Source organism: Ylistrum balloti, unplaced genomic scaffold, assembly GCF_031769215.1.
Source record: "Ylistrum balloti isolate Yb309-2 unplaced genomic scaffold, AGI_CSIRO_Ybal_v1 Utg369790, whole genome shotgun sequence".
Classification (NCBI taxonomy): domain Eukaryota; kingdom Metazoa; phylum Mollusca; class Bivalvia; order Pectinida; family Pectinidae; genus Ylistrum; species Ylistrum balloti.
In genome coordinates this window covers 1-55,000 of record NW_026781974.1, presented here as the reverse complement: position 1 = coordinate 55,000, position 55,000 = coordinate 1, and the positions used below count along the sequence as shown (strand labels likewise).

General features: G+C 34.5%; 1 protein-coding gene across 1 annotated transcript; it reads left to right on the top strand.

Moving 5' to 3' along the window:
- Positions 1–16,049: 16,049 nt before the first annotated feature.
- On the top strand, positions 16,050–49,845 carry LOC132544281 (ankyrin repeat and MYND domain-containing protein 1-like). The gene is made up of 20 exons (XM_060207855.1): positions 16,050–16,257; positions 16,436–16,530; positions 21,150–21,296; positions 21,654–22,325; positions 23,087–23,461; positions 23,781–24,061; positions 24,312–24,483; positions 25,581–25,613; positions 31,498–31,638; positions 32,962–33,063; positions 33,484–33,591; positions 33,836–33,967; positions 34,902–35,009; positions 35,643–35,808; positions 38,122–38,311; positions 39,349–39,426; positions 44,550–44,704; positions 46,396–46,479; positions 49,075–49,199; positions 49,651–49,845. The coding sequence occupies exons 1-20, from the start codon at positions 16,050–16,052 to the stop codon at positions 49,843–49,845; spliced, it is 3,567 nt and encodes a 1,188-aa protein (XP_060063838.1).
- The last annotated feature ends 5,155 nt before the right edge of the window (positions 49,846–55,000 follow it).

Sequence of the window (55,000 nt, the reverse complement as noted above, 5' to 3'; positions counted from 1 at the left end):
TAACTCTTTCATTAGTTCATGTTTTGCCCCACTTTTTATTTGAGTTTGGGTTGTGATTATGTTGGCATGTTTGTGTTTTCCTATTGTTTATTCATCTGTTGTGACGAAGTTTCTTACTGCAGATGAAATCGTGTATTATTACCTGACCGGGTCTCTCGTCTCACCACCCGAAATCGTAGAAATATTTTGATTCTTGTTTCCTTCATTATTTAGATCTGATACTTTGTCTCTCCTTTTTTCCTCTTTGTCACTTGTTCAGTGTTCTATAATAGTCTCGCCTCTATTCCTCTTGGTCACTTGTTCAGTGTTCTATAATAGTCTCGCCTCTATTCCTCTTGGTCACTTGTTCAGTGTTCTCTAATAGTCTCGCCTCTATTCCTCTTTCTCACTTGTTCAGTGTTCTCTAATAGTCTCGCCTCTATTTCCTCTTGGTCACTTGCTCATTGTTCTCTAATACCCTGGCCTACATTTCCTCTTGGTCACTTATTCAGTGTTCTCTAATAGTCTCGCCTCTATTCCTCTTGGTCACTTGTTCAGTGTTCTCTAATACCCTGGCCTCTATTCCTCTTGGTCACTTGTTCAGTGTTCTCTAATAGTCTCGCCTCTATTCCTCTTGGTCACTTGTTCAGTGTTCTATAATAGTCTCGCCTCTATTCCTCTTGGTCACTTGTTCAGTGTTCTCTAATAGTCTCGCCTCTATTCCTCTTGGTCACTTGTTCAGTGTTCTCTAATAGTCTCGCCTCTATTCCTCTTGGTCACTTGTTCAGTGTTCTCTAATACCCTCGCCTCTATTTTCTCTTGGTCACTTGTTCAGTGTTCTCTAATAGTCTCGCCTCTATTCCTCTTTCTCACTTGTTCAGTGTTCTCTAATAGTCTCGCCTCTATTTCCTCTTGGTCACTTGCTCATTGTTCTCTAATACCCTGGCCTACATTTCCTCTTGGTCACTTATTCAGTGTTCTCTAATAGTCTCGCCTCTATTCCTCTTGGACACTTGTTCAGTGTTCCCTAATACCCTGGCCTCTATTTCCTCTTGGTCACTTGTTCAGTGTTCTCTAATAGTCTCGCCTCTATTCCTCTTGGTCACTTGTTCAGTGTTCTATAATAGTCTCGCCTCTATTCCTCTTGGTCACTTGTTCAGTGTTCTCTAACAATAGTCTCGCCTCTATTCCTCTTGGTCACTTGTTCAGTGTTCTCTAATAGTCTCGCCTCTATTCCTCTTGGTCACTTGTTCAGTGTTCTCTAATACCCTCGCCTCTATTTTCTCTTGGTCACTTATTCAGTGTTCTCTAATACCCTCGCCTCTATTTCCTCTTGGTCACTTGTTCAGTGTTCCCCAATACCCTCGCCTCTATTTCCTCTTGGTCACTTGTGTAGTGTTCTCTAATACCCTCGCCTCTATTTCCTCTTGGTCATTTGTTTAGTGTGCAGTCATAACTTAACACTTTGTACATAGACTGACCTCATACATAAACTTACCCATACTTATGCTGACATAGATTACCTTATATGTAGATACATGACGCTCCAAACCCATGAAACATTTCCATTTATCAAATGAACGTCGACAGAGATCATTATCATGCGGTTCCAAGAACATTGGGATGAGTTACACAACGGGAAATATTGTCACATTTTACCTTCGACAACCTGGAGACGTATTCCAGCCTACCAATGATTTCCGCCTCAGAGTCAAAAATCTTTCGCAGTATCAAACAGAGTAAGATAATTAGTTGCCGTTATTCTAAAATACGAAAGTGACAAAATTCCAATTTCTTTCTTATATCACCTACAATTCATCATTACAATCATCACACAATGTGCATGCAAGGCTTGCTATTGTACTCTATCATTGTCACTCTAATCTGGAGGCAGTATAAATCTCATCATAGAACACTTTTATAGATTTATTTAACACAATGATAATAATAAACAGATGATGACCTTAAAAAGATAGCCCATTCTTTCACCAGATTGTCGTAGTGACATTGTGCCAATCAATTGTGAAGTGCTCTGACTGGTGAGTGGTACAAAAATGTTATCTCGTTTTCACCTACTGTAATGGTTTTTACCTCACGTTATTTACAGTTTACATGGACTCCATGGCTACCTGTGGTTCTAGACATCTTGGATCACTCGGATATCACGATCGGTGCACGCGAGCCTGGTGTGTCGTCCAACCCGCCAACTTTCTGTCATGTGACCATAGAAGCGGGGTATTATTTTTCGTTTTTCCAGTTCTTACCTAGTGGATCTTTTCTTGTTCCATGTTTTATTTCGTTTCGTCGGTACCGAGTCCTAATTACAGTTCTTTTTACATATCAGTATTTTCTCCCTGTAGTTTGATATGTAGCTTCAAAAAGACATTTTGTCTTTTTATATAAAAATGGACATATATTTTTTTTTTATATATTGAATACACGTTGTTTTGGAACTGGCCAAGCTGAAGTAAAAACATTTTCATATCAAATGAATATAGTATACTCAACTTCATAGCTATACAATTTATTGCATCCACAACCTACGAAAGTGGAGTAAACCGATAACGTTCTCTTCAATGAAATCTCAAGGTCAAGAGATTAGACTGATTCTTCAGGGTGTCTATCAATGCCCCTCACAGAAAAAAATATGTTGATTGAGATGTTAGGGAATGTGGTTTTATCAGTTTAAGGATAAGATGAAAACTGCTTTTTTACAATCACATATTGCGGGTAATAGTTGTTTTATCCAACTCTGAAAGTCCAGTAACTGCACAGCAAAATAACAAGCTAGAGGGTTACTATGTACGATTTTAATCACAAACATCCATTCTTGCAATCGCCTATTTTTACTATTAGAATGTATAGTTACTTTATTTGCTTTCGTCATTATTTCAGTTTACACGGACTCCGTGGCAAGCTGCAGCTCGCATCATATAGTTTATTTTTGTAATAACATCATAATCGGTGCACACGATTCCTGCACATCGTCAAATCCCCCTTCTTCCTGTCACGTGATCGTAAAGGCGGGATGGAATGAAACCAAGTCCATTTTGGAAATTACACATGAGTGCATCTCTATCGCTGACTGTGGTTTTTTACTCAACATCTATGATTGAGAAGGCACTAATGCCACCCCACTAGTAAGTGACGGATGATTTCTATGTTATATTAAAGCTATGGTTTTATATACGTTGCTCTTTTGTGGCAACTCAACTAATTACTTGTTTATATATTACGAAAACCCGATTTTAGATACTCATTAAACATTTAACTAGCACTGTGACACATGACATGCTGAGCAAGGACTATAGCAAAATTTCAGAAGATGAAATTATTTGCTAAGATGGAAGTGACCAGGTAAAAAGAACTATTGGTTGTCTTTTAATTCCTTAACGTCCTATCAATGGCTTCGGTCATGCAGGAAGGCCTTGTTAGGAATGCAAAGTAAATGCAAGTGTTGAGCGCGTGTGAATTTTCAATCAATGTTGCAGTCAAAGAACACGTGGTCAGTGTCTGAATTTTCAATCAATGTTGTAGGATTAATAGAACACATGGTCAGTGTCTGAATTTTCAATCAATGTTGTAGGATTAATAGAACACGTGGTCAGTGTCTGAATTTTTAATCAATGTTGTAGGATTAATAGAACACGTGGTCAGTGTCTGAATTTTTAATCAATGTTGTAGGATAAATAGAACACGTGGTCAGTGTCTGAATTTTCAATCAATGTTGTAGGACAAATAGAACACGTGGTCAGTGTCTGAATTTTCAATCAATATTGTAGGATTAATAGAACACGTGGTCAGTGTCTGAATTTTCAATCAATATTGTAGGATTAATAGAACACGTGGTCAGAGTATGATGATTTGCTCAGTATTTAAGCACGGACCAGAAAGACAAAGTGACTCGACACTATGTATTATCCGTAGCGAGGGAGTTTCACTCGTGTGAACTGAAAACGATATCAAAATTGACGCATTAAAGAATGCATAAGCCTTGTACAGTCAACATTTATGTAGATTAACATGGCTGTTTTATCAAAAGCGAGTATTCGTAAATATATACAAATAATTAAAAAAATGATTACAAATTTCTTTATTTTGTGGACAGAAGAGCTTAAGTTGTGCATCGAAGAGTACTGCTGTGTTGTACACAACGGGAAAAATTGTCACATTTTATCTTCGTCAACCTAGAGACATGTTCCAGTCTAGCAATGATTTCAGCATCAGGGTGAAACTCTATCGTGGTTTTGGGCACGAGGATCAGTTTATTCGTACGTAATTCCCAGATATAACAGTGAGGTAAATATGTGTGCTTCCATTTACACATGTAGGCCTACTTGACGTTGTACAAGCCTGCTAGGCTTCAAATTGAAGACCTAATTACGAAGGACAAAAAGGTTGTATGATGTAGTTTTTAATTATTTAGATTGGTGATAAAATGTGTTGTTCACTTCATATTGAACTGTGCTACACATATGTGTCTATTGTACAATCTAGTTCGAAGAAAAGCTTTGATATATAATGCGACAACTGCCTGTACATGTTTGGCGTGAAACACGATAACCTCCCTAATGTCTATAATGGCCTGTGTGTCATAGTTGTAAGGGTTTAGAGGCACAGCCATCGATAAACTGACGCTGATACAGTGTCATAACAATTGTCTGTAGGTATTTATACAGTAGAAAAATGTGAAAAAAGACTATCATGTTTATATCAAAATGTGCTAAAGATTTAAATAAAAAAACGTAACAAGTTCGTTCTTTATAGTAAATTAATCTTATCCTTATTTAGATATTTTCATTTAAACAAATGTTTATAAAAATAGCTATTTAATCTCTCTTTTAAGACTTTTTTTATTGATGTCTTACCTTTGTCTAGGAGGTTCCAGTTCCCCTGATGATATCGACGAATCTTTGCCACTTCCAGCTGGTGCCATAATTGGTATTGTCATTGCACTGGTTGTTCTGACTAACATCGTCGTTCTTCTCGCGTGGATTGTTAAGGAACGTAATCGACCTGGTGTAAATGACATGAGACATGATTGTTACCAAGATCCTAAGCAGTACTAAGGCTACAAATGTTAAAGCCGTATCTGATTGTCCTAACCAAGGTCTTCATCATATGATTTATCACAAAACTACCTTTTCATCAATGTAATAACACCGAATACACATGTTTTTGCTATTACAATTGTGTTAAATGACAGAGCTGTGCTCAGATTGTGTCAACGTTCACGAAGTTTCCATTATGATGTCAAAACTCACATCATTTGTGTTGTGACGTCACAAAATAAGAGGCATACAGGTAGAATGCTGCCTATGCAGCTTTTGGCTTATAAAATTTACCTTTCGGGAATATCAGTAAAAAGCATCTAAGGTGAACAGAAATGTTAAACTCGTCAGATGCTCGGTTAGAAAAAAAATCTCAGACTCGTTTTGTAAATGTCAATTTTAGTTGTGACTTGGAATTTTTTTAATGTAATACTCCTTCGTCAGCTTGTTCTTGTCCGAAATGCCGTTCTAAGTGCTAGATCTATCAAATTTTACTTTTAAAGTTTACTTTAGAAGTGGATTAACAGTATGTTGATTTAAAAAAAACTCCACAGAACTTTTGACAAACCTACAACACATTCTTCTAAAAAAACATTTCCGCTATAACATGTGGTTATTCTGCTCTGTACACCACCATACACCATTCTTAACTGAAAGAATGCCCTCGTCCTCTTGCTAAAAGTCGTCGACTGACGGAAAACACGTAACACAGGGTTTCCATAACACCTGTTCTTGCACTTTTTTCAGGAGTCTCCGTGTAAATCATTCTTTTGTTAATATTTTGCTCTGGTTATGTTGGAATTTGAGTTTGGCTTATGATTATGTTGACATGTTGGCATATTTTGTGTATATTTTTCCACTCTAAATTTCTAAAACTTGATTAATTTGAACATATTTCATTGACACATAATATGAAATAGGATTATTCTGTAAGTATAACCAACATGTATATAACTTCGCCAGATAACAATATTTACAACTGAGGTCACGTGATGATACGAAAGACCAGCGTGCTGTACTGGTTCCGTACATATTTACAATATTATACTGTTATTCTTACATAGTGGACAGACAATTAAAAATACAAGAAGAATCTTCACAGGGATGTTTACATTGAAACTCTGTTGATTTGGTTAGGTTGTTTATAAACAGATCATATTTAAGTTGGCATGTTCGGTTTTCTAGAAGACAGTGAGGAATATTTAATTTCCTGGATCCATAATTAACAAATACTTTTTAACATATAACTTGGAATATTTTAATGGGGTGAATTTCAAATATCGTTATTCAGATTGTTCCAGAGGTGAGCTGCAGAGGGAAAGAAAGATTTTTGTGTTGTAAACGAAAATGTTGTTCTCTCAGCTTGATATAGCCAGTCATTTTAATTTCGCGTTTCTCCTGATAGGTGAACTGTAAGAAATTTGTCATCTAGTCTACACCAAATATTAAATATTAACCAATGACTGTCAGGTATCAATTGTGATGTACAGTGAAACCTCACCTAACGATCACCTCAAAATTACGACCACCCCGCTATTACGGGCACTTTTTTTCAACTATATATCTTTGTATTGGTCGCTTCAGTATTACGACCACCCCGCTATTCCGTATTACGACCACTTCCTACAGTCCCAAAGACCACTTATTAACGATAATTGACGTCACAATTACGACCACGGTCTGACCAGTGATTAAAGTTTACCTGGTGGGCAGTGAACCGCGAACACGTGTGTCAATCACGACCATTGTTTTCGTCACGGGTTACCGACCCTGTCACCAGGTGGCGTTAAACGAAGTAAACATCATTATCGGATTAACTTGGCCTACCCGTCCGAAACCGCGTGCTAGACACGTTTTAATAGCGATCTCTTGTTTGCTAATTATATATTGATAGATCGGTAGGTATGCTGTTAAACACCTTAGAAGCCCTGCATACCCAAAAGTGATATATATGTTTCGGCCGATATTCCTTGGCTTGCACGCGCACGCGTTGTCGAGGGTTTTTAACTGTTTTTGTAGCAATGTAGCACTCTCGATATCGTTTGAACAATAAAAAAACGTGTATGACACATTTTTTCTGTCACAAAACTCCGATGAACTTTATCAAGCAACGACGAAACCACGGAAACGAAGCGAGGTATCGCTATAAAAGGACGTATGAAAGAGGAGTCTGTCCAGATCCGTAGCTCTTCGCAATATTGTGTACTGGACTCTTTTTTTTTAAGTGAAAAGAAAAATGTGTTGTACTGAGTGATACACTGATAAAGATAATGTGTTTGCGAATTTAAGTGAAAAATGAAGCGTTGAAAGACTTTATAGTGACTTCATTAAAGTTGTTACAAATACAGAGTAAATGTGTTCGTAAATTTATGTGAAATAGTTGCAAAATTAACGTTAAATTCCAATTGAACTTAAAATGGATTGTTTGTTTCCTTTTATTCAACGTTTACAATAGTAAATATACATGTATATTATGATATATACTAAGGAATATATACATAATTATTCTTCTGTCAATTCAGCAATTTTGTCTTTTTTACATGCATTTCATAAAATTCAACATTTTAGTTTATTATTATTAGTTATTATTGTTGAATAATATACATGTACATACTTTATGATATATATACTCTTTATTTTAAACAGAGTTACGGTTCTTTGTGGTCAATCTGATCCACCTCACTATTAAGACCACCTCGCTATTAAGACCACTTTTGTCCAGTCACCAAAGTGGTCTTAATAGCGAGGTTTCACTGTAATATGGGTTATAATGTTAGGTCATGGATTAAAGATGGCACTTTAAATCAATGCCTCTTATCGACTTTGTACTCCAAAAAATTATTTTGAAACCTGTCAAAATGTAACTATTCATAGCTATGAAACATGAAGTGTCATGCAAATTGTTTTCATTTCACGACTCACAAATATATAAGGTTCTGTAACTTTCATAAAATCCCATAGGAAATGAGAATTCACTAAAGATTCTTTGTATGCATGTAAATATATATATGTTTAAACACTGCAATTACGAAGTTCTCTTTTTATGTGGCATACGCTTTTACATAAAGAAAATTATTAATGTTTTTAATAAAATTATTTTAAGTGCAATGGAGATGTTTTTTTATTCGTGAGTCTAAAAATCTGTGTACATTGCATTTCCCAACCTCGTCACAATTAGCAATGCCCCATTACTACATGTGCATTTAAATACAAAATCTACCGCTTTAGTACCAAAACGAAATTAAATCAGATATTTCACCAATATACTGGACTGAATGCAACACGTAGAAACCGTGGATTAAAGCAAATGCTTCAATCAAGCTAGATTTGTATTTCTACAGTAATTGATCAAAATTGTACGTTTAAAGGATTGTACAAAAAAGACACACAAGTGAAGAAAATCTTTCAGTAATTTAGAGTTAGATACAGTAGAGCAGAACAATGTATCAAAGTGCATCATACAGCTGTTTCCTGTTTCTAGGACTCGTCAGTGATGCTACATCATACAGCTGTTTCCTGTTTCTAGGACTCGTCAGTGATGTTACATCATACAGCTGTTTCGTCTTTCTAGGACTCCTCAGTGATGCTACGTTATACAGCTGTTTCGTTTTCGAGGACTCGTCAGTGATGCTACGTTAAACAGCTGTTTCGTCTTTCTAGGATTCGTCAGTGATGCTACGTTATACAGCTGTTTCGTCCTTCTAGGACTCGTCAGTGATGCTACGTTATACAGCTGTTTCGTCCTTCTAGGACTCGTCAGTGATGCTACATCATACAGCTGATTCGTTCTTCGATGACTCGTCAGTGATGCTACATCATACAGCTGATTCGTCCTTCTAGGACTCGTCAGTGATGCTACATCATACAGCTGATTCGTCCTTCTAGGACTCGTCAGTGATGCTACATCATACAGCTGTTCCGTCCTTCTAGGACTCGTCAGTGATGCTACATCATACAGCTGATTCGTCCTTCTAGGACTCGTCAGTGATGCTACATCATACAGCTGTTCTGTCCTTTTATGACTCGTCAGTTGATTGATCGATTAATTGATTGATTGATTGACAGGTTTTCCGTCTCCGTGATACCTCCCGTGTTCGGGTATCGCCTCATCGACGAACGTCAGTGTTCTGGCGACGAATGTTGTCAGTGATGCTGAGTACCTATATTTTAAATATATTCAAAATCAAAACGTTGGTTTTAATATTCATGGAGAAACAATAATTACTTTGATATTCAAAGTGTGTTGGATACAGTTATCATAACTGCTGCAGTTGTCTATTTCACAACACGCAATGTCGTAGTCCATCGCTTACTCATAACTCAGAACTATTTCATCGACAAATAAAAACATACATCAATAAAGTATATAACAGCTTACTTTTTTAGAATCACTAGGCACGTGGTGTCGAGGATGTATGTCAAACAAGCTACACCACGATGACAGCTACAAAGTGTATGAGTAGTCTAAACACACTGTCTACAATGGAGTTTGTAATGAAAATACATGGTTTAAACAGTAAAGAGAACATCAACATACATGTGGAGCTGTGTCGTCAGTAGTCAAACCAGTAAAAATACCTACACGGTATTGATGATATAAGCTTATATAAAATTAATAAGTTCTTGTATTTTATCGGCAAAAATGTCATAAAAACCCTAACTATTTCTACAGCAATACATCACTGATTGATTCTATCAAGAAGCCGTCAGTAAGTGAAGTAGCAGTCCTTTTAATCTGAATCAGAGTTGAATATTGTTGAAATCAGTGGAAGCATCAACGACAAATGATGGACTTAAGAAAAAATACCTCTGCTTCAAAATCGGAACTACACATGTTAGTGATCCATCCGAGCAAGAGACACTCGAGCAGCCATTAATGCTACAACTACATGGAATAATACAACTCAGGAATAGGTAGTGCGTTATGTTAAACTGGACGGACAGCATACATGTACCTTCTTGAAGATGTAGGCCTACAATATCATTGTACAGTAAATCCAGGATGTTTCATATAACTATGGAATACTTACTTGAGAGATTCAACACGAACGCAATATAGGAATATTATAGAATTTTCATTACAACTGTAAAGCGTGTAACATCCCCTCAGTAGATATATAGGATTAAGGAATATCAACAAATACCACAGGTGATGTAAATCCTGGCACGCATGATTACCTGAGAAAACACAACAGCTGTTCTATACGCACAATTCTTGTAGATAGACACAGTTCACCTGTAGCGCTGTAGCAAGTTCTGTGAATATTAGATGCATACATTAGCTCTTTCAAGTCATTCTGAGCTAGGAACGTCAGCTGTTCGCTCGATACCTAGCATAAAATATATTGATAAACCATAGATGTATAACGGACACTTAATAAATGATAAACACATTTTCTTTTCAATGATAAATGCAATTTAGAACATGAAATATTATCTACCTCTGAGGAGTTACAATCTTTACAATATCTACTGCGAGGGTGTTACACGCTTAACAATATCTACTGAGGGGGGTTACACTCTTTACAATATCTACTAAGGGGGAGTTACACTCTTTACAATATATACTGATAGGGAGTTACACTCTGCAATATCTACTGAGAGGGTGTTTCAATCTTTATAATATCTGCTGATGGAGAGTTACACTCTTTATAATATCTGCTGATGGAGAGTTACACTCTTTATAATATCTGCTGATGGAGAGTTACACTCTTTATAATATCTGCTGATGGGGAGTTACACTCTTTATAATATCTGCTGATGGAGAGTTAAACTCTTTACAATATCTACTGGGGGAGTTACACTCTTTACTATATCAACTGATGGGATGTTACACTCTTTACATTATCTACTGGGGGAATTACACTCTTTACAATATCTACTAAGGGGAAGCTGCAATCTTTACTATATCTACTGAGAGGTTGTTTCATTCTTTACAATATCTACTGGGGGAAGGTTACACTCTTTTTAATATCTGCTGATGGGGAGTTACACTCTTTATAATATCTGCTGAGGGGGAGTTACACTCTTTATAATATCTGCTTATGGGGAGTTACACTCTTTATAATATCTGCTGATGGGGAGTTACACTCATTATAATATATGCTGAGGGGGAGTTACACTCTTTATAATATCTGCTGAGGGGGAGTTACACTCTTTACAATATATACTGGGGGAGTTACACTCTTTATAATATCTACTGAGGGGGAGTTACACTCTTTACAATATCTACTGAGGGGGAGTTACACTCTTTACAATATCTACTGGGGGAGTTACACTCTTTATAATTTCTACTGATGGGGAGTTACACTCTTTATAATATCTGCTGAGGGGGAGTTACACTCTTTATAATATCTGCTTATGGGGAGTTACACTCTTTATAATATCTGCTGATGGGGAGTTACACTCATTATAATATCTGCTGAGGGGGAGTTACACTCTTCATAATATCTGCTGAGGGGGAGTTACACTCTTTACAATATCTACTGGGGGAGTTACACTCTTTACAATATCTACTGAGGGGGAGTTACACTCTTTACAATATCTACTGGGGGAGTTACACTCTTTATAATTTCTACTGATGGGGAGTTACACTCTTTATAATATCTGCTGATGGGGAGTTACAATCTTTATAATATCTGCTGATGGAGAGTTACACTCTTTATAATATCTACTGAGGGGGAGTTACACTCTTTATAATATCTGCTGATGGGGAGTTACACTCTTTATAATATCTACTGAGGGGGAGTTACACTCTTTAAAATATCTACTGAGAGGGAGTTAAACACTTTACAATATCTACTAAGAGGGAGTTACACTCTTTACTATATCAACTGATGGGATGTTACACTCTTTACATTATCTACTGGCGGGGGAATTACACTCTTTACAATATCTACTAAGGGGAAGCTGCAATCTTTACTATATCTACTGAGAGGTTGTTTCATTCTTTACAATATCTACTGAGGGAAGGTTACACTCTTTTTAATATCTGCTGATGGGGAGTTACACTCTTTATAATATCTGCTGAGGGGGAGTTACACTCTTTATAATATCTGCTTATGGGGAGTTACACTCTTTATAATATCTGCTGATGGGGAGTTACACTCATTATAATATATGCTGAGGGGGAGTTACACTCTTTATAATATCTGCTGAGGGGGAGTTACACTCTTTACAATATCTACTGGGGGAGTTACACTCTTTATAATATCTACTGAGGGGGAGTTACACTCTTTACAATATCTACTGAGGGGGAGTTACACTCTTTACAATATCTACTGGGGGAGTTACACTCTTTATAATTTCTACTGATGGGGAGTTACACTCTTTATAATATCTGCTGAGGGGGAGTTACACTCTTTATAATATCTGCTTATGGGGTGTTACACTCTTTATAATATCTGCTGATGGGGAGTTACACTCATTATAATATCTGCTGAGGGGGAGTTACACTCTTCATAATATCTGCTGAGGGGGAGTTACACTCTTTACAATATCTACTGGGGGAGTTACACTCTTTACAATATCTACTGAGGGGGAGTTACACTCTTTACAATATCTACTGGGGGAGTTACACTCTTTATAATTTCTACTGATGGGGAGTTACACTCTTTATAATATCTGCTGATGGGGAGTTACAATCTTTATAATATCTGCTGATGGAGAGTTACACTCTTTATAATATCTGCTGATGGGGAGTTACACTCTTTATAATATCTACTGAGGGGGAGTTACACTCTTTATAATTTCTGCTGATGGGGAGTTACACTCTTTATAATATCTGTTGAGGGGGAGTTACAATCTTTACAATATCTACTGAGGGGGAGTTACACTCTTTATAATATCTGCTGATGGGGAGTTACACTCTTTATAATATCTGTTGAGGGGGAGTTACAATCTTTACAATATTTACTGAGGGGGAGTTACACTCTTTATAATATCTACTGAGGGGGTGTTACACTCTTTACAATATCTCCTAGGGGGAGTTTCAATCTTTATAGTATCTACTGAAAGGAAGCTACAATGTTTACAATATCTTCTTGGGGGAGTTACACTCTTTACAATATCTACTGAGGGGGAGGGGGGTTACAATCTTTACAATATCTACTGAGGGGGAGTTACAATCGTTATAATATCTACTGAGGGGGAGTTACACTCTTTATAATATCTGCTGATGGGGAGTTACACTCTTTATAATATCTGCTGATGGGGAGTTACACTCTTTATTATATCTGCTGATCGGGAGTTACACTCTTTATTATATCTGCTGATGGGGAGTTACACTCTTTATAATATCTACTGAGGGGGAGTTACACTCTTTACAATATCTACTGAGGGGGAGTTACACGCTTTACAATATTTACTGAGGGAATGTTATACTCTTTACAATACCTACTGAGGGTGTGTTACACTCTTTACAATATCTCCTAGGGGGAGTTTCAATCTTTATAATATCTACTGAAAGGAAGCTACAATGTTTAAAATATCTTCTTGGGGGAGTTACACTCTTTACAATATCTACTTAGGGAGAGGGGTTACAATCTTTACAATATCTACTGAGAGGGTGGGGTTACAATCTTTAAATTATCTACTGAGGAGGAGCTACACTTTTTACATTATCTACTGATAGGGAGTTTGTTAGTACTGACCCGCTGCGGCGTATCCAGATGGCTTCCTTAACTAACCGCCTGAACAAGTTGCTTTCCCTGTCGACTATTTTGGGCCAGTATTTAATAAGGACGAGAGGAGCAACAGACGCTCGCACATCTATGACCAAGTGTTAAATAAAGCGTAGTAGAACTGACCACAGTACATTGTTACCATCTGGTGTGTTTTATATGGTCTATAATCTGTTTTCCATCTCGTCGCACTAGTTTCGACCTTAGTGTACGTAGGATTATAGTACATCCGAAAAAGTTGGTTGATTCCTTGCCATCTCGTCCACTACGTACGTCAGTTCTAGTACGCTCCACACTGATCATTTATCTGATGAAGGTGACCGTGTAGTCATCGAAACGTCACACTCTAACCTTCTACTGGTTGTGTTATAAGAACTATTCCAGTGACATTACCAATTGGAAGGAAATGTTCCAAAAATTTGATAACTGTCCTAACACTTTTGTATAAAATATAACTCAGAATCATTTATATCCATAATAAGCAACGAAAAATATGGATGACAATATTTTACTATGTAACCATCCATCGTATTCAAATTTTCAAGATTTAACATGAAAATACATATGGACTTACCAATTTTGGGGATATTTCCTGTTGTAATAAACTCTTAATAGCTTATACCGTATAATGATTCTATTTATATTATTAAATGCTTTATAAAAAAAAATCCACTGTTAACGACGAAATATACATCGTCCATTGTCTTCTTGATTATTATGAAAAAATGGTTATAATGGAATGTAAATTAAATATACCGTCTTCCGTACTGAGATCCATTCCGTTTGTCGCTTTGACAAATTGGACCAAGATATTTCATTTGGAAATAAGGGCAGACCACTGCTTTTTTTCGAGCTTCGACAAAGCTTTCGAGGCCTGTATCATATGAAGTTTTAGAGGTTTTACCAGAGACGTATATATGTGTTATATACGTCTCTGGTTTTACGAACCGATTATTCTCGGTAAAGTTCAGGGCCCCAGGTCTTAATTCCAGTAGCAGATATGGTATCACATATCTAAAAAAAAAATGAAAGGCTATTGTTTAAAACAGACGTGAATAATTTCCCTATGCAGCTTACTTAAAATGATTTGTGTAAAGTGGACGATCAATAATGATTGTATAAAATACGTTCCTAATGTAATGCTTGAAGTAATGTCTGTACCGATGATGTCGTATACAAAACACTGAACAAAACATGTTTTCAGTTCTGCGTATATACATAATTTATAACCAATCAATGAAATGTTTTCATTTCATTATTGATTCAGCAAAAATACATATAATGTCATTACCTGATATTTGAAACGTCATATTGATTTTTTAAAATTTAGTTTCTCAGTCACATCATTAAACGGGCACCTGTTTTTTCTGTGGGAGTTATGTCCCTTGTTAAGTCGCGTAGCAACAACAACGCCACGGTTTAAGCGGAAGGTAGTGCTAGTAATGGCGGATTGTTTACACGATTTTCACAGGTTCTGAAGTTGGAGGTAATGTCAGCTGTTAAGATAACACGTGATATGTTTCGAAAAGTACCAAAGCAGTTAATTTTACTGTGTGGTTCTGGATGTAATTGAAAAAGTTTTTATTTCGTACAGTTATCACAACATCCAACTTTCTCTCTCTGGGTGAAGTGCAAGTTTGCATGCAGAGTTTCATTTTATGCAAAGGAAGTTGTTTCATTGTAAGATGCATCGTGTTTTTTGTTTATCATTTTTATATGCTATTTATAATTTTGATTACAATTACTCTGTTATAATATATCTAACGATATCAATTATTTCTTGCAACACTTTCATTTCCCATAACAAATGGTCATGCCAATAAAACTTCATGCAGATCAAAGGTTTTATTCGACATCACCACTAAGATGTGATTTGTTTCAACAAACGTACATTGTTGGGGGGGGGGGGGGTATATATATCGAAGCATATATATTAAGGACACCTTGATATTTACACATGGATGTTATAATTTGCAATATCTATACTGTATAATAATCAATTTTCAGGTACTGTAGGAAAAGTTAAGTTAAAGTATCAAAAATAGAATTTGAAGCATTTTTGTTTTGTATATGCTACAACTACTTCCTTTGAAAAATGTTGATGCCAAATCAGTTACTGCTACTCTGCTGTACTGGAAGAATGCTCTTTATGTTGGCAACACATTCAAAAGTAAGATTTTATTCTTTCAGTTGACAACAAGTTAGTTGAATGGTCTGTTGATCAATGACTTTCATCATTTCACTTTGATTTGACATTTCTTACTTGTTTTTCAGTGATCACAATCAGATGGATTGATGTAATGCTGTGTAAAGTGGGATAAAAGATATAAAAACTAAAATGTCTGTATCAGTGTGTTCAAGCTCCACTCTCCCAAAACTTCGCCAGGCAAAGTTTCAAAGCTTAGAAACAAAAGTTGATTATAAAAGTGGAGCTTCTTTCAAAGGAGCCATACAAAATCACAAAAAATGTGGAGAAGGACTGTTTTCTTGGCCAAATGGAGCTCGTTATGAAGGAGGCTATATGGATAATCTCAGACATGGAACAGGTAGGCAGCATGGGGGGCTGTAACTACAATTTTCAAAATATGTGAACATATATTTTCAGTTACTGTAACATAGGTAAGTTAAAGATTCATTGAACCAGTATCTTAAGTATCTTATAGTATCTATAAAATTAACACAAAACATATCTACACACTAATTTGATTATTTCCCATTCTTCAGGTGTTCAAATTTGGCAAGATGGAAGTCGGTATGATGGAGACTTTATGGACGATATGAGACATGGTCAGGGAAAATTAACTTGGAGTAATGGAGAGGTATTTAGTTTTTTAAATCTTTTCACACCTTTCTACTCTTTGGAATTTTTTCATACTGACAAAAGTTTCTTCTGTTAAAAAGATTTTAGGATAGTTATAGAGAAAAAGGCTAAGGAAATAAAACCAATGTTTGAAGTCCCAATGAAAAATCTCTCATTTTGGTGAAATTACACACAACAGCTATAATAATCATGGTTATAAGTTGTATTAATCTGAGATTTACATCAGAAAAGTTTTTTCAGATTCTGTTATGAATGACATTGCTTATTCTGAAAGTCTTTGCAGTTTGCCTATGAATAAGGGCTGTGTTACAACTCTTTATCATTTTTAAATGTACCATATATATTGATGTGTGCATCATGGTAACAATCTTTTTTTTCTCACATGGTCACAACCATGTCAATCAGGGCAAACTAATTGTAGATCTTACGGTAAATAGATAATTATTTGATAGCTATTATTAGTTGAGACACTTGCATGTCATTAGACTGTTAAAAATAATAAATGAATGGTTTTCAACAGCAAGTGCGATATATACTGCAAATAGATCAATTCCATTACTTGACAGGCATTCTGTATGTGTTGCGTGTATACAAATGGAAGCTTGATAAAATAACAATCAATATCTATTTATTGAGAATGAATTATATATCAGACGAGTGGTAATTATATCACATATATTGCATGAGAACAAAAGGAGTCAATTTAACTAATGCAGTACTGAGATTTGTATTAATACTAAAGTAGCTCTTTGTCTTTTGATATTTAAACAACAAAGTGTTGATATTCATACAACAAAGTGTTGATATTCATAAAACAAAATATTGATATTCATACAACAAAATATTGATATTCATACAACAAAGTATTGATATTCATACAATAAAGTGTTGATATTCATACAGAAAAGTATTAAATTGATGTAATATTGTGCTCCAAAATCTCTTTACCAGTAAATATTAAATACTGATCAGGTTCAAAGTCTTAACATACCCTTGGGTTCTTAATTTATTTCACAAACTGACAAAGCTGACCAAAATGCATAAATTCCCCCCCCTGTTTTGACAAGATGGTGATATATTAAATCCCCAAAATACACCATTACTTTGAAAGAACGTTCCTGCTAGAAGTGCAGTTGACATGAATAATTCACCTGTGAAACAAAATGCCCATTTATTCCACATTCATCAGGTAATAAAACAGTATGTATTGTGTAAATAATTTACTTCTAAACACAAAACAACCTACAGTAAAGTCAATACTGTAGGCAGAAATATACCACCATATGTACTAGTTCACTGTCCATTATAAATATTTTGCAAAACCATAAGCCAGGCGAAGCAATTTTTTGTATTAGTTTTTCATCTTATATTTCAATTTATACCAAATCATCAGAACCATGAAAATAATCCATTAAAAAATTGAGTTTAGATTTCAAGAGTATAATTAACACTTTGACTGTCAGACAATGTCATGCTATTGTAAAGTATGTCAACATTCCAGACATAACAACAATATCCTTGCCTGTCTGAAGCAGAAGTTGTATTAAAAAAGACTGTGTGTGAAAACCGATCATTGAAGTAATGTAATTTCAAACCAGTTGACAATGAGTATGTTAAGCTGTGTTAAATCCAAACTTCTGATGTGAGACAGGAAAACGTTATTAATTTTGCGTTTCCATGAAGATAGTGATTAAGTTGCTTGGCCTGATCTAGTAAGTAACATACCATATATCCACGCATACAAAAAGACTTTGTGTATAGATGTATGAAGGTAAATATATTGTGAGAAATGAGAAGGAAACATCTGCAATAGATAGATAACCAGTTTTAACATTAACCTTTTGTGCTGCGTGATAAAGCCACTTTAGAAATTTAACAGCGGCCCCTGAAGAATTTAGTAGAGATAAATATGTATGTTGGGGTTAAGGGATTAATGATTAAAAATGATAATGTAAGATGGTTGAAATTTAACATGTACATTCTTTAATGATGTGGAGTGAGTACATATATGTTGAAAGAAAAAGTTTGCATGCATGTGCCTCCTCTAATGTTGCAATGTTATTAAGGATATATGAAAGTCTGATTATCTGCATGACCCAACAAAAATATCTTGCTGTAATATTTGTAGTTGAGAAATTTATCATCAATACTGGGGCTATGATCCTGATTTTCCTAAAGCAGATATTACAGAGATGAGTCTTATTTGTTCATCATTTTCTCTCATGCAAATTACATGATCTAGCTGACGACTCTGTTTTGAATAAAAAGTCTGAAAATGTTTACCCCGCAGCATTATGAAGAGGCTAAACCCAAAATTAAAAAAAGCTGAATTTCCCACTGAACAGCGATATCAATTGATTTATTGGCTTTCTGACTTTCATAGGTGTTTAATTTAATTGTTATTTTTTGTGTCTTAGTAATAATAGAATTGCAAAGTGTGAATGAATAAAACATGTCAATTTTATCAGGTAGAATGAGGGCAATATTGATTAAGAAATATATATAGGAAAATATGACATCTTTTTGTTTTAAGTGTACTATTTTAAACAAAGCCTTTTAATTTCAAAATTTGAAATTTCTCACACTACATTCACATAGTCTCATCCTGATCTTAGTCACAGTCCTGATAATCCCTTACTCAACATAATTAAGAAATTGAACTTTGACCTTTCAATTAAAACATTTAATTGACCTTGGCGTGTAGAATTCATCCCAGTCAAATGATCAATCTACTTGACTGGTTAACAATAGATCTTATTGTACAACTTTAAAGCAATGGCTGCAATTGTATACATTTATGTGTTAACAATCCAGTGCTGATACGAATATTGGTTAATTATATTGTGTGACAGAAATCTGAGGCAAAGCAGACAGATTTTGTCTAGAGTTTGTGTACCTGTTGTCAGAATCATCATTTTAATCAATATCATACTTTTTATTGTTGGAAAAAATCTTTTATTTTTGGCCTTTAAATACACAATAACTTAAAGATCAATTGATATAATTTTATCAGGGCTAAAAGCTGCCTGTGTTGATACATTCATTAATGGAGAAAGATTAATCTATCTACACTGAAAACATTTAATCATGTTTAGGTGTTTATGTAGTGCCAATGCTATTTAATTTGTTTTGATTTTGATAATGCCTTTGTGTGAAATATGTTAGCTGACTTTGTTGACAAACATCTGAAGATCTTTTGGATAGAATAGGTTTAACATTGACCTCAGTTTACATCAAACATTTGAATAATACTTTTGATATCAAATGTTGCTTGAGATTTGAGCACATAAGATTTTCTAAAAACTGGAATCGTGAAAATCTTGTGAAAATGTAAAATTTGATTATGGCTTTCAGCTAATTAGATTAAATAAACAATCTATAAGTATATATGTATTAAATGAATTTTCTGATTATGTTTATCATGAACCAATATATGTTGTTATCACAAATGTCTTTTATATGTACAAGCAGTTATAGAGTTGTATATATATTGAAAGGTCCATAGAATATTTTACCATAAATATATTTTTGTAATATAATACATGTAGGACTTTAATTATAAATACAGTGTAACATATAGGATATTATAATTATTTGGTCCCGGTCCAAATATATAATTTCAATAATAATGCACTGCCATGAAAGAAATTTAACACCCAAAATTTTAAGGACAAATTGAATCTTTAAGACGACCATTGGGTCATTTCTACACTAAACATTAACGTTATGTATAGGTTTGAATTATATGGTTGCTATATACTAGTTATTAAAATAAAGAAATTAAAAAAAATGAAAATATTGTGCTTGATCTTAAATAAACCCAAGGTGGAAAGCAGTAAAAAGAATGAAAATAAAAAGAACAGTGTAGTTAAAAAAAAACAGAAGTAAAAAAAAGTTGAATATATAATCATTTGTTTTCATTGTGGATTTTATTTTCTTTAATTTCATGGGTCACTCAATCCAATTTTCAAATGAGTAATTCCATGTTAAACTTATAAGTTATGAACCTTTGTTGAGCTAGGAATATTTATATCAAGTTTCTATGTCAAAGTGATGTTTTTGAAAAAACCACAAGAATTGAACACCACAAAAATATTATTTTACAGTAAGTAGAGAAAATTATAAAATATCAACAAAATTATTGCTGTAAAACAATAAACAGAAATTGTCCCCGATAATAAGCTCACACATATCTATTTTTTTTTGAGTAGATTTACTCATTAAATGAATTTCCAGCTTCCTGAAATCAGCACACTGTACCAATAATGTAACCAAGACGTAATATGACAAATCTCTAGGATTATTACACGGTAACTGTCAGTCCAAACATTTTTCACTCGAAGTCTATCAGTTGTAGTAATAAAGAAGATGAGATATTTGATATAAGGTACTATATTTGCTATTCTTTAAATCAAGTATGAAGAACGAATGGGTCAAATATGGCGTCTATAGATAGCACCGATACACCTGTAGTACATTACTGTGAGTTGGCGTCATTTAATATTTTTACCTCTAGGTAGACTAGAGTAGTGTAAAAATATCCTGTTAAGCTGGTATCTGAAATAAAAAAAAGTAGGATATATTTATACCTAGTTCATGTGTTCTGATTTTTTGCAGTCTTATGATGGTACCTTTTTCAAAGATCGTCGCCATGGCAAAGGGGTATATACATGGACTGATGGCTCTACTTACACAGGAACTTTTTACATGGACCGTAAGGAGGGGCATGGAATCTTCAAATTTGCCAATGGAAATACATTTGAGGTACAAGGAATTTATAAACCATAAACATCATATCTGATTAAAATTTGAATACTGTAACCTTGACATCGATTTGAAGTACCAAATAAACAATTTTAGAATTTAATATAATTTTGAAAATCTTATTCAAATACAATATATATTTTAGCTTATAAAACATGTTTTATTGTTATTTTGATCTGATAATATGATATATATATGTATTCAATTTTTTTTTTTTGTGGGGTTTGAAGGGTTTGATGGTGGGGTTGGGTGGAAGCAAAGGGGAGACAACACAACGGAGGAGAAGGAGTATGGTAATAATCTGCTTCTAACTGTCACCTTGTACTCATAATTGATATTGAAATTTTGCTTTCTCAGGGTTTGTATAAAGACGATGAAAGAATGGGGCCTGGAGTTCTTACTTATTCTGATGGTAAACATGACGTTGGTTTATGGATAAGAGAAAAGCTTGTTAAATTATGTTCAGCAATAGATGGAGCTTTCACCATGGAAAAACACAAAGAATTTGACTTTAATCCAGAGGAACATGTTCTGTACATTTCTATGGAAGATGACGAAAAACCAAATGTTGAAGAAATCCTAAAAACTCCAGAAATATTTGACTGTGTACCAGAAAGTCGTTTGTCAGATAGAGTTACAGACCTTTACAGTGAACCTCTGGACCCTCGAAGTTTAACTGTGAATAAAGATATGTTTGATAAGGAGTTCTTTCCTGGAAGTGAAAGTGAAAAATCAGACAGAGATGAAAAAGTTCTAGCTTGGAACAAAACACCATCTGTGATAAAAATGCAAAGGCATGTTCACTGGCATAAAAATACCCTAAAAACACTTTCATACGATGTTCAAAAAATATTAAAAGGTGACCGATCAAAATTTGGTCCCAAAGGACCACTGGAGAGTGCTTCAGAGGAGCTTATACAAGCTGCCACATGTGGTAACATTAAACGTGTAGAAGACTTATTCACTGCTGGACTGGTTCATCCCGATGTTGCTGACAAAAATGGTCATACTGCTTTGATTGGTGCTACAGTATGTATTAAAATTTTAACTTTGTTTTTCAAAAGATTTTCTGTAAAAAAATTTTATCAAATACATGTTATTTTAGTATTATTCCCTCCTTTTCTTTACAAAGGCCTGCTGATCTGTCATCAGATAGATATTTCTATCAAACTGCTTTCATTCCTGGCTAGTAGACTTTCTGAGAGATATACTGTGATTTCAGAAACCAAAGACATTTACACAAAAAACACCATAATTTTACTACTTTGAGAATCGGGTATTGTCTCAGAAGTTTTGATTAGATTCATATCTGGAGTTTATTTTGAAGAAATAAAGAATCTAATAGTTAGGTGAAATAATTATGAGGTATAAACATATATGTAGCAAGATATAGAATATTGTTAAATCACAAATACGTTTGTTGGTTGGGTTTATCACCCTTTGAATAGCCAAGGTCATTTTGAGGGGATGTAAATCTCCCGGTACTAGTAACTGGTGGCTTCCTCACTGAACAACATACAAGAGGCCCATTGCAAAGTACAGTTATTTCGTCAATTACATGATATAATCATATGTAAATATTGATAATTTCAAGATAAATATCAAGATTATAAATCTAAAACTTTGTAAATAATTAAAATAATTTGAATTTCAGCGCTAAATGGTACATGCATTGGTGCAGACTAAATGAAAAAGATTTAGTGTACAGATATTTCCAGAGGAATGAATTTACATATGAAATATCTGATCTGAAATCAGTTACATTTGAATTTATCTTTGTCGTCCTACAGGTAAACTGGCATATGGATGTGATAAATTGTCTGTTAAATCACGGAGCCGACATCAACAAGTTAAATGATGAGGGATGTTCAGCTCTTTCTGCAGGAACAATTTTCTTTTACCCTGTGGAGGGATTTCAGTACAATATTGCAGAACGATATCTTGAACGCCCTCCCCCAGTACAGGAGTCTAAAGATAAGAAGGTTCCTGTCAAACCAAAAGGTATCTTAAATAAAAAGCAGAATAACACTGTATCCAAACCAACCCAGCCGGGAATCATTGCCAAACCCAAGCCAGCTGCAGCCAACCAGAGTCATACAAGTGTGGACAGTGGCTTCCCTCAGACTGACAGTAATCAGAGCATGGGCAGTCCGTCAAAACCTCAGGTGACCAATCACATTAGTTATTAACATTATATCCTTGTTGAAACAAAATTTTCAACATGTTATGTTTGAAATTGTAATTTGCATTAAAAAAAACAAAAAAGGCATTTAAACATTCTTCAAAAGTAAAATTCTGATTTATTGTTTCTCTGTACATTGTACGAAATTGACACGAAATGAAATCAACAGCTTTTCAGACATATATCATTTTTTATGATAATCTCATAGCATTGATAATAAATTACTGTAAATTGCTTTTATCTGATAATTTTTATCATAGAATTCCTTGAATGTAAAAATACAATATTTATATTATTCATAGGTAAGGATTGTGGATCCTACAGAGCAGGTCAAACCGCTGTCTCGCCCTTCACCAGAGAAAGCAGATAGTGAAGAGCCTGGCAGTGCTCGAGAAGAGAAATCAGATGAAGCCGAGTTTGAGTCAACGGCAACACTTCATGATTTTGAAATCCAGGTATCGGAACAGCTTGTTGAAAGGTGTGCAACACAACTGTCGACCAATGAGAAAGTAGTTGGAGGTCGGAGGTCACACAACAGTATGGAGCTTGGGACAGTGAGGCATCTTGCCGTTTGTAAGAATGAGTAAGTCTTAGGATGTGTATTTCATTATTAGTGATAAAGCTGAAAAAAATCATGCCAAGATTTATAAAAATATCTAAACATACCTACATATAGAAAGTATCCTTTTAATTCCTGGGGAAAGTAACACATACTGACATAGTTTTCCTGTGTATTTTTTCGAAGAGTTTTCACATGGGAAAGTTGATCACAACCCAGTACTTGAATTTTTTATGTTATTTTCTCTTTATTTCTGATAATCCATGTTTTTTAGGAAAGAGAGGATGAAAAATACAATGGACTTGCTTCTGAAGCGTGGGGCTGACCCTAACGCTTCTAGTGTTCCGATGCCTGTTCTTTTCTTTGCCATCAAGTCAGCAGATGTTGAGGTCGTCAAAACTCTTCTAATGAAAGGAGCTTCAACAGGCATTACTCTACCTAAAGAGGTACTGTAAAGATTTGATAAATACAAAATCCATCACAGTGCCATATCTTACACATTCTGATTTGGCAAAAAGAAAGTTTTGAAAAAAATTATCTGCATTGTTGGACAATAGGTAGGACAATTTCAAAATACAAAATGTGGAAGGAAATTATCATTTATGAACAGAATCAATGAATGGACCTATGGCCAAATGTATTTGGTTCATTATCCAGATAAATTGATATATTTATCCTTCAATATGGTTTTAACAAACTAAAACATACCTTTTCTCTGATTTGCTACCTGTATTGAAGACACATCCATCTTAACAGTAAACCTTCTGAAGTATTCCTTAACACCACAGTGTTTCAGATGGGAAGAGGTCTCCCTGTATATATAGCATATCAAATATTTTATAAGTCAGGTCCAAAATCCTGTAAACTTTCAATATCATGAGCTTTGATCTTCTTCCAAAATATTGAAAACAAGAGCAATTACTGCTGATTAAGGCCTGTGTTTTGATTCGTTCAATAGTGATTAATAGAATTTAGTTCTTTAGTTTCTGTATTCAACATTCTTCTATTTTTCTTTTGAAAAAATTATGTTTTTGAAATATTAAAATATCAAAATGTAACTTTGACGGTAGGGAAAAAACTTGTGTTTGAGCTTCTAAGCCCACCCATGATTATATCCATCTCCAAGCATCACTACTCCTTGTTCTGTGAAAAGCCTACTTGTTGCACTGAGTCATTGATCTTGTTTGATAGAAATAGCCTTATTGTAGAAAAAAATAATACATTGTAATAGTGTATTAAAGCCATGAAAATTAATTAAGTTACAAATGTTTGTCAATGTCTGTATAAAATATGTAGTATATTGTCTACAGTTTTGAACTGCTCAAAGTGTATTATAATTCAGCCAGTACACGAGTGCCAGACAAGATCCTCTTTGTTTAAATCCTCATTGTGACCTTAGGCTGTAATATCTTTAACATATGAATGTTCGATGATTTAAGACATGTACAAAATTAATTACTTCCGAAATTTTACAGTTTCTTGGTCCTGGAGATTTTCTGGTGTTTTTTTATTTTATGTTTTATTGATTTCATTTGTTTCACAGCTCAAAATACTGATCAATGGCCAGGACACAACGGTACACGATCCCTTACACCATGTTGTAGAACTCTCTGTTTTCTTGTTCTCTTCATGGTGTTTTTTTTCTTTCTTTAGAAACCTTAGTTGACTGAAAACTTTGTTAATAAATTGTCATTATTGTTACCTGCATGTTTATTTGTGCATGATTCAGTATACTTATAGAGTTCATACATCAATGACTGTCAAGATATTGTGATCATTTTTACTTCGACATTGTAAGTGGAAGACCTCCAATATTCTTCTCTTCATCCTGATATAAAAAATCCCCTGGTCTGTAAATAGTTTTCCGAAAAAGATAAAAAAGAAATGTTTATATTCATTTTGTTTGACATTATATCTTTTCAGCTCTGAAAATTGGGAAAGGGTTGGGGATGGTATTACTGGTAAAAGTGGATTATTGGTACAAGACAGTGTAGTTACAAAAAACTTAACTTAAGTTTTTTTTTTTCGTATATTGGTCAATATTTGGATGACTAAAATTCTTTTGACATGATATCAATTCTATCCATGGAAAATATTGTATTTATTGTGGGGGTAAATACTGAATGCTGAAATAGCTTACTCTGAGATAGATATACATGTAGTCTCAAATCGATTCTAACTTAAATAGTAAATATACAACATGTAAATATAGTGCAATGATCATATAGCTAATATGGAATTAATTCTTTGGTGAATATGGTATTGCTTCTTTGGTTAAATTTAGTAAGTTTAGCTCTGGAATAAAATGTGGTATTCTTTGGTAAATATGGTATCAAATCTTTTCTAATTGTAGTGTTAACTCCTGGGTTAAAATACAATTTATTGTAAATTGTGGTGATTGGGAATTTAGTTTGTAGTAAATATGTAATTAATTCTGTGAAAATATTCAAATATTGTTTTAATATTCAAAGATTGAATACCTGATCATTTCTGTGGTAAATGAGAAATATAGTATGAATTCTGTGGTAAATAAGAAAATTTGCAATAAACTTTTTGCAAATTGTGTAGCGAACATGGACTTTTACATTGAATATAATGTAAATTCTGGAGTAGACAAGGAATTTTGCAATAAAGCTTTTGTAAATTGTTGGGTAAATATGAAGTTTTACATTAAATACGGTGTAAATTCTGAGATAATACTGGATTATCTTGGGAATACTGAGAAAAATAGGAAACTACATGGCAATTTGATAACGTGAATTAGTTATTTGCTACAATAAGTGGTATTCATATTTACTTTTACGTAAATGATTTAAGAAATAACTTATAAATATATGAAAATCTTCGATTTAATTGAGGTATTTCTGAAAATCTACAATTTGATTGAGATATTTCTGAAAATCTATGATTTAGTTGAGGTATTTCTGAAAATCTACAATTTAATTGAGGTATTTCTGAAAATCTTTAATTTAATTGAGGTATTTCTGAAAATCTATAATTTAATTGAGGTATTTCTGAAAATCTTTAATTTAATTGAGGTATTTCTGAAAATCTTTAATTTAATTGCGGTATTTCTGAAAATCTATAATTTAATTGCGGTATCACTTACAATTTAATTGAGGTATTTCTGAAAATCTATAATTTAATTGCGGTATCACTGAAAATCTACAATTTAATTGAGGTATTTCTGAAAATTTTTAATTTAATTAAGGTATTTCTGAAAATCTATAATTTAATTTTATCATTAAAAAATCTACAATTTAATTGAGGTATTTCTGAAAATCTATAATTTTAATGAGGTATTTGATTAATATAGCTGAAGCTCAATGTTCTAACATGTGTATCCCAGGATACTTAATAAATCTCAATCAGTTGTCAGGAAATACCTGTACATGTAAAGTAAAAGTACATGTAACCTTGAGATTTGCCATAATGTATGTAGAAAAAGTTCCATACATATGTTTTATGATATACATGTACAGTTATAGCTGGAGATAGATCACAACCTTATACAGCACTACATAGTCTTACCCCTTTACATACTGTTCTTGTCTGAATGTATCTGGAAATATCTGGAAAACTGTTCCTTTGTCACAAAATATATATAGAAAATATTGCCCTACTGTTTTATCCTGATTTCCTTTTCTTCATTGTGATCAGACAAATCAATTCATCGACATTTTATGTCTTAGGACTGAATGATATTCATGTAATGCTACATTGTGAAGTGATGATGCTTGAAATTCGCAGGTATTTATTTCAAGTATTTCAATAATAAAATATGATGTCCTCCAAGAAATTAGGCCTATTTAAAACTAATGGTAGACAAAAGACCAGAAATTAGGACTATTTACATTGATGGTAGACAAAAGATGGTAGACAAAAGATCAGAAATTAGGCCTATTTAAACTGATGGTAGACAAAAGATCAGAAATTAGGCCTATTTACACTGATGGTAGACATAAGATAAGAAATTAGGCCTATTTAAACTGATGGTAGACAAAAGATGGTAGACAAAAGATCAGAAATTAGGCCTATTTAAACTGATGGTAGACAAAAGATCAGAAATTAGGCCTATTTACACTGATGGTAGACAAAAGATCAGAAATTAGGCCTATTTTAACTGATGGTAGACATAAGATCAGAAATTAGGCCTATTTTAACTGATGGTAGACATAAGATAAGAAATTAGGCCTATTTACACTGATGGTAGACAAAAGATGGTAGACAAAAGATCAGAAATTAGGCCTATTTTAACTGATGGTAGACATAAGATCAGAAATTAGGACTATTTACACTGATGGTAGACAAAAGATCAGAATTTAGGCCTATTTAAAATGATGGTAGACAAAAGATCAGAAATTAGGCCTATTTACACTGATGGTAGACAAAAGATCAGAATTTAGGCCTATTTAAAATGATGGTAGACAAAAGATAAGAAATTAGGCCTATTTAAAACTGATGGTAGACATAAGATCAGAAATTAGGACTATTTACACTGATGGTAGACAAAAGATCAGAATTTAGGCCTATTTAAAATGATGGTAGACAAAAGATCAGAAATTAGGCCTATTTACACTGATGGTAGACAAAAGATCAGAATTTAGGCCTATTTAAAATGATGGTAGACAAAAGATAAGAAATTAGGCCTATTTAAAACTGATGGTAGACAAAAGATCAGAAATTAGGACTATTTACATTGATGGTAGACAAAAGATGGTAGACAAAAGATAAGAAATTAGGCCTATTTAAACTGATGGTAGACAAAAGATCAGAAATTAGGCCTATTTACACTGATGGTAGACAAAAGATCAGAAATTAGGACTATTTACACTGATGGTAGACATAAGATAAGAAATTAGGCCTATTTAAACTGATGGTAGACAAAAGATGGTAGACAAAAGATCAGAAATTAGGCCTATTTAAACTGATGGTAGACAAAAGATCAGAAATTAGGCCTATTTACACTGATGGTAGACAAAAGATCAGAAATTAGGCCTATTTTAACTGATGGTAGACATAAGATCAGAAATTAGGACTATTTACATTGATGGTAGACAAAAGATGGTAGACAAAAGATCAGAAATTAGGCCTATTTTAACTGATGGTAGACATAAGATCAGAAATTAGGACTATTTACACTGATGGTAGACAAAAGATCAGAATTTAGGACTATTTACACTGATGGAAGACATAAGATAAGAAATTAGGCCTATTTACACTGATGGTAGACAAAAGATGGTAGACAAAAGATCAGAAATTAGGCCTATTTTAACTGATGGTAGACATAAGATCAGAAATTAGGACTATTTACACTGATGGTAGACAAAAGATCAGAATTTAGGCCTATTTAAAATGATGGTAGACAAAAGATCAGAAATTAGGCCTATTTACACTGATGGTAGACAAAAGATCAGAATTTAGGCCTATTTAAAATGATGGTAGACAAAAGATAAGAAATTAGGCCTATTTAAAACTGATGGTAGACAAAAGATCATAAATTAGGACTATTTACATTGATGGTAGACAAAAGATGGTAGACAAAAGATCAGAAATTAGGCCTATTTAAACTGATGGTAGACAAAAGATCAGAAATTAGGCCTATTTACACTGATGGTAGACAAAAGATCAGAAATTAGGACTATTTACACTGATGGTAGACATAAGATAAGAAATTAGGCCTATTTAAACTGATGGTAGACAAAAGATGGTAGACAAAAGATCAGAAATTAGGCCTATTTAAACTGATGGTAGACAAAAGATCAGAAATTAGGCCTATTTACACTGATGGTAGACAAAAGATCAGAAATTAGGCCTATTTTAACTGATGGTAGACATAAGATCAGAAATTAGGACTATTTACATTGATGGTAGACAAAAGATCAGAAATTAGGACTATTTACACTGATGGTAGACATAAGATCAGAAATTAGGCCTATTTACACTGATGGTAGACAAAAGATCAGAAATTAGGACTATTTACACTGATGGTAGACATAAGATAAGAATTTAGGCCTATTTAAAATGATGGTAGACAAAAGATGGTAGACAAAAGATCAGAAATTAGGACTATTTACACTGATGGTAGACATAAGATCAGAAATTAGGCCTATTTACACTGATGGTAGACATAAGATCAGAAATTAGGCCTATTTACACTGATGGTAGACATAAGATAAGAAATTAGGCCTATTTACACTGATGGTAGACAAAAGATGGTAGACAAAAGATCAGAAATTAGGCCTATTTTAACTGATGGTAGACATAAGATCAGAAATTAGGACTATTTACACTGATGGTAGACAAAAGATCAGAAATTAGGACTATTTAAAATGATGGTAGACAAAAGATCAGAAATTAGGACTATTTAAAATGATGGTAGACAAAAGATCAGAAATTAGGCCTATTTACACTGATGGTAGACAAAAGATCAGAATTTAGGCCTATTTAAAATGATGGTAGACAAAAGATAAGAAATTAGGCCTATTTACACTGATGGTAGACAAAAGATCAGAAATTAGGCCTATTTTAACTGGATTTATTCGACAGAAATGAACCAAAAGTATGTAGACTTCTTATCAGAAGTTTGGCCCAGTAACTTGTGAATAGAACCTTTAAGATAAATCTTAAGATCTGTTTATCAGAAATGGGCCTGGAGTATATAGACTACAGGTAGCTAGGCCCATTCATTGGTGGTTAGAACTTCCAGACAGACCTTGCTACATCTATTTGTTACTAAACTTGGTCAGGGTTATGCTAGTACATGAAGCTATACTTGTGTTGTACATGTGTGAGATCTTGCATTTTTGAAACACAGAACATTGTATGGTTGGTTCAGTAATGTACTTAGTAAGAAAGTGTTTTTTGTATGACAAAAGCACAGCACAGTAAGTGAACTCTCACCTCAGGTGACGGCTGGTGGATGGCAATCTCACAGTTCAAACTATTTGAACATTAATTGTTGTTTGGGTAATTGTGACAACTATCATTTCATTTCACCCTGAATGTTGTACAATATATGTAGACATGATATCCATTCACGGTGGTCTTCATTGGCCTTGTCATTATACTCCAAACCTACACAGAGTAGATCACGTCAAGTTTGACATTTTAGGCTTTTATTTTTCATATTACATATATATGAAAGCTTAATTTTCGTATTTTAAATCTGCATTTTATAAGACTTTTCATTGAATTAAATTCATATTTTCATCTGTTTCATTAGATTCTTAATAAGTAAAGGAATTGTATATGTCAGTCTTACTGGTCTCTCTGATTAATTGTTTGATTTGATCAGTTTTAGGCATTGGTCCTCCAGTTTTAAGTTCATATTTAACAACTCTAAAAAAAAAACCAAAAAAATGTTTTGGTTTGAAATTTGCACTTTAAGGTTGTATATTATAAGCTTATTTTATTTTATTTTATTTTTTTTTTAAATTTCTGTCTTAATTATTGTACAGAAAGGAGGTCTTGCCCCGCTACACATTGCTGCTGGAATCCCAGGTGAGGAGGGGATCCTCATTACCGAGCTTCTACTCAACGCACTGGCTGATCCTGATGTCAGAGCTGCTGAAGATGACTCGTTTCTCAACAAAAATCTGGTATCTTAAGCTTAAATTATCCATTTTCATTTTCTTTTCTGTTTATCTATTCTGTTTAATTTTTCTGTTTACCTATTCTGTTTAACTTTTCTGTTTATCTATTCTGTTTAACTTTTCTGTTTATCTATTCTGTGTTTTTATCCTCTCTGTTTATCTGTTCTGTTTAACTTTCCTATTTATCTTCTCTGTTCATCTATCCTGTTTAACTCTTCTGTTTATCTATTCTGGGTTTTTTATCTTGTCTGTTGATCTATTCTGTTTAACTTTTCTGTTTATCTATTCTGTTTAACTTTTCTGTTTATCTATTCTGTGTTTTTATCCTCTCTGTTTATCTGTTCTGTTTAACTTTCCTGTTTATCTTCTCTGTTCATCTATCCTGTTTAACTCTTCTGTTTATCTATTCTGTTTAACTTTTCTGTTTATCTATTCTGTTTAACTTTTCTGTTTATCTATTCTGTTTGTCTTTTCTGTTTATCTATTCTGTTTAACTTTTCTGTTTATCTATTCTGTTTATCTTTTCTTTTCTGTTTACCTATTCTGTTTAACTTTTCTGTTTACCTATTCTGTTTAACTTTTCTGTTTATCTATTCTGTTTAACTTTTCTGTTTACCTATTCTGTTTAACTTTTCTGTTTACCTATTCTGTTTAACTTTTCTGTTTATCTATTCTGTTTGTCTTTTCTGTGCTTTTTTTTTGTTAATCTTTTCTGTTATCTTTTTTCTTTTTCTATTCTGTTTATTTTATTTATCTGTTCATTTATGTTTATCTATTTTGTTTATCGTTTCTGTTAGTCTGTTCTGTTTATCAGATTTATGTTACAATTGAAAAACTACAATTTAGATAGAGTGGTGTTCAATTTTTGTTATTCCTGGTATTGGAATGAAGAAAATGTTATATATTAGATTACAAAACTGGTTGTCTGTAAGATGGATGAAAATATTTTTTGATATAATTGACATGGTTCAGAACTATCCATAAGCTTATTATTTACATGTATTAGACTAACAGGAAGGTGACAAGTGACATATCTTAATGTACAATACAATTCATCACATGATAAGCCCACCCATATGTATTACTATTCTGCAAAAATGAAAAAAAAAATCTTTTTATTGTCCTGCGGTAAGCCTATCCCTGTGTGGAGTCAGAATTTGTATATTGGTCATCTGGACTTATTATGGGATAATACTGTGTGTGAATGGAATTTATAAAAGTGGTATGTAAATTGTAACATTTTCAAAAACAGTTAAAATAGAAAAAAAAGTGTAAAATAACATAGATAAATATATATGTATTACATTACAGAAAAATTATATGTTTTAGGAGGAGGAATGGAGTAAAGATGCTATTTTACCAGAGAGTCTGGCCCTCCTTGGTGGTCGTACACCTCTACAGATAGCTTGTGCCAGGGATGACAACTACAAGGTCAGATAAAAAATATATACACAATATCTACATACAGTTAATAATGTATTTATATTCATTACACAAACCTGATCTATTTTGTATCTCAATACGCATTGTCCTCAGGTATACATATAAATTGCTATTTAATATTACACACAAAGAAAAAAAAAATTTGTTTTCTTAGAACACATTAAAGCATTTCATTAGAACTCTTCACATCAGGTGCTGCACTATTTTCTAATAATAAAAGTGATTCATTAAAGTAAGAAAACAGAAGAATATCTTATAAGGAAAGAAATGGTATTTAGAAACCAATGCAAGGATTTATTTGGAAATTAAAGTTGTTTTCTAAATAAAAAGTCTGATATTCTGTCCCAATATTCATATCTTAAAAATTTGTTCAGCCTGTAACAGTCAGAATGTCTTTGTGTTGTACAGGTTGCCTGTAAAGTGACTCGCTTACTGCTGGAACACAAGGCTAACCCTAATCTCATGTGTAATGGTTTTTCACCAATAGCTCTAACAATAGCCTGTGGAAATGATCTTGTAAGTCTACAGCCAACCTTTTATATTTCTCACTAAGATTTAAAAAGTGGAATATGATACTTGATTTGCTTTGATATTGAGAATGGTTATACGATTAAAATGATGACACCAAATTTTGTACATTTCATGTTTTTACTCAAAATAAATGTACCCTTAATTAATACCTGCTAATTGAATTTTGAAATTCTTATGTCTGTCCTTTTTTATATAAAAAAATCACGACATTTCTGCCTGTTTTCTGTAGGCCCTAGATGAACTGATTCTCTTTGGTGCTGACACAAGTCTTGGTCTCACCCATGGTGTTGGTAGTGCTCTCTGTGCTGCCACATCCACAGAGTATGAGCATCGGAGACAGATAAACGGTCGTCTACAATTGGTAATGAAAATTAATTGGTACTAAAACAACAGCTTTCACTGAAACATCAGTAGATACTTTATACTGTTATACTTAGGTGGTAGAAATGAGTGACCTAACACGGTGTGGGTGTGAAATACATGTACACTGTTACGTCAGTTAATTGTCTGACAATGAACTTCAGTATTGTAAAGTTTCATTTTCTATATCTTCTTGTTTTTTGCATGTTTTTGTTTGTTTATGTATCTTTTTTTTTGTTAACATTTTCTGAATGTAAATACAATACAGATGTATTCAAATTTCTGATTATTTATTTTCATAAAGCATTCTGTATAAAAGTTCTGACATAGAAAATGTAAGTTTTGAGATGTTAAGGTTTTACAATATCAGATATACTATATATATATATATATATATATATATACATCATATATTAAAGTTCTGACATAGAAAATGTAAGTTTTGAGATGTTAAGGTTTTACAATATCAGATATACTATATATATATATATAATATATATATATATATGTTTTGATACATCATATATATATATATATATATAGTTCTATATTAAAGTTCTGACATAGAAAATGTAAGTTTTGAGATGTTAAGGTTTTACAATATCAGATATACTATATATATATATATATATATACATCATATATTAAAGTTCTGACATAGAAAATGTAAATTTTGAGATGTTGAGGTTTTACAATATCAGATATACTATATATATATGTATACATCATATATTAAAGTTCTGACATAGAAAATGTAAGTTGTAACATGTTATGGTTATATTGTATAGAAATCATCGTCAGAACAGAAACAGGATATTGCGTAGTGAAATTTTCTTGTTTTATTACTATATAAAAACCAAGAACTTTGATTTGATAAAAATTCTGAACATGACTTTATCAATGCTTTTTATGTAAATTTTTAAATTTTTCAACAGATTGACAAGTTAGTGCGAGCTGGTGCCAATATCCTAGCTCCTATACCAATCGGACCAAAGCGTGTTGTCGGCACAGCTGTTGACTATGCTTATTACATGTTTAATCAGGTAGGGTGGTGTTTGGTTGTTGTCAGTTTCTACACAAATCCATCTACACTAAAACACATCCCCCCACACTTACATTTTTTTTTATCTTTACCAGTATGTTATCCATCAAAGATTTTGTTATCATAATCAAGTAAATTAACATTTTGGATTACCTCTATATATTTCCATTTCCAGAAGAGAACGAAAAATTTGTTTTACAATAGTTCTTTGCTGCAATGTTAATTTCAGTATCAGAAATCAGGAAAGGCTTTAAAACTTGGCTCAATTTCAGGTGTTGATTCAAAGACACTTGAGACTTTTCAATACTTTTATTCTGTATTAATTGGTTTCTTGACAGAACGAAATACAGTTAAGTTTGAAATGATTTTTCGAAGTAAATGATTTTGCGGTATTACAGAAGAAGATAAGTGGGCAGGATGATTGTCGTTTTTATTATTTATCATGCCAGGAACTTTATTTTTATTTATACAATTTCTCTTAACCACTTCAGTTTTGTTGCTGCATGATCAACTAGAACTGTTTTATTTCTGCGATTAATTCTTGTGTAACTTAAATGAATAATTTGTTGCATGATCAATTTCTTTTGTTTTTTATGTTTTGTAAAAATCACGTTTTCATCAATCACAACTTTAGGACCGTCGTATCGCACATATGCCTTACCATGCACTGACGCATGCTGAGCGAGAAACATACAATGCTCGTCGTAAGCTGCTAGGTCATATTGGAGACATCCTGCGCACCAAAGCAGTGGAACGAGAAAGACGGCGACTAGAGGATGAAATAAGTTTAGGAAAAAGGAGTAAGTTCAGTGTGGATGACAGATTTTGACTAAGACAGATATGATCACCAAATTCTTAAAGCCCTGCTCTAGTTGTGTGATTGTTCTGACTTTTCAGCTGGAACATCAATAAAAGATTATTTGATGTGTTATTGAATTAGGGGGTCAGTTTGTAGATAAATCACAGATTGTCCAAAATTTTTCTCAGAAGTAGTGCTCTTGAAGGTTTCAAAGTAATTTAAGACTTAATAGTTACGGACTGAATGACTAGAATAAAGTTTTCTTTTTGACAAAGTATATGTTTGTAAGGAGAGTTATGCCCTTGAACAAGAAGTTAATTTTGTATTTCATTGTAATGTATAGGTATTCTATAGATGTAATATAAGTTATTTTCACTTCAACCATTTTTGAACGGTTAGGAACACAGTGATAATGATTAACAGATGTGCAAGTTACTCATCTGATTTACAGATGTGCTGATTACTCATCTGATTTACAGATGTGCTGATTACTCATCTGATTTACAGATGTGCTGATTACTCATCTGATTTACAGATGTGCTAATTACTCATCTGATTTACAGATGTGCTAATTACTCATCTGATTTACAGATGTGCAAGTTACTCATCTGATTTACAGATGTGCTAATTACTCATCTGATTTACAGATGTGCTAATTACTCATCTGATTTACAGATGTGCTAATTACTCATCTGATTTACAGATGTGCTAACTTCTGATTTACAGATCATCTGATTTACAGATGTGCTAATTACTCATCTGATTTACAGATGTGCTAATTACTCATCTGATTTTCAGATGTGCTAATTACTCATCTGATTTACAGATGTGCTAATTACTCATCTGATTTACAGATGTGCTAATAACTCATCTGATTTACAGGTGTGCAAGTTACTCATCTGATTTACAGATGTGCTAATTACTCATCTGATTGACAGATGTTCTATTTACTCATCTGATTTACAGATGTGCTAATTACTCACCTGATTTACAGATGTGCTATTTACTCATCTGATTTTCAGATGTGCTATTTACTAATCTGATTTACAGATGTGCTAATTACTCATCTGATTTACAGATGTGCTATTTACTCATCTGATTTACAGATGTGCTAATTACTCATCTGATTTACAGATGTGCTATTTACTCATCTGATTTACAGATGTGCTAATTACTCATCTGATTTACAGATGTGCTATTTACTCATCTGATTTACAGATGTGCTAATAATTACTCATCTTATTTACAGATGTGCTAATTACTCATCTGATTTACAGATGTGCAAGTTACTCATCTGATTTACAGATGTGCTATTTACTCATCTGATTGACAGATGTGCAAGTTACTCATCTGATTTACAGATGTGCTAATTACTCATCTGATTTACAGATGTGCTAATTACTCATCTGATTTACAGATGTGCTATTTACTCATCTGATGTACAGATGTGCTAATTACTCATCTGATTTACAGATGTGCTAATTACTCATCTGATTTACAGATGTGCTAATTACTCATCTGATTTACAGATGTGCTGATTACTCATCTGATTTACAGATGTGCTAATTACTCATCTGATTTACAGAGTGCTAATTACTCATTTGATTTTCCTTTCACATTAGAATTCTCTGATTTATAAAACATGTGTTTTACTGGTCTCTGTAAGTAATTGTAGATTTAAGGAATATATCATATAGTCTGAAGAAAAATAATAAGTATGATTTACTGAACAGGAAATGAATGTGTCATTTATACAATCATATGTGTTACTTTCAAAGTTAATTTTTCATACAAACAAGTTGAGCCCTGAATCTCTTTTTTTTTGGTTTTTATCTCTGATCCCTATAAGATTTAACATACATTCATCATATATTAGGATTGTTTTGAACATGAAAAAAAAGTTAGTAAAATTATTTTGAGAAAGGGACATTTCATATCTATATATTTGAATAAAATTCAGTATTAGATGTACAAGCATTTAGTATTTATATTTCAGTGATGTCTTTCTTTTTACTTTTTGAATATTTTACAATAAACTTGGTAAGTCTATATCTCTACAAACATTCCTAAGTACACAATTTTTTTTTAAGTTGAATTTTGTAAAATTCACTTGAAAATGATTTGAGATTTTTTTCCACCTTGAGATTACATGAAAACCCAATATGTCTAGATTAAAATATGCATTACATTTTAAGATATGGTACATCATTTTAAAATAGGCTATTTATTCTTTAGCCTTTTTATGGGAAAACAATAGAAAAATGAATAAAGGCATAAAAAGAAGAGATCTATTCTAAATATCCTATTACTCCAGGTCGCAGTCCTAGTCCTAACTTTGTCTATGTCGGTGCTGGAGCTGAACTTCCTTCAGACTCGCGCCGACCAAAGTCACTACGAGGAGATCCTGCTGGAGAGAGCAAGGTGACGTTTGACGCCACTGCAAAGGAAGGAGCCATGATAGGGAGAGGGTACCCGGAGCGTGATCCTGGAACCTTACCCTCAAGGTAATTTTGACAGATTTCATATTCAACACATTAAATTGTGATATTATTTGACAAAATACATTATTTGCACTAAATATTTACTTATAATTTATTCACAATTTCCTCAAAAGGTAAGGAGCACTGCATGCTGATTTACCTTTACCGTACAGTCAGTTATTTTTAAAGAAATGATATTTTTGTCATTTTGCAGTACATGAACAAGACCATAAAAAATTTATTTGTGAAAGAATGAGACACAAGTGATTAAGATATCCTTTTACACCTAGGTCACCGAATTTGGATTTGTTACAATATAATTTTATTGTTTTAAAAGAAAATGACCAAAATTTTGACCATTGAAAATGACCTGCTATACATTATAAGATAAGATGAAAATTTTACTGATCATTGCTAGAATTAGTTTTCTTTGAAATATTATCAATCAATTTTTATTTCATTACACCTATTTTTTATGTTATATCATTGAAGCTGTTGATGCTGGATTTACCGTAATTTTTTCATATCATAATGGTTTAGAAATGAGATAGCTAATCTGTTTTAGATATTAATTATCATTATACAAATATCAAATTAACAGACATAGTTTTTCTTTCATGAGTTTTGACAATGACTCAAAACAAAAAAACTGAATCACGACTTTACAGAATGTATTTCCCAAGTCTCAATGTGAAATATCTTCTTCTGTTTTTTGATATAGTTAATGAAATTGAAATTTTAAATCAAATTTATATGTTATATTATGGCATGGAAGTATCTATATTTTTATAAAGAATTAAACAAAAATATTTTCTACTTTTTTCATCTTTTCAACTTTGTACAAAAATACTTTTGTAATGGACTTACATATTAGATGGAAATAAGTTACTTTGCAATTAATATAATTTTTTAAGAATTCATTGTGCAGTATTTTTGTTTCGTTTCCACATATACCAAAAAGGGCACATCTAAGGTAACAGTTACTTCCCTTGATTGTCCATCTTTATTGTACCATATTATTCCACATGTCAGTATAACTATCATGTCTGTAACATTTCTAGCACCTCGTCTGACAAACAGCGAAGATCTAGGTCAACAAAATCTTACTTCAGAAAAACAAATAAAACAGACAATGTCAGGTTTGAAATTAGTGAACTTTTTTAATGTAGTTGTCTCCCCTAGCATGGGTATAATACCAAACTGTAGAACTCAAGAATCTATCAAACTTGTCGTGTATTGGCTAGTTTAGTTAATTCTTTTGGTCATATTTAGTCATCTGTTTTCTTTTTTCGATAATTTCCTTTCTTTAACACAATTAAATGACTATTTTTAGCGATGTACATATTTTCATTTCTCATTTTGTAGATTTTTCTTCTTAACAAATATTGTAGATTTGTTTTTTATATTTTAGCTGTATAAAGGAATTAAGGCTGGTCATGCAGTATATATTATATTTATTTTTGATCGTTTACAAAATATACAACATTTTTAGATTATCAGTGTGTTATTTTCACTAATAATTCAAAGAGATATCTATATACAATGTGTATAGACTCTGTAATCATTTCTATTTTACAAGATAAAGAATAGAATGAGAAAACGTCTTTCTGAACAGATCGAAAGCCTATTACACTAAACTCCATAAACTATCCTAAACATGCTTCATAAGATAAAACATTTAGGGGAAATCAGAAACTACATCACTATGTAGAACAAAAGAAGAAAGATTTACAAGGAAACATTGCCAGAACAAACTCCTTTGTCTAGTAAACATTTTGTAAAAATGATCAATTTTAATAATTAATTATATTCAATATGTTTCAACTTATGAACATTTCTGTTATTTTTAGTTGAGTGATAAAAGATTCAATGTTTTCTTGTATTACAGTTTAGAGTTTATTCATCACTTGCACGGTTCCACCAGCTCACTACAGAGCTCCTTTCACTGGAGTCCACTGCACGTACCTCTACACATCTTTGTAACTGTGTCTTCTGGTCCAGCACTAATAACTAATCTTCAAATCAATTTAGAGTTTTCACTAACCCTTACCGCCGGTCAACATTCTAATGTCCGTCCCAACATTGATAGCTTCATGAGGTTATCAACGGTCAAACTTCTAATGTCCTTCCTAACCTTGGTAATCTTGGCAGGTGTTGTTGATTTCCTTAACAGATATTGAATTTGAAGAAATTTAGTGTTTTTACCCCAAATACTACAATAATATACAGGAATGTTTACTAATCAGTAAAATAGGTTTTGCAGTTTGTTGTGTAATTGTGACATGATCTTGAGGTGGATTTTCTTGCTAGGCAATGTAATGTTATTGTCCATTCCACTTGTGATCTCACATTCCATCCCTCATCCTTTTTTAAGTCACATGAATAATTAGAGATTATACAATAGATTCTTAATCTTTTCTCATTGACCTCCTGTGCCTGATTCATTCCAGAAAATGTCAATCGTCCTCTGGCTGAGTCATTCCAGAAAATGTCAATTGTCCTCGTCTGGCTGAGTCATTCCAGAAAATGTCAATCGTCCTCTGGCTGAGTCATTCCAGAAAATGTCAATTGTCCTCGTCTGGCTGAGTCATTCCAGAAAATGTCAATTGTCCTCGTCTGGCTGAGTCATTCCAGAAAATGTCAATCGTCCTCTGGCTGAGTCATTCCAGAAAATGTCAATCGTCCTCTGGCTGAGTCATTCCAGAAAATGTCAATCGTCCTCCTCTGGCTGAGTCATTCCAGAAAATGTCAATCGTCCTCTGGCTGAGTCATTCCAGAAAAAGTCAATTGTCCTCTGGCTGAGTCATTCCAGAAAATGTCAATCGTCCTCTGGCTGAGTCATTCCAGAAAATGTCAATTGTCCTCGTCTGGCTGAGTCATTCCAGAAAATGTCAATCGTCCTCTGGCTGAGTCATTCCAGAAAATGTCAATCGTCCTCTGGCTGAGTCATTCCAGAAAATGTCAATCGTCCTCTGGCTGAGTCATTCCAGAAAATGTCAATTGTCCTCTGGCTGAGTCATTCCAGAAAATGTCAATTGTCCTTGTCTGGCTGATTTATTCCAGAAAATGTCAATCGTCCTCTGGCTGAGTCATTCCAGAAAATGTCAATCGTCCTCTCAGGCTTAGTCATTCCAGAAAATGTCAATCAGTCATTCCAGAAAAAGTCAATTCCAGAAAATGTCGTCCTCTGGCTGAGTCATTCCAGAAAATGTCAATTGACCTCCTCTGGTTGAGTCATTCCAGAAAATGTCAATCGTCCTCTGGCTGAGTCATTCCAGAAAATGTCAATTGTCCTCTGGCTGAGTCATTCCAGAAAATGTCAATCGTCCTCCTCTGGCTGAGTCATTCCAGAAAAAGTCAATCGTCCTCTGGCTGAGTCATTCCAGAAAATGTCAATTGTCCTCTGGCTGAGTCATTCCAGAAAATGTCAATTGTCCTCGTCTGGCTGAGTCATTCCAGAAAATGTCAATCGTCCTCCTCTGGCTGAGTCATTCCAGAAAATGTCAATCGTCCTCTGGCTGAGTCATTCCAGAAAATGTCAATCGTCCTCTGGCTGAGTCATTCCAGAAAAAGTCAATTGTCCTCTGGCTGAGTCATTCCAGAAAATGTCAATCCTCTGGTCATTCCAGAAAATGTCATTCCAGAAAAGAAAATGTCAATTGTCCTCTGGCTGAGTCATTCCAGAAAATGTCAATTGTCCTTGTCTGGCTGATTTATTCCAGAAAATGTCAATCGTCCTCTGGCTGAGTCATTCCAGAAAATGTCAATCGTCCTCCTCTGGCTGAGTCATTCCAGAAAATGTCAATTGACCTCCTCTGGTTGAGTCATTCCAGAAAATGTCAATCGTCCTCTGGCTGAGTCATTCCAGAAAAAGTCAATTGACCTCCTCTGGCTGAGTCATTCCAGAAAAAGTCAATTCCTCTGGCTGAGAAAAAATGTCAGATTCCAGAAAATGTCAATCGTCCTCTGGCTGAGTCATTCCAGAAAAAGTCAATTGACCTCCTCTGGTTGAGTCATTCCAGAAAAAGTCAATTGACCTCCTCTGGTTGAGTCATTCCAGAAAATGTCAATCGTCCTCTGGCTGAGTCATTCCAGAAAATGTCAATCGTCCTCTGGCTGAGTCATTCCAGAAAATGTCAATAGTCCTCTGGCTGAGTCATTCCAGAAAAAGTCAATTGACCTCCTCTGGTTGAGTCATTCCAGAAAATGTCAATTGTCCTCGTCTGGCTTAGTCATTCCAGAAAATGTCAATCGTCCTCCTCTGGCTGATTCATTCCAGAAAATGTCAATTGTCCTCGTCTGGCTGATTCATTCCAGAAAATGTCAATTGTCCTCGTCTGGCTGAGTCATTCCAGAAAATGTCAATCGTCCTCTGGCTGAGTCATTCCAGAAAATGTCAATTGTCCTCGTCTGGCTTAGTCATTCCAGAAAATGTCAATGGTCCTCGTCTGGCTTAGTCATTCCAGAAAATGTCAATGGTCCTCGTCTGGCTTAGTCATTCCAGAAAATGTCAATGGTCCTCCTCTGGCTGATTCATTCCAGAAAATGTCAATTGTCCTCGTCTGGCTTAGTCATTCCAGAAAAAGTCAATCGTCCTCTCGCTGAGTCATTCCATAAAATGTCAATAGTCCTCTGGCTGAGTCATTCCAGAAAAAGTCAATTGACCTCCTCTGGTTGAGTCATTCCAGAAAATGTCAATTGTCCTCGTCTGGCTTAGTCATTCCAGAAAATGTCAATTGTCCTCTGGCTGAGTCATTCCAGAAAATGTCAATTGACCTCCTCTGGTTGAGTCATTCCAGAAAATGTCAATTGTCCTCGTCTGGCTTAGTCATTCCAGAAAATGTCAATTGTCCTCGTCTGGCTTAGTCATTCCAGAAAATGTCAATTGTCCTCGTCTGGCTGAGTCATTCCAGAAAATGTCAATTGTCCTTGTCTGGCTGATTCATTCCAGAAAATGTCAATTTTTTGTAATTTTCATCAGAAAAATAACTGACACTATATTCAGCTAAGAAATTTCCAGACGCTAGCAAATTTTCTCGTTGAAATATTGTTTTTTTGGTAAGATTTGAGGACAGAGATGGAAGATTATTTTCATACTTTCATATCTATAAATCTTTCAGTTTTCCATGGATGAGTTAGAAGAAAGCTATAGATTGAAGTATGTTTTTTTTTATTGTGAAAATATTGAATAGGTGCCAAGTAATTGACCAAATATGAACTGAGTAGAATGGGCTATTATTTATTGTATAAGTGTGAGTAATTTTTGTGTATCTGAGTGAAAATATTGACTGAACCACAGTAACTATGTAACTCTGTAAATTGTAGAATTCTGCCTGGTGACATATGTACTATAACACAAACTTGAGTCATTTTTATACTGGTTTTAGTTGCGGAATATTTCCAATATTTGAGAAACTCCAGCAAGAAAAAAAGGATGAAAATATTTTTAAAAATATTATTTTAGTTTTTGTTTGATAAGATATCCTTGTATACAAAGGAAAAGATACAGAATTAGGTGAATTTCTTCAACAATTTATCATTGCAGTATTGATATATGTATATTTATAATACTTATCAGAATATAAGGGTAACTTATGACTTTGAGTATTAATATTTGTTTGTGTTTCTAAATAGATACATTAAAGCTAGAATCCTAGAAAGAAAAGTTGATGCCAGATTTAATTGAGTAGTGTAACTTATAACATATATACTTACATGTATGATGGATTAACAGCAACACATAGAGAGAATTGGGAGGTCCGAATTTACTTTTTCAGTCCTCAGCCAAGTTTGGAAGGTGCATGTACATATCATACCTTTTGAGAATTTGAATATTGTAGTTACAGAAAACATAGCTCATTAAAATGAAAAAAAAGCAATCATGCACTAATGTTAACATCAGTATTTGAAAAAATCTCTGTTCGTTAATTAAAAAATCTTTATTTTTCAGACTTGTGTTTATAATGAAAATTAGTAAATACTTACAGCGCTAACTCTGTGTGATTTTAAAATGGCTTATATTATAAGACAAACCATACCCTGCTGACAAGAGGCAAGAGTATATATTGAATACTGTGTCATTATTTTTCATATTTTTGTTTATAATCAAAGTTTGTAAATATTCATAGTGCTAACTTGATGTGATTTGAACCCATTGTGCAGTGTAAAAAAGTGCAGTATTTTTATTTCTGTAAATTTAAAAAAAAGTTAGATCTGACAATATTGTGATTAGAAATTGATATTCTATTCTTTCTTTCCACAGGAAGCCTATCTTTAAATACTGTTATGAATGTGGTCGTTCAGTTGGCATGCGCTTGTCTGCATGTACAAGGTGTAAAGAAGTATATTACTGCAGCAAGGCATGTAAACTGAAAGCATGGAATGCACGTCACAAAGAGGAATGTATCCGAATAGGAGGTGAGTATATGCATATTACTAAAAAATATGACTTTGGGGGAGGAATCTTGATCACAAATAGTGCTAGTCTCAATTATACTTGGAATATCTGTTTTTGAAGATCAATACCAAACATATTTTTCGTCAGACTCTGAAGAGGCATACCTCAGATAGATTTTTCATCCCTCATCTTAATTTTTCATTTCTTAATGTTTCTCAATATTTTTTGGTGGAGAGCTAAACCGGTATAAATATAACTTATCATCTTCCTGACATAACATGAAAGCTTTGCAGTTGTCTTTAGCTCTTGTACTTTTCCAGCAAACTAATCATCTCCCAAATAGATCTATCTTTGAATCGGTGTATATATGTTTTTCATGCTTCCTCATAATATATCAATCTCTGTTTAATAATCTGTGACATCCAACAAATAATTCTTGAATGTGCATCAACTTTTTACCAGTATATGCAAGAATTTTATTCCCACAAAAAAAACATGAATATGCTACTGCTCATAAGATCATAAGTCATCATGCTTTGACCTTTGACCTCAGGCGGAGTTTTCAGTGCCAGTATGTCCTGGACCTCAGGTAGAAACAAGTCAAGTGCTAACATTGACAGTTGGGTTAGAGAGACTAACAGTGGGCGGGGTAGCCTAGCCCAAATTAAAAGTGGGCGGGGCACCCTAACCCAAACTAACAGTGGGCGGGGCAGCCTGACCAAGACTAAAGTTGGGCGTGGTGACCGAAGGAGAGGCAAGGCAGCACAAATTCTGCTGCGCTCTAACACACACTGCTTACATTTACGGCTATGTTTTGTATCTTAGGTTTCTAATATGTTTGTAGATTTTTTTCAGATTGCTTTTGTGTGTGATAGTTAATAATTATGTGTTTTGCGTGTGTTTATAGATGTCTTTGATTTTTTAATTTTTGTTAGTCAGAATATACATTGTTTAAACTAAGTGCAATTTGCAGTATATGTGACCTCCATTTTTTTCATTTTGTTTTTAAAATTTTCAAAATAGACTGAAATAAGTTAAAATATAGAAAAAAAGCATAGTTTGAGAAAATCTATTGTAAGTGGAATTAAGCCTATTGTCTGGTCATTTCAATTCACCAGCCAATGTAAGTAGATAAATAGACACTGAAAATGGTGACGAAAGACAACCCTATTCTGTTTGAGAATTTTTCCTATCTTTGGCACATTCTTTTTTTAAAGGAGGAAATAGGAATTTTACAGATTTTGCTTTAAGCAAACACACAATTAGCTTTATCCTGTAACTAGAAAACTAGAAAATAATAGTGAAATATAAAGTTAGGCTCTGCTGTGCTGTCAGTTTTCCCTTGTTTAGGAACAAGGCCGTGAATGATGTAGAATCACTTCTGACTAAACATCTACCTCTCTTCATAAAGGAAGAAATCTCAAGTATGGAACTGGTTTATGTACATATTTCTGTTTCATCCACATCATTTAGTTTAATGTGTACATACAAATATGTATGTTGTCCATATGGTATGATACATGGTTATGAAGAGGAATCGGTTCAATATGATCTAATAGTATTTTGTTGTGGTCAAGAAATGAAACAATTATATAACAGTGTCATTAGTGGTCAGCATGTCGTATTCTGGTTAAGTTAGTTTCATTATCCGCAACTTTGACATGACTGTATTGATAACATATATATCATGTTGAATGCCTGGGTTTTTAAGGTCCACCTGATGTACCAGAACACATTCCCATTTTATCTGCTGTACAAAAGGCAGGGGCAGCAGTGGCCTTTTTAAGTACAGCCCGTAAGTTGGCTGAGTTTTGTGGTCTGAAGCACCTCCCCAAGTCCTTAACATTCCTCCATGATATATATATTTGGTAACACTAATGCTCTGTTTGTGTATATATTCCAATTTTTTAATAAATAGATTGACTTGGAGAAATATTCAAGTTCTTTTTTGCTGAACTTTTCTTTTTGAAGTCAAAGTAATAAATATTACGGATTCTGGTATATGTTTCTGTATGACATGTTTGAAACTTTAGAAAATATCATATTTTTTTGTTCGTTTGTTTGTTTAGGTTTTTTTTGCTTTTTTTTTTCGGAGGAGGGGGTTGGGGGGAATGCAGGGGAGATTGAACAAATAGAATTATTATAGAATTAAAAGCAAAATAAATTTGCTGAGTGATACAGATAAGGTCATTCTTCATTAACTAAGAGAAGACTAGTTATCCATGGGAAGGCTTTCCCTGCTATTTTCAGAATGTAAACCCCGTCGGTAATTATATTATACCTGGATAGATGTGTAATCAGACTTTAATATTTGCCTAATTTTAAAGTTTGAATAAAAAAAAATGCAAAATAGGTCTCATTAATTAAATAAGACTAAAACGTACCTGGTATTTACTTTTCCTACAACTAATCTAAGTACACCGATGTGTTAGAAGTTATCACAAATATCCAGTTGTTGGCACGTGTTTATTTCCTCATTGTTGTTATCATTATCACTTACTTTAAACTCTTAAAACCGTCATTTGTTTTCTGCAGTTTTCATTTTTAGATACTTGTTGATATTTCTCAGTTGAAATGTTAAATGGTACTTGTTTCCTTGGATCATAAAATCGTAACGACTTCTACATTCACAACAAACGCTGCATGTACACATACAAGTTATCTATGCCATGTCTTTAGTTATGAAGCTCCAGTTGCAAAAATTATCAGAAAACCAATTCAATCTTTATGCTTTTTTTAAAGAAAACTAATTGTGATCAAATATAATTTTTTGTCTTGATCTTTACGAAATGTTTATTATAGTTTACTATTTCTGAAAAAGAATTCTATTCAATATAAGAATGATATAATGCCCCTAATTTCTATTAGGTAAAACCATAATGAAAAACCAACATTTTTTATACCATAAACCATTCATCTCTCTACTTAAGAACCAAGATATTATGTCCTTACATGAAATAAAGTCAAGCTTCATGTGATTCCCATCCTTCTCTACAGGAAAATCTTGATATGTCATAAAATGTAAAAAACAATACCCATCATTTTAAAACAAGAAAACCTGCTAACCAAACGTGTAAAATAAAACCTGTAGAAAACGAAAAAAATTTCCTTGTTCTTTGTTTTTATGAAAAATAATGTCTCTCATTTTCATTAGTGTAAAAGCATGATAAAACATTCTTAATATCTCTTAAGTAAGTGATTAATATACATTTGTAGTTTTTTATTCTTGTGCATTAAAATGACAATGTACTGACCCTCACATATGGTTTATAATGTAAATCCCTGATTTTATAAACTTGTTATAGTCATACTTTATCATACATTTTCAACGATGTGAAGATGAAGTGGTTATAAACTAAATAATGTAAACATGTGTGTTGTCTGCAGCCACATACTACACGTATATCATAAATATTATATAGTGTAAATATGTGTGTTGTCTATAGCCACATACTACATGTATATCATAAATATTATATGGTGTAAACGTGTGTGTTATCTATAGCCACATACTACATATATATCATAAATATTATATAATGTAAATATGTGTGTTGTCTATAGCCACATACTACACATATATCATAAACATTATATGGTGTAAACGTGTGTGTTATCTATAGCCACATACTACATATATATCATAAATATTATATGGTGTAAACATGTGTGTTGTCTATAGCCACATACTACACATATATCATAAACATTATATGGTGTAAACATGTGTGTTGTCTATAGTCACATACTACACGTATAACATAAACATTGTATGGTGTAAACATGTGTGTTGTCTATAGTCACATACTACACGTATAACATAAACATTGTATGGTGTAAACATGTGTGTTGTCAATAGCCACATACTACACGTATAACATAAACATTGTATGGTGTAAACATGTGTGTTGTCAATAGCCACATACTACATGTATATCAAAACATGAATACAAGATTATCTGTTTGCATGTAATTAAACGCACAACACAATTTATTTCACATAGTCACCACAATCTAGTGTTGTCACCATTTTTCACAAGCTTTGATTCACATTACCGTAATTTAGTCTTAGATATCTGTCTGGTATCGAAATGCTCCGAACACTTTCGTTTGGTAAATTTGAAAGTGAGTTAAAAGATTAAGTTTCAGATATCAATCTTCATGATAGTAAAAATTTGATAGGTTTTGGAAAACTTCTATAAAATATATAATTCATTGCATGACATTTCACAAGAAAAAATGCCGTTATTTTGAAGAATTAACTGCTGTCATTCATAACCGTTAGATATTCAGTAAAATTACAGTTAGTGAAAACATGACAGTAACATTTGAAATGTAATATACCTGTAAAATCAATATATTATATTTTGTTCATTTTATGTGATATTAGGGCGCTCACGAAGTCCAAGTCCAATGGGGAGAAAAGCTGCTGCCGACAGCCCCACACCAGCTACCGACATCAACAAGGGGAAGAAAACAACCGTCGCCGACCTACAAAAGGGTGTCAAAATAAACGTAAGTCTCAATGTTAGGATGTATAAGGAACCCTGTCTAGTGTTGCAATGTTGTAACAGTGATGTAAGCAATATCTTATGTAGTAGATCCATCACTCAAAAAAAACATAATGGACTTGGTCAACTTCACTGTTTTGTCGTTATTTTGAAAGGACATTATCAGCTAATGACCAAACTAAATTGATCCAAATTTTCAAATATGTGTTTAATTCAGCATATTTTTCAATCATTCATTTAAATAGACAAAAATAGTTCATCATAAACAAAATGGATTTTTTTTGTTTTTTATAAAAGGTATATTCTATTCTTCTTTTAAAACCATGCTCTTAATGAAAGTCATTTGAATGTGTAATTTTTCATATAAATCAAATTTAACAGGATCACAGAATCACTGATTTTAACAAATATTAATTTTGAAACAAAATAAAATTGATGATATACCCTGTTAACAGAAATACGTGCGGAGGCGACCTCTGGCTCTTCTGTCTCCTCGCTTCGTATTTCAGCGCTCTTACACAGAGGTACTGGTGTTTGTGGCTTTACCACACTATATACCAATGTTATTGTCACAAATGACAACCACTGCATGGAGGCAGATTGCATGGCATTGTATCAGTAAAAGGGCTGCTGAGGCTGAACACATGTAGTAAACACCATTCAATTTTGATGTACAAAAGATATTATTTTAAAAGAAATAGTTTATTTCTGGCAAGATTTTTTAAAATGAATACAAAAGACTTTTTCTGCTAATTCACATTTCTTAATTTCGTTGTATATAATACAAGAAACAGTATATTTATGGAATTTTGGTGAAATTTCAGAAGCTAAATGTTTACAAAGAATATGTTTAAGCTAAATTTTTTCAGGGAAAATTTAGAAAACAAAAAATAAAAAAGATAGTATTTGCTATCAATTTGGTAAGTATTGAATAAAAGGACATCAAAATTCAATATGCTGACTACATTATAAAAGAACACATGTCCATGTTCCAGGAGACTTGGACTGTGTGTTTTTTTCTGGGTCACTGTGACCGTATTTCATGTTTAACAAGCTTAGCATGTGTAGTGTTACTTAGCGGTAAATTGCTGATAACTTTGTGAGAAACATGTGTTTATTACAGTTGAGCTGGGTCGCTGCATGCTACAGGATGATTATTTGACCATTGTTGCAGTGTTATGGAACGGTCTACATATATTCTATTCTAATGTCTTGTTGTCCAAAGTCTTGCTATATAAAATTCTTACAAAACCTGAGCTGTCATAAGCAGTTTTGGAATTTAAGAAATACTTACAAAAACTTTTATGTCTAAACCATTACTTTCGGACCTGATAGAAAATAATATTGCAAGATATTATTAATTACAATCTGAGTTCAGTAATTTCAAAATCAAACACATCAGAAAAATGTAAAATTTCACTTATTGTTACAAACATAAATTGATTTCAAATAGAAACTTATTTGTTTAAAGACTTTGATCAACTTGCCAACAGTATTAATGTAACAAGGTAAAATGCAAATCCCGAGTGACTTTAACATGAATATTTACTCATTTAATCTTAAAGAAAAAGGCAAGAGGCAAACAAAAAGTAAGTTTTAATGGAAGGTATTGTGTTTGAATTTGTTAAAATTAATGTTATTGGTGCATTGAGCTTGGTGTTAAATCTTATCATGTCAATGGAGAGTTTGTGAATCTAAATTTAGATGTTGCATATTTGTCCATGTAGTGAAACCATGCTATTTCTAACAATTTGGCATTTGGAATAGAATTTGAAACTTTGAAATTTTGTCTTTCCCAAGAATAGATCTTGTTCCAAAGACAAACCGAAACTCTTGAAGAAATTCAATTAAAACCACAACAATGTTTCAATCAGTGCTTGTTACCTCATTTAAATTTAATTTACTTGTTGTTACATTTTTATTGCACAACAAATTTATTATCTGAATGAATTTCTAAGGAATAAGAGTTGCAGAATAGGTAATGGTTTCACAGTATTATTACTTATTCCTCAGTGCTGAGTTTTAGCATCACAGTAGGTATAGTTGTAATAAATGTCGACATGTTCTGGTTGTTTCTGTTAACTTAGATTTTCACTTGAGATTTGAGGTTTTTTAATGTAAAACCAATTTTCATGATGTAATACTTACCATAACTTTAGTATGCAAATACAGTACCTACACCCATCTTTGTATCCCAACAACAAAAGATTCAAAAGAAAAACAATCCCGCCCTCCCTACGATCCATGAGCCATCACGACAGGAACGCAGAGTGATCTCCCTTCCTCTAATAACCTTTATGGCGTAAACCCCACAGAAGGGCAGCCAGGCAGATAAGGAAGAGGGGAGGATAGGGTGGGACTCCATAAAGTTATGGTAAGTATTACATCATGAAAATTGGTTTTACATTAAAAAACCTCAATTTCATTTCAGTAATAATTACCATAACTTTAGTATGCGAATTCGTCTTACCGTAGTGGTGACTAGAAGCCAGGCAGCCCCTTCAGCACAACCAAAGTAGTAGGGAGGGAGAACAGAGTGCTAAAGTGAAGGAAGGGACCTCTCTGTGAAAGAGCAGGTGTACCCACATGCCGCCGTACGGAAAGACATGGCCCGGGGCTAACGAGGAGGCCCAGCCACTGACTATGCCACCACCAAAGGTCCCAATGATACAGGCCTTCTGAGTGGGAAGCTAGGGATCACAGATAAAAATCTGTTAAGGTATCCCTGCCCTGCCAGAATACTGCAGACATGACCTCCTGAAAGGAGGACTCATTGAGAGAAGGGCCCAGGATGAAGCAAGGGCCCTGACCTCGTGAGACCGCGCTTTCACTCTCGCCCGAGCCAGATCATCAAAATGCTCGTAAGCATACTAAATCACCTGGCAAACCCACCTGGAAACCGACTGGGAGGAGATATCTCGTTGCCCCTGTTTAATGGGCAAAACAGACGGGATCGAGAGCCCCGCCCCCCCCTGGTTTTATCAAGATAAAACCTAAGAGCCCGACAAGGACAAAGCAACCTATCTCGCTCCTCCGAGCTAGTCACAGCCAGGATCCTGATGGGATCGTGCGAGAACCCCGGAACCTGATTCTTCGCTAAAAACAACTCTATTCATAGCAAAGCCTCTGATTAGGGCAGAAAGAGAGGAGGACTAACCGATCTCCTTCCTGCCATAACAAGCAAGAACTCTGGCAATAGCTGTACGATAGCCAGCAATAGTGCCAGGTGGCAGATAGCGGTACCTAAACAGAGAGATTAGGAATTCCGCAATCAAATGCAGAGGCTTCGAATGAATAAGCTTCCTTGCCGACACACCAATCACAGAAGATCATCCAACGTGACTGGTAGACGGCAGAAGAGGAAGCCCTGATTGATTGCTCAATGCAATCGGACACCTCTTGAGAAAAGCCTGCCTTGGCGTGGCTTCCAGAGATAGCCTCAGCGCGTGAAGGTGGAGGATCTCTGGTCAAGAGTGTGTCGTTCTGGGCCAAGGCTGGCGAAGGAGATTCGGTCTGGTGGGGAGAGCCAAGGGCTCCTCCACCAGAAACGACAAGAGCTCCTGAAACCAAGCTTGCCTCGGCCACAGAGGGGCTCTCAGAAGTAAGGAGCAGTGATGCTCCCAGAACTTCTGTAGAACCCTGCCCACCAGGTTGAAGGGAGGGAATGCATATGCATACGTCCCTTCCTATTCCAGAGAAAGGGCGTCCACAGCCCACGCCTTACGGTCTGGGACCGGGGAGACGAAGGTTAGCAGCTGGTTGTTCAGGGAAGTGGCAAACAGGTCTATAATAGGTCTGTCCCACGCCTGACAATTCCCCTTGAAAATCAAGGGACACAGCTGCCATTCCGTCAACACCGGCTGGTGGCGCCTGGAGAGTGGCCACCAACACACTCAGCCTGCCAGAAAGATGCTTGACCGCTATGGTCAACTGCATGTCCTGGCAGAGAAGATGGATGTGGATGGAGAGGGCACACAGGACATGAGACCTGGTGGCCCCTGTCTCTCCAGATACGCGACAACTGTTGTCGGTAGCCACACTTTGGACTGCAGGATACCCCTAAAGGACTGCAGAGCCAAATGAACAGTGTCATCTCGAGTACACTGATGTGCTCCGAGAGTTATTCGCCAGACCACTCCCCCATCGAGGTAAGCTCACATTCCTGTCATGAACGCGTCCATGAACAGGATCATAGAGGGGATAGGCTTGGTCAGAGGTACCCCGTGGAAAACGTTCTCCTGAATGGTCCACCAGCAAGAGAACTCCCTGACCGACTGGGTAAGCGGGATCCAGGCCTCCTGGATGACGGAACCCAGTCAGACAGGAGGAACATCTGGAGAGGTCCGATGTGAATCCTCCCTAGGGGGACCACATATGCCAAGGAGTTGAGATACCCCAGAAAACTGAGGGACCAATGTACCTGGACAAGTGACCAAGTGATGAAAGTCAGAGCCAGAGCCCTGACCTTCTCAAACTTCTCCAGAGGTGGAAGGGCTAAGCCCCGAACCATGTCAAAATGGTTCCCCAGGAAGAAGAAGTCCTAATATGAAGGAACCTCTGACTTCTCTCTGGAAGGAATGAAGCCGACTCTGAGCAAGAGTTTCAGGACCAGACGAGTGTCCTTCACTAACGATTCCCACACCAAAAGAGGCATGAGGGAGTCGTCGAAATAGATGTGGACGTCTATTCTGCAGGAGTGAAAGAAACACCAGCAGCAACTTGGTGAACACCAAAGGAGCTGTCGTGAGCCCCAAGGGCATCTCTGCCTTGGCAGCATGGTCCCTACTTCCTCCTGGAGCACCCGTGCCCTTTCTGAATCCCCGGGAGGAGGAAAGAAACAAAAACGGCCAGGAGGTGAGGGACGAATCCTGAAGAAGGGGAATACCTAGACCCTCCCTGACCACCGACAAAAGCCCAAGCGTCCTCTGTAATATCCTGCCACTAGGAAAGGAAAGCAGAGAGACGTCCGCCCACAGGGAGTTCCGGATGGGGCAGATCGAGCCCCTGCCAGACCAGAGAATCGTCTGCCCACCCGGAGCCTGAGCCTGCAGGAGAAGGACATGAGCCCGGGAAAGGAGAACCACCGTCCACCCGGCCATACCCTTCGCCTTTCGCGGCCAAGAAGCAGAAATAGTCAGGAACCCTTCTTCTTGCCCCCAGGAGGTTTCTTACCCTTCCTACCCTTCCCCTTGTTGCCGTTGAAGTGAGGTTGGGACTTGGGCTGTGCAGAAAACTGAGCAGCCGAAGACTTCGCCTTCTTCTTAGGAGGCACTGACCCCTGCGAGGCACTGGCCTTCTCAGCCTGAAACCTCTTCACCAGAAGTGCTGAGGCGACCGAGTCCTCCTTCATATCCTTCTGAACCCAAGGAAGAGCTCCCCTGAACAGGGTAGAGCCCTAGAAGGGGGCATTCAACAAGCGGAAACGGTAGGGTTACTGGACTGGGCGGAATTTCAGAACTGAAAACTGCCTAGCCAACACGGCATTGACGAGCAGAGAACCTGCAAGGCTGCCGTGTCCTGTATGTCGGCTGTTCTGTCTCGGATAACCGACACTCAGGCAAATCGGATACCCTGTATAGACAAACTGTCAGGAAGTCTATGTATGACAGAACTTGGATGGAGAGGTGCAACATTCTCTCCATCCTGTGGTGCTCTTTGGGATCGAGCACCACCTGGTCCACTGATTTGCCGGGCCAGGCAGCCAGCTGTCTCAACTCCAGCTGTGCTGGTTGAGAGGCCAGCTGCCCATCATGTGTGGCATAGTCGGAAGCTGAAGCCTCCGACAATTCACCAACACTGAGCTGC

Excerpts from the sequence above, each read along its gene's own strand:
- LOC132544281 (XM_060207855.1), top strand. The coding sequence starts at position 16,050 with ATGTCTGTATCAGTGTGTTCAAGCTCCACTCTCCCAAAACTTCGCCAG. Across the intron at positions 33,592-33,835 it reads TAGCCTGTGGAAATGATCTT|GCCCTAGATGAACTGATTCT; the intron begins GTAAGTCTACAG and ends TGTTTTCTGTAG. Across the intron at positions 49,200-49,650 it reads AAAAGGGTGTCAAAATAAAC|AAATACGTGCGGAGGCGACC; the intron begins GTAAGTCTCAAT and ends CCCTGTTAACAG.